General features: G+C 35.8%; 1 protein-coding gene across 1 annotated transcript; it reads left to right on the forward strand.

Moving 5' to 3' along the window:
- The first annotated feature begins 19658 nt into the window (after nucleotides 1-19658).
- Nucleotides 19659-49517, forward strand: CHMP2B (charged multivesicular body protein 2B). Its single transcript, XM_030860966.2, has 6 exons — nucleotides 19659-19951; nucleotides 35303-35394; nucleotides 40246-40440; nucleotides 44173-44275; nucleotides 47509-47615; nucleotides 47820-49517. The coding sequence occupies exons 1-6, from the start codon at nucleotides 19918-19920 to the stop codon at nucleotides 47928-47930; spliced, it is 642 nt and encodes a 213-aa protein (XP_030716826.1). The 5' UTR covers nucleotides 19659-19917; the 3' UTR covers nucleotides 47931-49517.
- Nucleotides 49518-52294: the final 2777 nt, after the last annotated feature.

Raw genomic sequence — 52294 nt, forward strand, 5'->3', positions numbered from 1 at the left:
TTATTCTTGGTCTTGATCTTGTCATCAGTTTGTGTTATATATATATATATATATATAAATAAAAGGGAAAAATAAAGAAGGTACAAATTTATTTACCTCAAAATTACATAAAATCACAAAAACTATATAAAATAGTTTCTTACTATTTACTACAAAACTAATCTATAATGTTAAAAGTTTGAATGTGGTTACTACTGGACAAGGGGAAGGTTTTAGACTGAGGGGTCATGAGGGTAGTTCTGCAGTGTCCCCCTGAGTGAGAGGTGACTGAGAAAGATTCTGGGGTGTCATTTCAAGTTGTACACTTGGATTTGTACAATTTTCCTTTATAATTTATACTGTTACTCAAATGTTTAAAGACTTGTTTTGAACTACATAGAATCTGAGTCACACATTTATTGTTTTTCTGGATTCAAAGATAAGTAAGACGGCCTCAATCCTCAACTGGATCAAAGTCTAAAGAAAGATTCAGACCTATAAACAGATTGCACAATACAATGTGATAAATGATAAATGACATACATGAGCAGAGTTGTTTGAGATCAGGAGGTAATTAACTCTGCCTGGGGAAATCAGGAAAGATTTTGTGATAAGTAGTCTTTGAACTGGTCGGGATGCATGATAAGAGCCCATCTTGCTTACATATAAAGTAAGTTAATTTTGAAGAAAATGTATAAATAGAGGTTAGCTAATGGGATAAGGATTTCAGTGTTCAGATAGTTTCTATACTTTTGGTTGAGACAAAAAATGTGAATCAGATGCAACTAAGTAAGAAATCTCTTGCCTTATTACCCAGAACTTTATCTAAATAGTAAAATATTAAAATAGTAGACATGGATATTTGTTTATGCTCCATCTTTGGAGGATTTTGTCATTGAAATAAGCTTTTTTAAAAAAAGTAACAATTACAAGCAAAGGGTGAGAAAACAATAGAAGAGATAAAATAATAAAATATCACATAAATGCTGATGGAGTACATTATGCAAATTTATACTACGCAAATGCTTAAGCTTGGTCTTAGGAATAAAGAGGTAGGCAACCATGAGCACATTTCTTCAAAAATGATTGCCAATCTTCAGTGACTGATCTTGAATACAAAGATTAACCTTTGAAGAAGAGCAATGGTTATTGTTCTCATAGATCCAAGCTTTAACCTTGAGGAAAATACAGGCTTCTAGAAGTAGATTAACAGCAGTAGCCACATTAACCAGAATTTGGGGTCCAATGGGTATTACTCTCAGTCCTGTGTACTAGTAGAAGGTCTGTTTTAGAGAGTGATGAGAGGAAAAAGGATCACTTTTCAGGAAATCAAAAGTTAGGCATAGGAATCTCTGTGTTTTTGTTAGAGCTGTATTCATGAGAATTACTTTTCTCTGTCAAGACAAATACCGTATGCTAACACATATATATGGAATTTAAGAAAAAAAAATGTCATGAAGAACCTAGGGGTAAGACAGGAATAAAGACACAGACCTACTAGAGAATGGACTTGAGGATATGGGGAGGGGGAAGGGTGAGCTGTGACAAAGCGAGAGAGAGGCATGGACATATATACACTACCAAACGTAAGGTAGATAGCTAGTGGGAAGCAGCCGCATAGCACAGGGAGATCAGCTCGGTGCTTTGTGACCACCTAGAGGGGTGGGATAGGGAGTGTGGGAGGGAGGGAGACACAAGCGAGAAGAGATATGGGAACATATGTATATGTATAGCTGATTCACTTTGTTATAAAGCAGAAACTAACACACCATTGTAAAGCAATTATACTCCAATAAAGATGTAAAAAAAAAAAAAAGCTGCTATTGAAAGATATGCTGGAAGAATTATGCAACCAGGAGTAAAATTCAAATTCTTTAAACTCTATTTACTTTACCAGACATGATTTTAACTTGGGGATTTCTCATTCCTCCTACTTCAGCAAAATTCTTTCAAGATGGAACACTAGGACTAGTCAACTCTCAGGGGTGATCCTGAAAGCTTAAACTCTGAAATTCTGGTGTTCTTCTCACAACCACCTATTATTTCATATTTCTCACTGTTTGTCTACACTGCATTTCTGCTTTGACACCAACTAGCAATTCTATAATTAACCACACCCTGCTTAGCAGCTCTGTGCTGATTTCACCCTAGTGGTACTTTCACCGCTTTCCTGAATTCTCTCCCTTTCTCATCTTCCTGCTGCACCCTCAGTAACCAGTCACTATCTATGGATCAATACAAGAACCACCTTCAATTCTCTTCTATTATCAATGCCTTACACACTGGTAATGATGAATCACACGGAAATGTTTATTGGAGTTCACACAAGTTATAGTTTCTAATTTAAACTGCACCAATAAAGTGCTTACTATTGTAATTCTCTTATTTTCCAGTTCCTTGAGACATTTGTTGTAAATGTTTACTATACTCTTCAAATCCTCAAACATATCCTACGCTGTTAAAAAAAACGATGAGTATCAGTCAATAACTCCATAACTCCACTACCGTACTCAGTTATCTATATATAATGCTACACATTCTTTTTTCCTTTCCTTCTGTGAGTTCAGATTTGTCCTATTCTCAGAGAGTAAACCTTTGACCCATGAACTAGAAATTTTATTCTTTCCGTCTCTGGGCTCTCATTCCTCTAATTATCCTCTTTCTCTTTTGCATTATTGAAACTCTGTTTTTCTTAACTAATTAAAATAACTCAAGTCGTCTTCAATCTAAAAACAACTCTGCCTCTCACCCCAAACCCCTCAAAAAAAAAAACCTTCCTCAATATTACCACCTCCTTCATCTTCTTCCTTCCTTTCTTTGTGGTCAAAAGTCTTGAAACAATACTTTGTACTTACTTTTGTAAACATCCTAAGTTTCTATTTACTCCTTGTCAATGGTATATAAAGTAGTATAAACCTGGCTTTTGCCTTTATAGAAGGCTATAGAAAGCTATATGTCCTTGTGAGTTATGTAACTTTTTTAAGTCTATAAAATTTTAATACCTACTGTGAAAATTTGGTAGGGCAATTACATGTCATAATGTTACATAAGACTTGCACAGTACCCAGCACTTTGTAAGTGCTCCATAAATATTATCTGCCATTACTCTTATTCTTTCATAGTCTTATTATTCCTACTATTGTTCTTCAACTCACTATAATCCACTTTTGCCCATGACCTCATCCCCAGTTATCCTATAGAACTGCCCTTTCTAGACTCACCAATGACCTCCTAATTGTCAAATCCAATGAACTATTTTAAAAGCTTTATCCTGTTTGAGTATTAATATTTGATACCGTTAGATGCTCTTGTCACTTGAAATACTTTCCTTTCTTGATGCTAACATTGTCTGTCTCTCTTTCTTTTTTTTTTTTTTTTTGCGGTACGCGGGCCTCTCACTGTTGTGGCCTCTCCCGTTGCGGAGCACAGGCTCTGGACGTGCAGGCTCAGCGGCCATGGCTCACGGGCCCAGCCGTTCCGCGGCATGTGGGATCTTCCCGGACCGGGGCACGAACCCGTGTCCCCTGCATCGGCAGGCGGACTCTCAACCATTGAGCCACCAGGGAAGCCCCTCAATTCATTCTTTATCTAGTGGCTTTGCAGTCCAGTTTACCTGCCACAAAATTACTGTCTCAAAAATCCAATGTTAGCACTACAACGTGAATGTACTTAATACTATGGAACTGTACACTTAAAATGGTAAATTTTATGTCATGTATACTTTACCAAAATAAAAATAAATTTGAAAATAAAATGCATCGGGAATTCCCTGGTGGTCCAGTGGTAAAGAATCCGCCTTCCTATGCAGGGGATGCGGGTTCGATCCCGGGTCAGGGAACTAAGATCCCACATGCTGTGGGGCAACTAAGCCCGCGCCACAACTACTGAGCTCTCGCGCCTCAACTAGAGCCCACGTGCCACAAACTACAGAGCCCACGCGCTCCGGACCCCGTACCATAACTAGAGAGAGAAAACTCGCACTCCACAACCAGAGAGAAATCCGGGCGCCACAACGAAGAGCCCTCGCCTCAACGAAAAGATCCCGTCTGCTGCAACGAAGACCCGACGCAGCCAAAAAAAAAACCCAAAAACAAAAAAAAACAAATAAATAAATAATAAATAAATCTTAAAAAAAATCAAATGCTGGAAAAAAAGTCTTCAGTGATTCCAATTACTACAATCTTCTCACTGCAAACAAAATACTTCAAAATCTGGTTCCAATTTATCCCTCTAAGTTCCTCTGATACTGGTGTTTCTGTCACTCTGACCTTCGCACTATTTGTTGAATATTCTCAGACACTTCACTACCAATGGTTCTTTGCATATTTTGTTCCCTCTACTCAAAATGTGTTCCTTTTGTTGTCGAATAAAACTTACCCATGATTTAATCCCTAGTCTCTCTTCTGTTTTCTCAGAATCTCCAAGGCAGAGCCAGTGACTTCTTCATAGTTACTCCAATAATAGCATTCTTTGTAATACTTTAATATAGTGCTTATAGCATTATATTACAGTTATTTACTTCTACTTTTCTCCCCAACTAGACCATGAAGACATTAATCACAAGACTTTTTATCCCTAGTTTTTATAGAATTCCTAGAACAAAATTGCTACTTATTATGGGTTGCACAAATGGATGAATGAGTGAGAATACATAGAAAAAGTGACAAATAACATTGTAAAAATCCCTATTATAATCCTTTATTTAATCTAAGATGCCATCAGTTCTCAGAAGTACCATTTTTTATGTGCAACTGAGAAGGAAAAAATTCAGTCAATTAAAATATGACATGCTTTCTTGAAACTTATGTATTTTTTTTTATTTTACACATGTTGAAAGAGCTCTTTTAGACTTATTTAGATGTAAAATTTTTTTAAATATAATTTTATGCATGCATTTAAAGAAAAGTATAATAAACTATATCACTTTGGGGAGGACACATAATTTTCTAAGTCTCAATTTCAATTGGTATGGAATTCCTGAAATGTTCACTTTCAGAGCCTACTCTTTTGAATCTCTTTTTTGACTCCTTCATCAATGAGCATTTTTTCATATTAATTATCATCTTCCATCCTGCTAACTGTGTTTTTGATGCATGGTTATGTCTTACATCTTCACTATTTTCTTCAAGATTTTCATCTAAGTTCTTGACTCTCATTTGGCAGTTTTTGATATCTGACACTTCAGTAATCTTGCTAGCAGGTGTTAATAGATAGTCTTCTTTCAGAAACAAGGGCTCATGCCCTTTTTTAAATAGTCCTTAAATAGTTAATTGATTGAAAAATCATGAGGTTGCAGTTGTCCACTCATACTGGTAGCAATAACAACTGAGTCATTATAGTTTGGGGTAAGTTTATGTTTAAACTATTTCAGTGCATGTCCACTAAATAAATCAAGAAGTAAAATATTGATACTCATTAGGAAAGGTTCCTAGGTGTCTCTTGCAGAAAACATATGCCCAGTCTAATAGCTGTCATTTTCCAACCATCTGTGTGTGTGTGCAGGTGCATGTGCACATGCATTTATGTATGTTCATGAAAATATAGAGTAACATTTTTGAGGAGATAGTTTTCAGAAATATTTTGAGGTTAAAATGCAACACGGAGGGAACATTTGGCCGTTGGCAATTATGCAGAGCTTCATGGTGATACATTGCCTTTCTTCATCCAGCCTCATGATCTTCATCTTCTTAGTGCTTTGGTATTTATTGTCTAATTTGGGGACATGTCAAAGAGCTGCAGGATTCACCAGTTTATCCTGTTTGATTCAACTGAATCACATGTTGTAAAAATAATCCTGTGTTACAGTTGCATTGGTCACACTAACTTCTCATTGATTTGAAAGTTCATTCATCTACGCTGAGGTACGTGGAAATGTCTCTTTCCTTCAGTTACATTGTCTGGTGTGTAATTGCCAATCTTTTTACAAACATCTCAGTAATAAAAATATGCATGTCTTATGTTCTTGGATTTCATTAAAACTTTTGGTTGTTCTTTGAAAGAAATTATAGAATTGTGTTCATTCCTCCTCTGATGAATATTTGCTTCATTAATATCAAATTCATGTCCCACTGCTCTGTTTCCATGCCTTTCTAAGTACAAAATAACTTATTGTTTCAATGCTGAATCACAGAGTAATCATCTTGATGACATTTTCAGCAATGCACATAACTCAATTTAAGTGACAATATGGATAGCCATGATAGAATTCTCATATGTGCTGGAAATAGGAATTACATTAAGACTTAGCCAGCACTGATTTTAAGTGGCCATCAATCGTTAGAAAAGTTATGCCTTATAAACAACAAAATATTGTTGATTCCTAGGGAGTTCAGCAAGGTGACCATTCCAAAACTTCTCTATTTTTTTGTCTACTCACAATTCCACCCATTTACTTCTTTCTCAGTAGAGGACTTTACTTCCTCATCACTTAGAGAATCAAGATGTTATAAGTAAGCTATGTATGTGCTCACTTGTTCACTTTTCCTTAAAGCTCATCCAGCCTCTATTTTTTTTTTTCTTAAATCTCAGAGGCAAAGATACTCCTTTTCCTTTCTAAAGATAAACCTTCCTTTGATCTTTCTAGCAAATCAGTGACGTAGATAAACACCACAGATGATTGTGATGCAGGTAGTCTTCAGCTCAGTTTGACAAACAATGGTGCTACCATCTTTCATCTCTGTCTCCACAAGGAGCTCTCACATTGTTATAAATACACTCATTGGGGAATAGAAGTTTCCTGTTCCTTTTGTGCACTTCCTTCCTTTAAGATTGTCAATATTAGTAAAGAAATGTTTACCTCTTAGATGTTACACTGAAAAGAATCCAGATGCTCTAAACTATTCCAAACTCAGGACAGGATGAAACCCCAAAACCAAATTCATTGCCCTGACTTCAAGGTACATTCTTGACCTTGGTCCTTGGAAGGTGAGGAGATGAGAAGGATGAAAAACATAAGTTATGAATGATGAAAAAAAAAGTAAAAGTACTCATGGGCACCTATTCAAGGTTGATAGGGCTAGGACTACAGACAGCCATGTACAAAACAGGAAGGCATTTCTCACTTTTTCCATAAATATGCTTGGGTCCACCAACTAAAAGAGTTTTCCCGGACCTACACACACACCCCGCCAGATGCTGTGAGGTTATATTTCAAGAATCTTGAAAACAATCTACTTCCTTTTATTTAACTCTCAAAATTTTGAAGTGTATTCTTTATTCAATGACTCCACTTTTTTTCTCACAATCATTTGCTCTTTATCTCTAAGCATTTTGACCTTTTGTTCCTAAACTAGTGAAACTGCACTTCTGAAGGTCACCAATGATGATCACAAAATCAAATGGCCTTTTTCTCTGCCCCATACTTTCCATCTACTGTATGTGATTTTCACAGATTTGACTACCCATCCGTGAAATTCTCTTTCCTTCTGACTTCCCTAACACTAAACCACAGATCCTCAACTTATTTATTTGTGTTGTTTATTTTATTTTTCTTGGATGAAGCTCAAATTTCACAAAAGGAAGTTGAGGGAGAAGGGTAAAAAAAAAAAAGGTTTGTTGAAAGCAAAATCTTCCCAGAAAGTTATACAAAGAAAGGAATTGGAGACACACAACTTCCACCTCCACATTTCTAAGCTCTGATTTTCTTCCATGGAGGGTAAAGGAGTTAAGACAAAAAAGTGTTTATCAGGCAGCAGAGATAGGAAATGTTCTTTCAAGCATGAAGAGAAGAAAGTCAGCATGTTACCTTTCTCTCATATACCAAAGGATGCTAATTTGCTTTTAATAACATTTAGTAATATACATTTAGTAACATGCTTTTAGAAGTCAGCACCGGGAGTGATTCCTTGGTTCACAATGATTTTTCCTATATTTGCAAATAACCCACTAATAAGCAAAAATCGTGCTTAATGGCCATATGTATACTCTAACCTTTTTATTCTGAGTGTCTCTGAATATCTAGGGGTAAATATCTGCTCTAAATTGGAATATAGATTTGGTATCCTTGGAATTCAAAATTTAGAAGAAACACAAAGTCTTGCTGGGCATTTTGCCTGTGTCATGTTAATAAGTGCCAATACCTGGAATAAAAAGGCATTTCTTCAACTCCTAACAGTTTCCCTAGTCCCTGTTCTTCAACTAAAGTAGTTCAATCTGTCAATTAAAGATGTAGTTCGATATTAAATACTGCATAGACTTACAGGGAGAATGTACCATTAGCTGATTCCTCATGTAAGAGATATCAAAACAATGTAGGGTTGGGCTGTGTTTTTCTCTTTTGTTGTTCCTCACAGACTTTGGAATAAAATGCCAAAGTCCAAATCATGCATATTTTGTAGATAAAATTGAGCCATATAAAAATTTTGGTAGGTAAACACTGTTAGAATATATATTTGTTATCGGGTTAAATGTGACTCTCAGAGTTTTATTAGAAAGTTCAACTCACTTGCTTTGTATCTCTTAACCATTTATTTTCCTTATCATCTGGGCTCTGAGAATGGTTATATGTTCAGAGTTACTTTTTATTGTCTATTCTTTACAACACACCTGTGAGTTAGAGAAATATGATTATTCATACCATACAGATGGTGGGACTAAGGTATAATGCCATCTAAAACCTGAATAGCAGAGTCAGAACCAGAATTTATGATTCCCCAAACCTCATGTAGAGCAGGATTTCCTGTGATATCCCTGCCCTCTCTTTATTGTTTGTGAACAGAAGGCTGCATATAATTGTAATCTTTATAAATGCCAGCTACTTTTTCAGAATGGGTTTGGTTCTTTCACTGTGATGGGAATATATTGTTTATTAAAATGTAGATAATGGTTATCAGTAGTACTCAGAGATAAGTTTTAGCTGATTTTGGAAATCATTATCTTCTGTGTTAGGCATAAGTTTAATTCTTTCCTCGTTTGATTTCTGTTTGGAGCATGTTCGTTAAAGCAAGCAGTGATCTCTGGTGGGAGAAATGTGTTGTTGGAAATAACATGGAGCTAAGCATTTAACCCTATGTACCAGGTTTGGAAACCTGTCAGCTTAGTCACCCAAGGCAAATGATGTTTTGTGCCAGAAACATGAAAATTCAGATTAAACTTATTTTACTACTGGTAAAGAAAAGGAGTACATAAGGAGGAAAATAATTTGGACTGATACATTTTTGGCCTTATTTATAAAGCAGCTATACATTAATATTAATAAAAAAGTTTTTTCCCCCTCTAAAAACTAGGTATGGGAAGAAAAGATATTGGCCTAATGTATGTATTTTTCCCATGCCTTTTTTTCTGGGGCCAATTTTGGAGTAACTAAATTAGAACATATAGAATAATATTACAGTTGATTTTCCATAAGGTAGAAATCAAAATACATCTTTGCTGTGCTTATCATCTATATAATACCCAAATTAAGATTTCTTAAAGGGTTTTCAAAGTGTAGTTTACCATCCATGTCATTCAGACTTTTTTTCTGTCAGTTAATGAAGCACAGGGGCTAACCTAATTCATATGATTCCCATCTGTCATCTCTGCAGCAGTGATGAAGCCCAAAATGAAATTCCATTCTTCATTTAATTCCTGTAGCTTGATATTAGTCAGGTAATCAAGCACAACTCCTGGGGTCTTGCTTTTTCAGATGAGGAAACTAAGGTCAAGTGACTTGCCCTGGGTCACACAGCAAGACATCATAAGAACAAGGAAAAGATCCAGCAACCTTGGACTTTCTCAGACGTTAACAAGACCACTGAACCATACTATCTTCTCAGGTAATTGCCTTCTCTGACATCAAGTGGGTCACATTTTATTACCTCTATTTTTTCTTTTGAAACAGAATCGTTTTTTTCTTTCTTCTTTCTCTGCTTATTTGAAACAGGCATTTAGAAATGCTATTCTCTGCTTAGTGTTTCTGGTAATTATCTTCAAGGAAACCAGAATACAAATTTAAAGTACTCATTAGCATGCTGATTAGAAATTTCTCTCAAAGACTCAAAAGGCTGGCAGAGACCCCCAGAGATCATCTGATCCAGCCCCCTGACTTCAGGCGTGCTTCCCCTAAACAGTTTCCAGCAGATGGAAAACTATATTTATGACCCTCAAAGGGAGGGTCCCCAACCTCCCTTAGTAACACAACCCTGTGCTTAGATCTGCTTTATTACGTAATGGGTTATGAGCAAAATGCAGAAAAAGAAACTGCCCTCTCTTGTAATGTCAGATATTACTAAAATGACTAAGATTAAGCATAATTTATATTTGTATTCATATAAGTTATCTGACCAACATTTCTGACTTGATTTTGGAAAAGTCTTCCTTGTCATTTGGCATTCTTTTGACATAAAACTTTTTGTTTTATGTCAAACCATATTCTGGAAGAAGCTTCGTAATTTTAAACCATATTCTGGAAGAACCTTCGTAATTTTAATTGAGGTAAAATTAAAAATTTTTAATTTTTATTAAATTAAATAATTTAATTAAATAAAATTATTTAATTTAATAAATAAATTAAAGCCTTTTTATTTTTGTGCCTTTTGCTGCTTCTATGAAGAATGTGTCCCACAGAAATACTAGTACTTTCTCCCAATCTCTATTTCACCACCCTAACCTGGATAACCTTACATTGGGTTTGAGGGAACTGTGAGACTTAAGAACTGTTTCTGACGGCTTAGAAATTAAAAGATGAGCTGGGTACCTGTGTACATCCTGACTTGTTCATGGGAATTGCCTACATCACTTTCTAATTTCTTTAGCAGATTGTAGATAGGGCTTCAGAAAATCCCATTTCCATAATCACAATCCCATTTTGGCATCATTCCTTTCAGGGACTGATCGATCTCAAATTTGACATTTATGCTTCTGATCTAAAATACTTTTGTCTTCATTAAAATCAGAATATACTTATAAAAATATTTACGAGTGCTCTCCTGAATCTCAGTTTTGAATGGCAGAAATAATTTGCTGAAAGAGAAAATTCCTAGCTCAAATGTACCTAAGAGAATGGGGAGCTTATCCAAAGGGCTGGTCTCTCATATTTACACAACCTGTTTCAATGAGCTACATGAATTATATCGTGGGCACTGAAAGTGGTGGGAACATTCTGTTATTTCTTCATAAGCCAAAATGTGTAAATGTATCAACAATGCCTGCAGATTTCTCAGAGACTGCCTTCCAGATTGTCTCTTTTTTCTTCTTCTTTTTGCGGTACGCGTGCCTCTCACTGTTGTGGCCTCTCCTGTTGCGGAGCACGGGCTCCGGACGCGCAGGCCCAGCGGCCATGGCTCACGGGTCCAGCCGCTCCGCGGCATGTGGGATCTTCCCGGACCGGGGTCCGAACCCGTGTCCCCTGCATCGGCAGGCGGACTCTCGACCACTGCGCCACTAGGGAAGTCCTTACTGCTCCTTTATTAAGACATATCTATAGGACAGGACAAGCATTGACTTGAGATCTGAGTCATTGGGGTTCCTTGTAGAACTCCCACTGACGAACTGTGAGCTTCAGCAATTCCTTGTTATGGGGTCCTGTTATCTATTTGTAAAATGAAGAGCTTGTAATGGATGACTTTTAAGATCCCTCTCACCTCTAAAAGTCTAGCATAAGTGAATGAACAAATGAACAAATAAATGACTGAATAAATTATTGAGCATTCTGGTCTAGTTCTACCTAATTTGTCTTTCTTACAATAAAATTGAGTGTCGTTACCCCAATATGCATTTTTGAAATGTATTTAAATTATATGCTAAATGTTGATTGAATATTGTTGACTTGATGTAATACATGTTTATTGAAACCTTTTTTGCCAGACATATGTGGAAGATAAAAGGAAAAGGCTGTCAGTCATTTAAATATGTTGATTGTCAACACTATAAATGCAGCTTGAGACCAAAATTAAATATCAATTAAATAAAATTTGATTAAATACACATGCACTATATCCATAAGGAAGAATTTGGAACAAAGTATTAAACCAAGTCCGTTCCAATGAAAAATCCCATGTCAGGATTTGTCCAAATGTCTTTTACTCCCTTTCCTAGAAATCTGCTACAGTTGATGTGAGAAAGCACCAAGAATACTCCCACCAATATATACATATGCTGTGTTGTGCTAGGGGGCACAAATCCTGTCTTGATTTACTCATGTGCAACTCCATTAACACTGTGAGAAATTCAGGGCAAAGTTTAGTTTATTTTTCAAAAAGGATCATGTTTTTACATATTCTAAATAACACACGAACTCCTTTTGACTGTAAAACCAATGATGTGCGGCCATTCACATTTAGGCTACTCATTTAGCTTTTCATTGACTGAATGTTTGACTTGTTTGACTCATTCTCTATGGCAGATATTTTTAAAAGCAAGATTTGACAAAGAGAAAAATGAGGTGAATTTCTAGAACCCTAAAAGCATGGAGGCAGAAATTATAGGAAAAATTTGAAATTTTAATGCCAAAACATGGTGAACATGCTAAAATATGGGAAAATGTTGCATACATTATTTGGTTTGAAATGGACAAAAATTATCTATGTGTTTGAGATAATCTCATTTGAATGTTGTCCTTTGTTTAGTCAGATGGAGTAAGTGCTGCCTCTTCTGCACTGAATTTGGAGAAGTTGATAGAGGGGGATCCACGTGTAGATGTTGAGCCCTGACAAGAGATTGGAACCAGGAAGTAAAGGTAAAACAGGAGGTCCTTCTCTAACTTTCCTTGCCCTGAAATCAAACCTTGTATTTCTCTGTGAGCAAATGTGGGAAGTAGCAACCTTAGATAGTCCACACTCTTTGATGTCCTGCCCCCTGAGCACACACAACCTACTCAGTCACAGTCACATGGTAATTGACAAACAGAGTCAGCATCATTGACTATGAACTCACCAAAGGAGTCTGTCCTCACATTTTCTGACTCAACACCTTGTTACCTATATGACTTTGAAAAGCCTTTTTATTTCTCTCAACTTATTAAAAAATAAGAGATTTTTTAACTTTGCCGATGACTCTTTCTGTCCTAAGTTTCTGTCTCTAAAATAATTTTTAATGCTACGTAAGTTGACATGTTATTTTTCCATAGCATTATTAAGTATAAGGCAAGATATAGTGTGTAAGAATATAGTGTGTATATTCTGTACTGTAGCATTATTAAATATAAGGCAGAATGTATTGTGTAAGGTAGTTAGTGAAATAGCAAAACAGCTTATGGTCTGCTCAAATTTGAACCTAAGTGAAACAGGAAACAAAAAAGGGGTTATCCACATTAATCCTTGGGTTATTTATTGACTCAGAACCAGGCTGTCTAGATCTATGTTGTTTATGGGGATGGATAATGTTGGCTGCTTTCAGATATATATAAAGCCTCGAAACTGAGTATGTCAAGTTAATACAAATGTACTAAATACACATTATGTGCCTTTGGCATTAAAAATACAGAAACACAGGTAATAGAAGATGCTACTGCATTATTAAGTTTTGACTAAATATTGGTATATTTATATTCCAACAGGAAATGATTGAAGCATATGACAAGATAGTCTCTCTGAATCCAAGGAGCTTAGGATGGGATGCTGGTGAGAAGAGACGAACACAAACAAACCTGTAATGGATACTCCCAATATAATAAATACCAATGTTAGACACATATTCCTATAACAAGTCAACTTCTATAAATATAATAGAATCAAAGACAAGAAAAACAGATTTTTTTTAATTAAGGAGAAGGAAATTGGCTAATTGGGGGATAAGTAAGGTGTGGTGACTGACAGAGTGAAGGTAACCAGAATCAGAATTATTAAACACAAATCGAAGATTTATATTTTCTCTATTACAGATCAGTGAATTTCAGAGTGAAGTGATTACTCTTGAGGAAACATGGAAAGGTAAGATGTAGGAATATTAACACAGAGACCTAATATCTTATAGTGCTTAATATGTGTTTGGCACTACTCTGAGTATTTACATATATTAGCTCATTTAATTCTTTCAACAGCCATTTGAAGGTAGTACTAATATTATCCCTATTTTACATGTGATGAAATGGACATGGAGAGGTTCAAAGACTTGCCCCATGTCTGATAGCTAGAAAGTGTCTGAGCTGGTTATAGACCTGGGCAGTCTATGTCCAAAGTCAGCACTCTCAACCGTGATGTTGTATAACAGCCAAACGAGTAAAAGATGGTGCTCATTAAAATTATAGGCTATGACAGCAAAAGACTGGAGAATGGCAAATATTCTGGTTCTCAAAGAGGAAACTATGTTATAAAATACTTCAGAAAACACTCTTAAATAGATTATTAAATTATGTTTTATTAATACTCGAAAAACAAATTGTTGAGCATGTGGAGTGAATGTTGTTTCCTCTGGAATAAATTACGCCAAACTCAACTCATCTTTTTTATCTTTATGGTTGTTATAACTGATAAAATGTGATATAACAGGCATATTGTACCTTGATATCAGCAGAAGTTTTTCTGTCTTAATAAAGATTACAAAAATCTTCAAAATGATCTTAAAAATGAAAATTAAATAAAATCTTGATGATTTTGTATAAATAGATTCATAGATAGCTACAATGCCTCAGAAGTACTTATAAATGAATCAATACAAAGATGAATGGATGTCTCTAGTGATGCATGAAAACTTTTGTATTTGGGTTAATATTATCCATAATCCAGAATAGGATGAGTGGACTGAGCAGGAATTTATATTTTTAAAAAATGCTAAAAGTTTTACTTGACTAAAAGTTTGACGCATTTCAAAGAACATGATAGTCAAAAATGGTAATGCAGTCGAAGAGAGTGCTATCAGAAATTCCATGTACAGAAAAAGGGAGGTGATAGATGGCATAATTTTAGGATCGCATGTAAACAATTATGTTCCATGTGAGTGACTCATGATGAAGGGAAATAATTAGGAGGGCAACATGGATGGTAAAATTTTGAACATATAACGAATGAATAACAGAAGTTCAATCTGTAAAACGTGTGTGTGTGTGTGTGTGTGTGTGTGTGTGTGTGTGTGTGTAGGTACACGTTCACATATGTATGTGTGGTCCAGACATAAGTATTGAGATTATGTTGATCTCTTTCTGAGAAACAGATAAGCATCATCAGGATGCTCTGATTCACATTTTAACAGGACCACTCTGTCTCTATATTGTGACAAAAGAAGAGTGAGGTAAGGATGGAAACAGAAAAATAACATAGATCAGCGGTCGCCAACCTTTTTGGCACCAGGGATCGGTTTTGTGGAAGACAAGTTTTCCATGGACGGGGGCGGGTTGTGGGGATGGTTCGGGATCGCAATGGGGGAGCGGCAGATGAAGCTTTGCTTGCTCGCCAGCCACTCACCTCCTGCTGTATGGCCTGGTTCCTAACAGTCTGTGGACTGGTATCCCAGGGGTTGGGGAACCTTGACACAGATGGTAATGATCTAGAAGAAAGATGAAGGTTACTTGGATTGGGATGATTCAGAATGGTAAAATGCTATCTTTTTTTAAACAACTTTATTGGGGTATAATTGCTTTACAGTGGTGTGTTAGTTTCTGCTCTATAACAAAGTTAATCAGCTATACATTTATCCCCATATCTCCTCTCTCTTGCGTCTCCCTCCCACCCTCCCTATCCCACCCCTCTAGGTGGACACAAAGCACCGAGCTGATCTCCCTGTGCTATGCGGCTGCTTCCCACTAGCTATTTTACATTTGGTAGTGTATATATGTCTATGCCACTCTCTCACTTCGTCCCAACTTACACTTCCCCCTCCGCTTGTCCTCAAGTCCATTCTCTACGTCTGTGTCTTTATTCCTGTCCTGCCCCTAGGTTCTTCAGAACCATTTTTTTTTCTTTTTAGATTCCATATATATGTGTTAGCATACGGTATTTATTTTTCTCTTTCTGACTTACTTCACTCTGTATGAGTCTCAGGTCCATCCACCTCACTACAAATAACTCAATTTCGTTTCTTTTAATGGCTGAATAGTATTCCATTGTATATATGTGCCACATCTTCTTTATCCATTCATCTGTCAATGGACATGCAGGTTGCTTCCATGTCCTGGCTATTGTAAACAGAGCTGCAGTGAACATTGTGGTACATGACTCTTTTTGAATTATGGTTTTCTCAGGGTATATGCCCAGTAGTGGGATTGCTGGGTCATATGGTAATTCTATTTTTAGTTCTTTTGAGGAACCTCCATAGTGGCTGTATCAATTTACATTCTCACCAACAGTGCAAGAGGGTTCCCTTTTCTTCACACCCTCTCCAGCATAAAATGCTATATTTTTTTGGCTTCCCATATCTTTAAAGGTGAAGCCAATAAGATTTGATGGTATTACCTGTAGGACATGGGACACCATTCGCCAAGATATTTGTCCTGAGCTATATTTTATTCATAATAAAATTCCAAAATTTAAAGGAACCTTAGAAACCTTCTAATCAAACCTTTGATTCTTCAAAGGAATTCTTTCTACAATAACCTGCTCCTGCTTGAACACTTCTGTGACAAGGAACTCACTGTCTCACACGGCACCCATCCTATTTTAGAGAAGCTCTGCTTTTAAAAGCTCTTTTTCTTATACCGAGCTAACGTCTGTTCCTCTGTGATGGACAAGTGTGCTATTATGATTTATAAAAAAGAAATATATATTTGGTCTCCCTCCTCATTTCTCACACAAAGCTTCTAAAACTCTTGGGAATTCATAAATGATAAGAGCAATAAATGTATGTTGACATTCATAACAAACACCTTTCAAACACACCTGAGTTTATGTTAATAAGGTGATTTTGGAAAGCCTCTAAGGATGGGGGCTGGTCATGAAGGGAAACAACCATGTAAATAAAGGGTTGGAACTTCCAGTCTCCTTCCTCCAACCTCTGGAGGGGAGAAAGGGGCTAGAGATTGAGTTCAGTCACCATGGGTCAATGATTTAATCAACCATGCCTATGTAAGGAAGGCTCCATAAAAACCCAAAAGGTCTGGGTTTAGGGAGCTTCCAGGTTGGTGAACCAGAACGCATCCACATGCCACTGTGCCTGGGTCCCAAACTCCATGGAGACAAAAGAACCTGCATTCAGGACCTGGCCCTATGTATCTCTTCATCTGGCTGTGGATTCCTTTAATATCCTTCGTAATAAACTGGTAGTCTAGTGAATAAACTGGTTTCCTGAGTTCTGTGAGATAATCTAACAAATTAATTAAACCCAAGGAGGGGGGTCATAGGAACCTCTGATTTATGGATGCTTGGTCAGAAGCACAGGTAACAACCTGGACTTGCGACTGGCACCTGAAGTTAGGATGATCTTTTGGGACTGAGCCCTTATGCTGTGGATCTGATGCTATATCTCTGAGTAGATGGTGTCGGAATTGAGTTGAGTCGTAGGACACCCAGCTGGTGTTGGAGAATGGCTTCGTGTGGGGAAAAAAATCCCACATGTCGGAATTCGTGTCAGAGAGTAACAAGTAAATGATAAAAGATGAAAAACCTGGTAGGAAGGCGGGTAAGAGAAAATGATGGAGGAACTGTATTTGTTTCTTCACACAAAACATGGTATGTGTCATTAGGTATATAACAAATATATTTTTCACTGCCTGAGCAGTTTGGAAGACTATTATTGGGTCATAATGACCATAGGATATTAGTTCATTATTTCTTAATGAGGTTTAAAAAGAATAACATTAAAACATCTTCTCTATCCACTATGCTTATATATATGTCTTGTTGATTCAGTGAGTTTGTATGCGATGATGGTGGTTTTGAACAAATGAAAAATACCATTGTATTCTAATTTATGGCACCTTGGTGTCCTAAGTCTCAGTTATATTTAAGTGTACATGCCCTTCCATAAGGAGTGATCTACAAAATATAAACCAGTAGTTTGGCCAGCAACTAATCAGAATGGATGCCAGTTTGCTTATCAGCTGCATATCAGCCTGCTTCAAACCAGGGGAGAATTAAACTATTTGAGTGCTGAGCTTAAATACTGCATATTTCTATTTTGTTTTTATTGTAATGAGGAAGCCCTGCCTTTAGCTCCTGCTGTGCACTTTTGGAGGGTCTTCCATATGGTTGCTAAGTATTTTGGCATTTTCCCAACTGTTACAATTGGGTCAGTGGGGGGGATTGTGTGGGAGTAATAAAACAAGGGTGACTGCATCAGGGAGGAATACGATCACTAAACACATCACAGTTTATTGCCTCTCAGGCACTCAAGCACAGCTCAATGCTGTTCATTACAACAGGCAGCCAGGGCAAACCTCCTTTTTGCTATAGAGCTTACCCCAAGAAAGACCGGGACTTGGGGGCAGAGGCTGTTTACTGCTTATGTTTTTTTTTTTTTTCCTGTTTCCTTACTTCTTCACCTTCCCACAATATCTCAAATAACTTGAGAAGGAGTAAGATAATTATACCTTGCATACAACTATGTTATTCTGAGAAAGTTTTCATGAGCAGACTCTTAGCTAAATTTTAGCAGCAACAGCGGGATGATCAGTGGCTCTGAGGGCTTTGATGTCTCAAGAGGCGGAAAAATGGGGAAGGAAAGTCTGACTACCCCAAATACATAAAAATCCTTGAGACATGATTCTTAAAGCCAGAGGTGACTAATAATACTGATACTATTATTGAGGTGTCTTCCTATCATAAATCACATCTTTGTAAAAAAGGTACTATGATTTTCATCCTGTGAAAGGCAGTGCTGCTTAAAGCACTAATAGATTGGGAGAAAAAAGTTCAAAGCAAAATTAAGATTCCAAATAGCAAAATAATATATTAAACAGAGATGTGTAAACACAGAAAGAGAGACACACACACTCACAAAATGAACGATGAACTCAAGGTCTTGATCCAAAGACAGTATTTCCCATATTTACACTTATACACAGGATTCTTGAAATAATTCATTATGCTTTTCCTTTTACATAATATGGAGCTTTTTTCCACAGTGAATACCAATGTACAGGTATGTAGCATTCTAATAGGTTCACAGTGTAGCCATAAATTTTCCTTGAGCAATTACAAGAAATTGAGATATTAAAGAAATAGAGTTGGAGACATTTAAACCGGTATACAACAAATGTGTATGGATTTTTTTCATGTTTCCAGCCAAGAACATTAAATAAAAAATGTTGCCTTAAGGAAGCTGCTCCCCATTCCCTTCCTCCCCCGCCACTCCCAAGCCTAGAAACCTGATCCCCGGAGACCCACACCTGGTGGTCAGAGCCTCGGGCTCAGGGCCGCAGTGAGCGCCTCGGGTCCGGCAGAGGGCTGCGTGGGTGGCGTCGGAGAGACCGCTGAGCAAGTCAGGGCCCAAAAGAGCGTGAACTCCCGAGACAAACACCACCGGGGCTCGGACCTCAGCATTAACACCAGCCCCTGCACTTATGAATGCCTTGATACAGACAGCAAGGGGATGGTCGTAAATCAACTTGTTCCAGGACGACCCACGCTTGTCCTAGGATTCTGGGGACCCCCTTACTTCCAGCTTCTCCGGGGCAAGAAGAGCGCTAAGTAAGGCTCATCTCTGTCAGCATTCAGCACGGAACCCGCACCTAGAAGCTACCTGACACAGCCCGCAGTCTCCTACGCACTGCTACTACCTCTAGCCTCGCATGATTCGCCACACTGGGACGCCGCAAGCAGGAGAGAGGGCAGCAGCTGAACTGAGGGCACCGGCTGCAGCTTCAGGCGCCGCAGTACGCAGGCGCGCGCGCAGATCGCGCAGGCGCTTCCTGCAAGTGACTTCTCCAAAAAGTGTCTTAGTTCGCGGTCACCTGAGCTGAGGGCAACTCCGCTGCGGCAGGGTTCGTGGATACCCGCCCTCCGCGGGTCCTGTCTGGAGACCCCGCCCACTTCTCTTGCCCATCCGCTCCGCCATCCCGAGCCCTCCAAAGGCCTGTCCTTTCCCTCCGGTTCTTTCCCAGTCGCGGGCCGGACCGGGCCGAGCCGGGCTGCCCGGGCGCGGTCCCTGACCATGGCGTCCCTCTTCAAGAAGAAAACCGTGGATGGTGAGTTCCAGGCCGGGCCGAAGGGGCCCAGCTCTGTCTTTCCCCGGTGTATTTTGCGGGCTTCCGGCCGCGATTCTTTTTGCTGTCCCTGGGGGCGGGGCTGGATCAAGTGGCCCCACAGGTAACCACTTGACCTACCTCGTGCGTCACTTTTCTGTTACCCTATCTCTTCTGACTCGCCCCACCTCAACCTCACCTGGGCAGTCTGGCTTCCTCTCTCTGATAACATAGTCCTTAACAGCCCCGCCCCCAGGTTTCTCCTTTAGCGGGATCCTGAGCATACAAGGAGGCAGGATGCGGCTGACCCTTGAGTGTCATTAGATTTGGTGATTTGATGAATTTCTTATTGGTTTCCCCTGCTTGGTTTACTGCTCCTTCAGTTTGGAGCCGTACTACTTCTGGGCATCCAAACCGGAAACCTGTGTTGAGGTGGGGGAGGGTGTAATAGGCGACTCTTACAAAATGAACTTGGGTACGGGCCGGTCTTGCCCTAGGAACACCCCATCAATAGAGACGTGAAAAAAATGCTTCTTGACTGACACCGGTAGAAAAATTAAAGAAATCCAGGGGAAGTGCCTGGATTTAGTTTTCATAGTAGATTTTTCTCCCTTATGATTATCTTTTGCTATCTAAAGAGATATGGTATGCATTATCTGCATAGAAGTTTATATTTTACGATACTTGCATTGCTTCAGACATTTAGCTCAATGTCATGTTAAGGGGGAAAGAAGTGAATGTACAGGAATATACAAATGGGTATTTATAAAGAATGACTGTAATATGTGTTTATATAACTGTTTAATTAGTCTTGATACTTTCATTGACTCTACTAGGAATCAAATTCATTCAAGTTATTTAAAAATCGTGTTTCTCATTACATGTTGAATCTAGGTTGTTGTTGGTTCAGTCGAAGAATCACTTCTTTGTAAGGGTCTAACTCTGCCACAAAAGGAGCAGTGGTAGCTAGACAGTGATTGGTACAAACAGGGTGCTCAGTCCAGACCTGGGGTAACTCCTTCATTCCTTTGTAGTGACTTTTCCAATGCCAGCACAATTATTTTGTGGAGGATGACAAAAACATCATCTTTACCCTGCCACCCTACCCTTTAATAATGTCATTTTACCCCTAATTTATCACAGAGCATAATAATATTTTTGCTTATTCTGAGTGGGTGAAATTGACCTTTTATTAACTGAGAAATACCACTTACAACACCTGAAATAACTACCAAGTTGGAATAGGAAGTAATACAATTATGTGAAATGAGTTTTATGTGTGTTTTACCTGAGAATCCTATTTAATCTTTAGCATGGCACTTTAGTTTTTCAGTGTTTCAGTACCAGTAATATGATTTTCAGTCATTGTATAGTACTCCAGGGGAAAAAAAGGTTCATTTTTTTTGTTTCAGTTTTATAGAGTGAGAATTTACTAAACAGAGGAAAAGGGTTGCATCTTTCTTACTGTGATGTTACAAATTAAATTTTAAAAATTAACGTTATAAGCCAAACAGCCTAGCTTTAATTGCTTGATATCTGTAAAATATTTACAAAGACATAAATATCAGTTCTATATTTTTAGTGCTGTGCTTCCTGGTGCTTTTGGCAATCTAGGGATTATTGTACTTGAAGTATAGAGCAGAAAAAATAAAGACAATGAGGATGTGCAGTGAGGGTGTTTAACTGTATATTTATTTGAAGTTGGGTTAATTCATCCAAGAAATAATGTTTTTGCTAAATACACTTATTTGCGAGAAAAAGATCCTAAGGACTTTTGGCAGGAACTATACTACTGTCTTAAAGATCTGTGTATGAAATTTCTGAATATAAATTTGGCTACTGTGTACATTTACTATAACTACCAAACTGCATACTTGATGTTTTCTTAAATTATCATGTCAGTTCAGATCACTTAATGACATCTTAACTGTCGACCTGTACTTTCATTATTTTGATCTAGATATTTACTGATGTTTTTATTCTTTGTTTTATCAAAAATCAGGTGTTTTGTTTAAAAGGTGACAGCATTCTTCTTAGCAATAATGAGGCTATATATTATGAAATTAAATGTATTCTTATGCATTTCTCCCAGATCCTTAGACTCGTTGATTATTGATCACAAGATCTTTTACTGTATGCTGTCTTTTTATCTGTTTCAGCAATAATGAATTCTGATATAAAAGAAAATATGTAACTGCTTATAGAGCTGGAGAATAATTGAATCTTTTTGTCTCTTTGGATTGGCTAGAAGAGTTGCATACTATATCATTAAAGAATACTGCACATGTAAATTAAAAAGGGAGACAACATTAGAGCACTTATTACTATCCAGAGTTATGTTTAATTCATTTTTGACATAAAGATGAACAAGTCTCTGCAGTGTATACTTTGTTACAAAAATTAATGAGAATTGTACCTCAGTGCTAAAGAAGAGATTCTTTTGAATTTGAAATTACAGTTGAGTACTTTTACTGATTTATAAGTTATACACACATATATATATAAGGCGTATATATGGCAATGTGTTTATCTACAGTGTTTTTTTGTTTTTTGTTTTTCTTTTGTTTTTTTCCTAAGTGGACTAATGGTGACCTATTTATTGAAGCTAATTATGAACCTGTGAATCAGGATGCCATGAGGACTTGTCATGAATGCACAACTAAATATGCCTCTTAAAAAGTGAAGTTCTTTAGGCACTATACACTTTTTGTCTGTTATCCTGACCAAAGACAAATTTGAGGTATTACTCTAAGCCAGCACTGTTAGCATTTTGTATCAGTATCTTATTTAATTCTTACAAAACCTATAAGTACTATTATTATCCCCACTTTATAGATGAGGAAACTGAGAGGCAAAGGACTAAGTAACTTGCCCAAGATCACACAGCTACTAAATTCACTTGGGTACGGGCCTACAGCAGAGCCAGGACCTCATCTCTTTGGGTATTATCATTGTTATTTCTTCTTATTGGAGGGCCTGTGGCACAGTTTAATTTTGCTGTTCTTGCTAAGTACATGGAATTCTCAGCTTTTGGTAGGTACCATGTACACCTACCTTTTGTCTGTGAGGCAGACTCTTTTCTCTCAGAGTTAGTATTAGAACTTTAATTTCTAATGGTGGTAGAACTGGAAACAACCCTCCTTTTCCTGACTCTCCTTTAACCCAGCATTTTCTTAGGAAGTATTTTCCAGTCTCTTTTTGCTCTTCATCGAAACCTCTCGAAGGAGTGGTGGTGTCTCCTATCTTCACTTCTTTACTTCTCTGATGCCCCCCATTGTACAGCAGTTTGTTTTACATCTCATGTAATGAATGAGATCTTGCTAAGATCATCAATGACTTCTAGATCACCAAATCCAGTGGTCATTTTTTAGTGATCGTCTCTTGGGCTTATGCTTTGCATTTGATTTTGACAATAATTTCTTCCTTGAAATTTTCTTTCAGCTCGCATGACGTAACACTGTCTTAATTTTCCTCAAATTTTTCTGACTACTCTTTTTCCTTTTATGTTTTTCTTTCATTTTTCCTTTCTTTCTTCCTTCCTTCTTTCCTCCCTCCTTTCTTCCTTTTCTCTCCTCCTTTCTTCCTTTCTTATTTGAACCTGCCCTTTAAATGTTAGTATTTTTCTTGGTTCCCTCTTGAACTACCACTATTCTGATTGTACATTCTCTCCCTACATGATCTTATCTAAACTCTTATTATTTTAGATATAACCCAAGTGCTGATGGATCCCAATTGTGTATCTCTAGATATATTTTTCTGAGTTTCAGACCAATATATCCAATAGTTTGCTAAGTATCTCCACCTTGATGTCCCAAATACCTCAAATTAAAACAGATCCCAAACAGAATTCATCACCATCTCCTTCAAGTCAGTTCCTTTACTGGGTTCTCCTCTTCTAGTGTTTGGCACTTCTTGATTTTGCCCTGTACCTTCAATTAATTACCAAGTCCTGTCCCTTATGCCTCTTAAATGTTTGGCACATATGATCTTCCTTGCTCTTATTCAGATCCCATTTATCTTACACTTTACTACATCACTTTTCTGTGTTTCCTTCCTGTAACTTCATAGCCTTTAAATCATTCATCTGTTGGGTTGGCCAAAAGGTTTGTTTGTCTTTTTCTGTAAGATGGCTCTAGTAGCACTTAGTTGTCTTTAACTTCATTAAAAACAATTTTGTTAGATTGTGTGTAATGGCTGTCATATCAGCGTGCATTTAAAAAAAAGACTTACTTTTTACTTTTACTTACTTACTTTTTACTTACTTACTTTTACTTACTTACAACTCAAAGTTGGTGAATTTTTGTGTAGCCATTTTAATATTGAAGATGGAAGAAAAAACATTTTCGGCATATTATGTTTTATTATTTCAAGAAAGGTAAAAACGCAACTGAAATGCAAAAAATGATTTGTGCAGTGTATAGAGAAGGTGCTGTGACTGATCGAACATGTCAAAAGTGGTTTGCGAAGTTTCCTGCTGGAGATTTCTTGCTGGACGGTGCTCCACGGTCCGGTAGACCAGTTGAAGTTGATAGGGATCAAATTGAGACATTAATTGAGAACAATCAATGTTATACCACTTGTGAGATAGCCAACATACTCAAAATATCCAAATCAAGCACTGAAAATCCATTGCCCCAGCTTGGTTATGTGAATCACTTTGATGTTTGGGTTCCACATAAGTTTAATGAAAAAAAACTTCTTGACTGTATTTCTGCATGTGATTGGCTACTGGAACGGAAGAGATCATGGGGCAAGCGAAATGAACCACCACCAACCACACCAAAGGTCGGTCTTCATCGAAGAAGGTGATGTGTATATGGTGGGATTGGAAGGGAGTCCTCTGTTATGAGCTCCTTCCAGAAAACCAAACGATTAATCCCCACAAGTGCTGCTCCCAATTAGACTTAGCTGAAAGCAGCACTCCACAAGAAGCATCCAGAATTAGTCAACAGAAAACGCATAATCTTCTATCAAGATAACGCTAGACTGCATGTTACTTTGATGACCAGGCAAAAACTGTTACAGCTTGGCTGGGAAGTTCTGATTCATCCGCTGTATTCATCAGACATTTCACCTTCAGATTTCCATTTATTTCGGTCTTTACAAAATTCTCTTAATGGAAAAAATTTCAACTCCCTGGAAGACTGTAAAAGGCACCTGGAACAGTTCTTTTCTCAAAAAAATAAAAAGTTTTGGGAAGATGGAATTATGAAGTTGCCTGAAAAATGGCAGAAAGTAGTGGAACAAAATGGTGAATACGTTGTTCAATAAAGTTCTCGGTGAAAATGAAAAATGTGTCTTTTATTTTTACGGAAAAACCAAAGACACTTTTTGGCCAACTCAATACAAAGTTGCCTGTGTGATTGATATATATGAAATCCAAATCTTACTATGCTACTCCTAGGTATATATCCATTTATTGAGTCTCTAGCACTAAAAGGATCAAGTGAATGCCCTTTAATACGGTATGTATGGCCCTGCTTGATCTGGTCCTTGTCTTCCTTTCTAGCCATTTCATTTTACTCTCCAAGAACACTTCTCACATTCATCTGCATATACCATACTCTTTCTCACACTGACATATTTTAAATTATGATGACTTTTTGCATAGAATTCCCATCTGCTTCCCGATTTGCATTCGCCAGAATCAAAGTAGATCCTCACGCACTTCCAAAGTTGGATTATGCTTTTTCTAAGTTTTTCCTTCATTCCACATTTGCAAGGTTGCAGAGAGTCTTCAGCATAAATGAAAATAGCTGCAGCAGTTTAGAACTTAGAGAGTAAATTCCAAAATAGTAGCATTTACTAACCAAAAGTTGTGTTTCCAGTATCCAGAGCTTACTATAATCTACATCCATATTATCGCCACTCACCTCGAACCTTAGTACAAGTTTAGAGATAATTTGAGTAATGTTACTGACAGTAGAGGAACAAAGCTTCTTGGGTTTTGCCTCATTGGGGTGGTATCCATGTATGCTAGTTTTCCAGAGTTCAGAACCTGAGAAGTTTTGACTAAGTTGGATAAATCTGTCAAGAGTCAGTTGTGATGCCACATTTTTTATAGCTCAAGAAGGAATAAAATTTACCATCTATATAAATTAGATCCCCTTCAGAAACATTCTGCTTTCTTCCAAGTAAAATACAAAATTCTTATGGTGCTACCTACAGTAAGTACCCAGATCTTTCCTAGCGTGTTGTGTGTTCCCAGAGTGATTATTATTATGAATATTTAAAAACTCAAATTACTTTCTGTTTGGTCCCTAAATTCTTGGCACACCAAAGAAAAATAATTGAATAAGGAATTCAGGAGCACCATTCTCTCTTCTGAGCATTTTTCTGGGCAAAAATTTTTCATACTTTTATTTATTTATGTGTTTATTTTTAGGAATGTAGACTATTCTCTTTTTATTTTGAACAATTTCAAATCTACAGAAAAGTTGAAGTGACAGTATTCAATGAACACCCATTTTCGCATTGCCTAAATGCACCAGTTATTAACATTATGCCACATTTGCTCTCTCTCTCCCTCCTCTATGTTTGTATGTCTTTATATGTACTTATATACACACATGTGGGTTCTTGTTGAACTATTTAGGGTAAGTTATAGACATAATGAAACTATCTCTGAATAGTCCACCAAATATTTTCCAAAAATAGGATGTTCACCTATATAACCACATGCCATGATGACTCTCAAAAAATTTAATAGTATACAATAACATTATTTAATATGGAATGAAATTCAAAATTTCCTCTATTGCCCCCCCCCCGCCAAATCCATTATTGCTGTTTTTGTTGTTGTTGTTTGTGTGTGTGGGAGAGTGGTTACCTGAGTGATGAAAAAAGATTTCCCTACTTATGTGGCATTTGAGGGAAAAACAGAATGTTGAGAAGAAATAGTCATGTGATGATCTGGTACGTGAACCTCCTAGGCATAGAGAACAGCAAGGCAGGAGGCCCTTTCAGAAGCCTAGGAACAGGTATTTCTGTAGGAAAATATCTTTCCTCTGTATTTCTCCATCCCAAGCATGATACCAAAGACTGGTATTTCTTTTCATGCTACCATTTTTCTACCTTCAAGTCCATCCATATATCTGTGAGACTGTTCTTTCAAAGGGTCATTCCCTCATTCCCTTACTTATCTAAGCTGAAAACTGCCCTTTGACAGTTTTCTGAAGCTGTTATTGATGATGATGCCAAAGGCTGTGTCTTTGAGAGCCACATAAGACCCAAAGATGTGCCAACAGCTGACATCTCAAAACCTTCCTTCAGCTCTTGAAAACACTGATATTTTAATAATAATGAACAAATTCATTTCAATGAATTCCTCAGGGCTTGAGTGACTTTTGAGACTTTACTGGTGGGGGGAAAAACATTCCTTATTGCTTCCTTTTATCCTACCTTAGGGCTGGACTCCTATTCTCTTCTTAGTGTTCTACCTCTTCCTCCCAAGTGAGTCCTGCTGAGTTTTTCAACTTCAACCTTGTTCTTAAGTGGATCTATGTATAGAGTAAAGCTGTTGGCGTGATTCTGTACTGTCCTTTCTGTTTCCTACAGTTTATTTATTTTTGTTTTTATTTTTTCTTTTTCATGTGTTTAAAACTGGTTAATTAAGCTGATACCTTTTCTCCCTGATTTCTCATATATCATGTCCAAAGCCTGAGAAACAAGTTTGCTTTGCATATCAAATTCTGATTTCTCCTCACCCACTCTCTCATTGTCATTGTCCTTCTGCCTCTGAGTAAACTTGGCTTTTAGAGCTGGTATTTTCTGGTTACTGGCCTTTAGTATTTGTTTCTTACCCCTTAACCTTTGAGTTTGGAGCATTTTTGCAGTTTTTTTCTCCTCATCAACCTAAGAAAATGGTATAGCCCCAAATGGCCAGGACCCCCATCCCCCTTTATTGTTCATTGGTGAGCTCCACCATGACTGCTTTAGCTGAACTCACACTCCCAGCTCTTCTGTTCATAGCCACGATCAGGGTTTATCTAATATCCATTGTCCCACTATACCAGTGCCAGAGTACCCACTATTTCCATTGATACTAGCTTGCAGAGCTTGCACATGAAATCTGAAGAGGAAGCTCACTTTCCTCTTGGATCTTGATTTCCAAAACCCAGTTAATGGAGATGGTAAAGCAGGATGTGGGAGCATTTTGTGCTCCTTTCTCAACCCATGTGATCATTAGATTCAGGGTAATTGGTAGGCAATAAAGTTGCATAAATCAAAATGATTTTTCTCTGAAGAAATACATTTAAAAGCAGAAAAAATATATTAGATTAAAAAGTCCATCATGACCTTATAGTAAAGTGGCAAACCCAGTACATGGTACGCGGATGCTGTCTAAGAGAGCAGCTTGAATCCAGCTGAGTGGTACAGTCGGTGAGTTGTGCCTTAGCGCTCGTGGGGCAGTAATCCTGAACTATCCGGAAAGCTTGAGACAGGCCCCCTCCCTTTTCTCAAATGATAAGCACTTTAGAGGATATTACTCACAAATTAATGAATGTCTGTATTTGCAGTCGGTAACCACTTTTTGCTTTAAGCCTCAGATATGCAAATAGCATGTAAATGAGCAGGGTCTAGAAGGACAGCCATAGTTCAAGTTGGGCCTTGGCCTCAAATCCCAGTAGAGAATTCTAGTGAGCTAGACCACATGAGAGGCTCTTTTAGATTTTATTTTTTGGCTTTTTCTTTCTTTTTTCTGTAAGCAGATAGGCCTTATTGGCTCAGAACCAGAGTACAGAATGAGCTTTTCTGTCTGTATCTTCTTAAGTCCAAAATTTGCATCAGTGATCTTATCACTCTATGTATACATGCCTTCTTTTGTTCAGTTAAAAAGAGCCTGAAAGGCTTGAGACAGGCTTTAGTTCCCAGAGTGGAGCGGGCCTGAGTGGCTTTTTCTCAGTGTTGTGCTGGGTGTGGGTGAGGAGAGGGTGGTGGGTGGGGGAGTTCCCAGACCCTCTGGACCTCACCAAATGGTAACAGAGAGAGCACGCCACAGGCACTCCCATGTATTTTCACATTGTGCAAGTTCCCTATAGCCACCTGTTACGAAACACTTCACAGTGCCCCACGAGGTAGAAGAAGTGCTGGCATATGAGAGTTCAGGGAGTGATCTTTACTAGAGGAGGAAACGGGATGGACAGGGAAGCACAGGTTAGGCAAAGCCAAGTGCTCCGTCTCTCCTAGGTCAGCAGTACCTGCACATATTTCTGTCATGGTCATAACTCAGAAGGAGAAAAGGGGACAGCAAAAAATTAGAAACATCTGATTATTTCAATGTTACATTTTTCCATCGTAGAAAGGTATCTATCATAGTTCAGATCTTACTATGATAATTTGTTAAATTATCAGCCATCTTTCTTGATAACCAATAGATTTTATTATACATTTTTAAAGAAATGTGTTAAATTATGACTATAAGGCAAATCCTTTTACATTTTGATATATATGTTCGTGCTGCCTTAGATTACCGTTAACTAATATATTGGTATAGTTGTTGACACGAAGTAAAATGGGAATACAGATAGGTAAATAAAATAAAATGTGTTCCTTGCTCTTAAAGAGCTTGTAATCTTAGGAATCAATCAGACCTACTAAGAAATAAATATGATTGGAGATAAACTTGGCCTTAAAAACATTAAAATTGTCTCAGAATCTTTCTCATGTTATTCCTTCTGAATTATCTAGAAGACCAACTGGGGGTTTAGTGTAGGGATTGTTTTTAAAGAAAATTAAAGAGTAATTTGTTTTATAAGATATACCTGTCATCTCATATGAAAAAATATTTTACTGTCTTTTCCTACTTACCTTAATATGGTTTAAAGTGTTATGACTCTGTTTTAGTATAACATTAGATGCTCTTGGTTTATAGCCTAGAACTGTTTAAATATTAATAGGTCTATTAACAATAGGCTGTGGAATATGCAGTAGTTAATTTTCTTTATTTTCCTTCTCTTATATACAGTGACAGTTATGGTACACATAGTTCCATAAAATTAAGAAAAGTGAAGTCAAACTATTTAAATTATGTTTTGTTAAAATTTCATGTCCTACTTGTTTTTCAAGAAAGATGGCTATATCTGTTCTTTACTCTGATTCTCTGACACCAGCTGGGTGTCTCCAGCAGTTCAGTTCAATATTAACACTAACTGTCTAGAGTTAGCACAGACCCCACACCACAGGTTAAGGGCTCTGTCCACAAGACTGTCCTCACTTAAGAGGCCAGTCACAGTCCTAGATTACCACCAGTACTTCTGACCGACCAGCTATAAATTCTAGTGTCACCACAACTCCCTCTTCAGGTTTGGTAATTCACTAGAACAACTCATAACTCAGGAAAGTGCTTTACTTAGTATTACCATTTTATTATAAGGATGCAACTCAGGAACAGCCAAACGGAAGCAAGTTATTATGCAGGGGGGGTGGGGTGAGGGGTGCAGCTCAGAGCTTCTCTGCCCTCTCTGGACATGTTACCTTCCCAGAACATCAATATGTTCACGAACCCAGAAGCTCTTCCAATCTCTTTGTTTAAGAGTTATTATAACCCAACCTCTGGCCCCACTCCCCTCCCCTGAGGGATGGGGCTGAAATTGCCCACCTTCTAATCAAATATTTGGACTTTCTGGTAACCAGCCCCATCCTGAAGCTATCTAGGTGTACCCCTCTCTGAGTCAAAAGATGTTTCTATCACTCAGGAAATTCTAAGGGTTTTAGGACCTTTGTGCCAGGAACTCAAGCCAAAGACCAAATAATGTATTTTTCATTATGCCACCCAACTAATGAAACAAATGTATGTGGATAACATTCTAGATCTTAGCAGTCAAGGCTTTCAGTAGTGTTTCACAGTGCTTTGCACTGTGCCAATTACCTGGTCACTATTCAACTTATCAATACAGTGACTTCTCTTTCAGCCCAGTACTTTTGTAACTTTAGGAGACCGTCATCATTATTTTAATATTTCATCTTATCCTAGTTGAGTTCAGGGAGTTTTTAGTATACAAAGGGGCTGTACTCTAAAAGTTCATTTGTAATTTCATAGTTTTAAATTTAGGGCATATTTTCTATTGAAATAGTAGGATAAGTGGTGAATGTTTTCATACCAATCCATTGCCTTTGGCAAAATAGGGAACTAAGACCAAAAGATAAAAATTTGGAGGGTTTAAATGTTGAGGATGAAAAGGCTAATGACTGTTTTGAAAGGGGAAATGAGCGCTTTCTTTTGTTATTTTGTTTAGTATGAATCTGTAGATGTCAGAGGAAAAAATATCATGTGTTGTGGACCTAATTATGTCCCCTTAAAATTGGTATGTTGAAGCCCCAACTCCTGATGTGACTGTATTTGGAGATAGGGTCTTTAGGGAGATTATTAAGGTTAAATGAGATCATGAGGGTGGAGCCCTAATCCAATAGGACTGATGTCCCTATAAGAAGAGGAAGAGATACCAGGGATGGGCACACACAGATAAAAGGCCATGTGAGGACACAGCAAGAAGGTGGACATCTGCATGCCAAGGAGAGAGGGCTCAGGAAAAACCAACCCAGCCAGCACCTTAATCTTGGATTTACAGCCTCCAGAACTAGGAGAAAACAAATTTCTGTTGTTTAAGCACTCAGTCTGTGGTGTTTGTTATGATAGCCCTAGCAAACTAATAAGGCATGTTATTTTAGAATAAGATCCCAACCAATGCTCCATGAAACATTTGTATCTGAGAAATTTTAATAGAGATTTCTCAAAAGGGATCCTTGGCTTAATAAATTTGGGAAACAATCTATCACATATTCTCCCCTTAAAGATTGACAGTGTATATTCTTATGTTAAATGTTCTTAGAAGCCTTGAAGCAAAGAAATCGGTTTATTTTTTTTTCCAACTTGAACATTTCCCAGATATATTTGTCTGTAGAATATCTCCTTCCCTCTTTTTTAAATGAAACATGTTTCCCATCCAGAAGAAAGTTGGTGGAGGGAGAGAGCTCCCTCTCTTTTCTCCTCCCATATAGATATTTTATGGTTTCATATTCTTATATTTAAGGAACATATAGAATGTGTTCTTAGTAAATCCTGAGCATGAGATGTCCACCAATATAACTTCATTGAGAGACAGCGTAAGAAAAGGAGGAGAAATAGATGTCTTGTATGTAGGATATAGGAGCTCTGGCATCTTATTTTAACTTTTATTCAGAAAGTCATTGTAGTTGATTAGTTATATTCTATATAATAACATGAAATGTTTTTCATTCTGTTTTAACAGTATTTTTATTGATATGGATCTATATTTATAAGGATTATGTCTCTGATAACTTTACTTTTTGTTTTCCTGAAAGCTTCACAGTGTAATAGCATATTTAAAATCAGAGGCCTTGGAATCAGAATGGCTGTATGTGAATCCTACCACTTTTTCTCCCTGGGGCAGATTACCTCACCAAATATCAATTACCCCCTCTGAAACAAGTGAGATAATAGTACCTACCTTTGGGGGTTGTTGTGAAGCACTTAGTATGGTGCCTATTACTCAGTGTAATTCGTTATTTGTATTCTGAGTAAACTATCATTAAAACAGAAATGTATAGAATATAAGTTGTGATGCTCCATCACTAGAAAGGATAACGGTTGCTGGCTTTGCTGCTGTTTTAATTGAGATGAAAGTCACATGACATTAATCATTTTAGAGTGAACAGGTCTGTAGCATTTAGTACATTCACAATGGTGTATAACCATGATCTCTAGTTCCAAACCATTTTCATCACTTTAGAATAAAACCTTATATCCATTAAGTAGTGACTCATCCATCCCCCCTCTCTCCAACTCCTGGCAACTATCAATCTGCTTTCTGTCTTTGTGGACCTATTCTGGATATTTCATACGAGTGTAATCATAAAAGACCATTTGTAACTGGCTTCTTTCACTTAGCACGCTTTTGAGGTTTATCCATGTTGCACTATGTATCAGTACTTCATTTTTTTAAATAACTGAACAATATTCCATTATATTATATGTATATACCACAGTTTGTTTATCAATTCATCAGTTCACGGACATTTGGGTTGTTTCCACCTTTTGACTATTGTAAATAGTGCTGCATTTGTGTAGAGAGTATTTGTTTAGGTACTTGTTTCAGTTCTTTTGGGTGAATACCTACGAGGGGAATTGTGAGGTGATTTGGTAATTTTATGTTTAACTTTTTGAGGAACCACCCAACTGTTATCCACAGTGGCTGAAATAATTTACATTCCTACTGGCAGATCAACACTTATTTTCCTTTTTTTGATTATAGCGATTTTGGCAGATGTGAAGTGGTATCTGGTTTTCCTAATGACTAATGATATTTTGCATCTTTTCCAAGTGTTTATTGGCCATTTGTGTATCTTTGGAGAAATGTCTATTCAAGGCCTTCACTCATTTATTGAGTTGTTTGTCTTTTGTTTTTGAGCTATCAGAGTTTTTTATATATTCTGGATACTAGACTCATATATAATTTACATATATTTCGTCCCATTTTCTTTCTTTCTTTTTTCTTTTCTTTTTTTTTTTTTTTTTGTGGTACGCGGGCCTCTAACTGCTGTGGCCTCTCCCGTTGCGGAGCACAGGCTCCGGACGCACAGGCTCAGTGGCCGTGGCTCACGCAGCATGTGAGATCTTCCCGGACAAGGGCCCGAACCCGTGTCCCCTGCATTGGCAGGCAGACTCTCAACCACTGCGCCACCAGGGAAGCCCATATTTCCTCCTGTTTTCTACACTGTCTTTTCATTTGGTAATGTCCTTTAATCACAGTTTTTAATTTTCATGAAGTCCAGTTTATCTATTTTTTCTTTTGCTGCTTGTGCTTTTAGTGTCATATCTAAGAATCAGTTGCCAAATCGCAAATCATGTAGATTTTCTCCTGTGTTTTCTTCTGAGTTTTATGATTTTAGCTCTTATATTTGGGTCATTAATCTTTTATGAGTTAATTTTTAAATATGGTGTGAGGTAGGGGTCCAATTTCTTTGTGTGTGTGTGTGTGTGTCATGTGGATATCTAGTTTTCCCAGTGCCATTTGATGAAGAGACTATTCTTTCTATTGTGGTGGTGGTGGTTTTAAATCTACCTCTTTACTAAAAAGGTACTCTAGTGAAATGATTAAGATCACTGATTCAGGAGACAACACTTGGATTCCTTGGGCATATTATTTAAACTTACTAACACTTAGTTTTCTCATATATATAAAATAATAGAAAAAAACAACTCCATGGCATTATTGTGAACATTATACTGTATACTGTATGTAAGCACTTAGCAAGATTCCTGACAATGAGGGAACAGTTTTGGCAAGCATTACTATCCATATCTGTGATCCTTTGAAGAAATCACTATTTAGTAACAGTTAACCCAAATGATTGTCAGTCTCAGACTAATATTTTAATTCTTCAAAAGGTAAGGCTAGGACTTCCCTGGCAGTCCAGTGGTTAAGACTTCGCCTTCCAATGCAGGGGGTGTGGGTTCGACCCCTGCTCAGGGAGCTAAGATCCCATGTGCCTCACAGCCAAAAAACCAAAACATAAAACAGAAACAATATTGTAACAAATTCAATAAAGACTTTAAAAATGGTCCACATCAAAAAACAATCTTTTAAACAAAAAGGTGAGACCGGTGGATCCAGATGAATTGAGATAAATGAGAAAGACATTAACAATAACTGGACACTTCAAATATATCAGGGCATTGTGTATGTTATTTACTCCTTAACAACAATCCTAATTTTGTAAGAAACCTGAGGTTTAGAGTGTTAACTAACTTTGCAAGGTATCATCATATAATTATCAAGTGGCAGAGGTGCGATTCAAATCCAGGTCTGCTTCATTGGAAGGTTGGCTGCTTCACTCTGTTATGATGACTTAGTGTAGAAAAAAAAGATTTAATAAACACATTGCTTGTCTTCCTTCTTGGAATTTCATGTAATACTGGAGTAAGGAGAGATAAGAAGGGTGTGTGTGTGTGTGTGCATGTGTGTGTGTGTGTGTGCACGTGTGTGTGTGTGCATGTGTGTATGCATACGAAATATACATATATATGCCATATAAAACATTGTATAATAATCAGTTCTCTAAGGGAGTATTTTACTGTGATTTATATATACTTTTGGCTAAACTATAGCATATTTGCACTTCTGTACTTTTTTATATAATCGATATTTATAATTTGTTTTAACATTTGATTAATTTTTAGTATATTGAATTGAAACAAAAAAAATTAACATCTTGTAATTTAAGGTTTTTTTGGGTTTTTTTTTAATTGAGGTTTCTGAGTCCAGTATTTTAAATGGTATTGAAGAAGATTTTACAGCTCATACATTTAGGTTTCTTTTGTGGTTCTCTTAGATGTAATAAAGGAACAGAATCGAGAGTTACGAGGAACACAGAGGGCTATAATCAGAGATCGAGCAGCTTTAGAGAAACAAGAAAAACAGCTGGTAAGTAAAACATTAAATTTCAGTTTAACTTTTCAAACAAATTTAGAAATCAGTGTTGGAATAATTAGCTAACTAGGAAAAAGACACGACAGGTGGTAAGTGATTTACTTTACTAAGAAATGACGTTTAACGTCTTCCTGCAATTTCTGCTTACCTTTGTTTACTGTGTCATTCTGCTGACTTTTATCAGGATTCTGTGTATTCTGCTGATTATATTCTTCAGTTTGTGAAAGACATGAATGCCTAGGAAGAAATATTGCTTAAAGCAGCCACCTTCTTGTCAGTTAACAGCAAAGATAAAATAGTCCTAGAAAACAAGAGAGTGTTACAAGAAAATAATTATGTTAACTCATAGGTGTCTTACTTGATATTTTAACTGTTATTGGGTCTGTGATAATAAATGTACTTTTTTAATAGATTGGCTATCTTTCTGTATTTTTATGCTTTTAAATGTATGTTGCTTAAAATATTTTTTAAAACCAGCATGTTTGAGGTATACTTGACATGCAGTTGACTGTACATTTTTAAAGCATACAATTTGATACATTTTAACATATGTATTAACTCATGAAACCATTACTACAGTCAAGATAATGAACATATCCATCATCACCAAAAGTTTCCTTTTTCCCTTTGTAGTCCCTTCTACCCATCCCTCCCTGTTTCCCTCCATAGTTAGGCAACACTGATCTGTCATTGTAGATTAGTTTACATTTCCTAGAATTTTATACAGATGGAATCATAAAGTGAATTCATTTTTATATGGCTTCTTTCATTCATAATTATTTTGAGATTAATCAGTGTTGTTACATGTATGAATACTAACTCCTTTTTATTGATGAATGTTATTTCATTGTGTGGACATTTCACAGTTTGTCTATCCCATTCACCAACCAGTGGACATTTGGGTTATTTCCAGGTTTCAGCTATTTTGATAAAGGTTGTTATAAACATTCAGTTGAAGTCTTTGTTTGAACATATGTTTCCTAGGGGTGGGATTGCTTGGTAGATCACAGGTTAAATGTATGTTTGACTGTATACGAATGCTAAATAATTTTTTAAAGTTGTTGTTCCCACCAGTTATATATGAGAGTATATATATAACTATAATATTTTCTGTTCCCACCAGTTATATATGAGAATAAAATTGTTTCACATCCCAGCCAATAGTTGGAGTTTACAGTCTTCATATTTTAGCCATTCTAGTGGTGTTTAGTAGATTGTCATTTTAAATTGCATTTCCCTAATCACTAATGATGTTCAGCATCTTTTCATGTGCCTGTTCACCATTTAAATATTTTCTTTGCCAAAGTGTCTATTGAAATATTTTACCTATTTTTTTCATCAAGTTTTCTAATTATTTAGTTGTGAGAGTTCTTTATATATTCTGAGTGCAAGTGCTTTATTGAATATATGTCTTGCAGTTATTTTTTCCAGTTCTTGGCTTGGTCCTTCATTTCCCTAAGAGTGTCTTTTGAGGAACAGAAGATTTTTATTTTGATCAAGTGAAATTTATTTATTTTTTTTCTTCTGTGATTTAGTACTTTTAGTGTCCTATCTAAGAAATCTTTGCTTAACCCTAAGTCACTAATATTTTCTCTGAGATTTTCTTCTAGAAGTATTATAATTTCAGTTCTTACATTTAGGACTGTGAATCTTACTGAATTAAATTTTACTGTGTTGTCAGGTCAGGGTAGAGGTTCATGTTTTGCATTTGGATATTCAGTTGCTCCATCATCATTTGTTGGTGACATCTTTCCCTATTCAAATACCTTGTCATCTTTGCGGAAAATCATTTGTTCAAATACACGTGGGCCTCATTCTTGACTCTATGCTCTTCCATTGACCTATATGACTGTTCTTTTTTTTTTAACATCTTTATTAGAGTATAATTGCTTTACTATATAACTATTTTTAAGCCAATACCACACTGTTTTTACTAACACTTAATAATTAAGTCTTAAAGTTGTATAGCATTAACCCTTAAGTTTTGTGCTTCTTTTTAAAATTGTTTTGGCTATTTTAGGTGCTTTGTATTTCCCTATGAACTTTAAAGTAAATTTGTCAATTTCTACAAAAAAGGATCAGATTTTGATTGGGATTACATTGAACCAATTTGGCATCTTAACAATGTTAATCTTTCAACCCATGAGCATGCTATATCTCTCTATTTATTTAGATTAAAATTTTTCTCAGCAGTATTTGTACTTGTAATTATACTAATCCTGTGCTTCTTTCATCAGATTTCTGATTTTGTGTTGCTGGTATTTAGAAATACATTCATTTTTTTGTATATTGATCTTTTATCCTGTAACCTTCCTAAACTCACTTATTCTAGTAACCTGTTTGTGGATTCTGTTCTATTTTATTATCTCTTTCTACATAGACAGTCATGTCATCTGTGTAAATAAAATTTTTCATCTTCCTTTTCAATCTTAATGCTTTTTTTTTTTTATACCTTATTACACTGGCCAGGACTTCCAATGTTAAAAGTGGTTTATAACCTCTTTTTACTGATTTTAGGGGAAGACATTCAGTCTTTCATCATTAAGTATGATATTAACTGTAGGCTTTTTGTAGAGGCCCTTTCTCAGGTTGAGGAAGTTCCTTTTGTATCTAGTTTGTTGAGAGTTTTTATCAGGAATTAATTTTGTCAAGTGCTGCTTTTTTTTTTTTTTTTTTTGCATCTGTTGAGATGATGATTATGTAGTTCTTCTTCTTTAGTCTGTTAGTATAGTGAATTATGTCATTGATGAATTCCAAAGTTGAATTCCAAAGCTGAATCAAGCTTTTGCTACTGGGATAAACTTCGTTGGTAATGATGAATTTTTTAAAAATACTTTTATTTCTATTTGCTGAAATTTTCATAAGAATATTAGCATCTCTGTTCATAAAAGCTGTTAATTTGTAGTTATCTTTTTGTATAGTGTCTTTATGTGGTTTTGACGTCAGAGTACTGCTGACCTTAAAGCATGAATTGGCAAGTGCGCCTTACTGTTTCATTTACTGGAAGGGTTTGTGTATTTCTTTCTTAAATGTTTGATAGGTTTCATCAGTAAAGCCATTGGGAGTGAAGTTTTCTTTGTGGATAGATTTTAAGCTACACAAAAATCTATCTTTGTGGATAGATTTTTAAATTCTAAAATTTTCAATTTTTAGAAAATAGATATAGAATGGATCACGCTATCTACCTTTCTGAATGAGATTTGGTAGTGTGTATCTGTCAAGTAATTTGTCCATTTCTACTAAATTTTAAAAGGTAATGACATCGTGTTTATAATATTTTTTATTATTCTTTAACATCTTTAGGATATAAAGTGATGCCTCCCTTTACATTCCCAATATTTATCGTTTGTGTGTTCTCTCTGTCTGTCTCAGTTTTTTTCCCTCTTCTGACTGGCTAGTGGTTTATCAATTTGATCAATTTCCTGTAAAAAAACAGCCTTTGATCTCATTAATTTTCTGTATTTTTTTCTTTCCTAGTTCATACATTTCTTGTTTATATTATTTCCTTCCTTTTGTTTACTTTATGTTTTATTTGCTCTTCTTTCTACTTTCTCTATTTTGAAGCCGACGAGATATTCATTTTTTTAATGTAAGCTCTAATGCTATACGTTTCTAAGAATTTTTTTTAAACTGCAGCTCACACGTTTTGATATGGGGCATTTTCATTTTATTAATTTAAAATATTATCTCATTTCCCCTCTGATTTTTTTCTTTAACCCATGACTTATTTCAAACCACATTGTTTGATATCTGCTTCTGTTTTTCCTTTCATATTTTTCTTACTGCTTTCTAGTTTAATTTTACTGTAGTTAGAGATCATACCTCATATGATTTCAATCCTTTTATATTTGTTGAGCCTTGTTTTCTGTTACAGAATATGGTATATTTTGGTGATTTTTATTTTTAGTGTACACTTGCAAAGAGTGAGTATTCTGCTGTTGGCGATGGAGCTTTTAGTAAATGTTGCTTAGGTCAAGTTGGTGATAGTGTTTTTGTAAATCTTCTGTATCATTACAGATTTTCTGTCCACTTGTCCTAACAAGTACAGCAATATACTTAAGAAAGGAGCTGTTGATACCCCTCATCCTAGTTATGTATTTGTCTGTTATGCCTTTCAGTTCTATCAGTTTTTGCTTCATAAATTTGGAAGTACTGTTTTAGGTGCGTACACATTTAGGATTGTTTTGACACCTTTATGTATTAATTCCTTTATTATTATTGAAATGCCCCTTTTTATTCTGGTAAGTTAAGTTTTTTTGATCTGGTTAATGTAACCACTCCAAATTTCCAGATTTTAGTAAGTATTTATATAGAATATATTCTTCTATCCTTTTACCTAGCTCTATTTAGCTTTGTTTTGGTAATTAAATTTGGTTTCTTGAGATAGCATATAATTGCCTTTATGTTCTTATCTAATATAACAGTCTGCCTTTTATTTGAGATGGAGACGGATCTTTTCACCTAACATAATTGTCTATATTACTAGCTTTAAATATACCACTGTGGTCTTCTATTTTGCTATCTCCTACCAACTCTTTGTTTGATTTTTTTTTTTTTTCCCTTTTTTCCTACCTGCTTTTGGGTTGAGTTTTTAAATTCTCTTCTGGGCTTTATGTGAGTACTGTTTTGTAGACTTGTTTTGTATTTCTGGATGAAGGTACTAGTTCTCTCTTTTCCATGTAGACATGTAGAATAAATTTCCCTCTCATATTACTATTTCTGTGACTTTATACTAGCCTCTTTCTTTTTTCATAATCAGGGTGAAATGGTATACTGTATATGTTCAGTCTATTCTTCTTAAATCATTGAGGACTTCCCCTTAATGATTTTGTTCCCCTCTCTTAGGAATTAGAAATTAAGAAAATGGCCAAGATTGGTAATAAAGAAGCTTGCAGAGTTTTAGCCAAACAGCTTGTACATCTAAGGAAACAGAAAACAAGAACTTTTGCTGTAAGTTCAAAAGTCACGTCTATGTCCACACAAACAAAAGTGATGAACTCCCAGATGAAGATGGCAGGAGCAATGTCTACTACAGCAAAAGTAAGTGGGAACCTTTATATCCATAGCTTTATGATTTTATCTGAGATATTTAAATGTCAGTATTCAGATTAGATTCAAATTAAATTTAAAGCACCCTCTGATATATATGTGTTACAGAATCTTTCTAATTTTTAATAAAATGAGTTATAATACTACATAATCCAGATAAATATTTCTAGATTTTTTTATTGATTTGTTTTAATATAAAAATTTTTGTTCCAGGGCAGTTCCACTGTTGCAAGATTATATGTAGCTTCTAAATTTTTAAAATTGACTTAAAACATCATTTTAAGATTTTTGGCCTTATTTCATTATGCCGTAAGTTTTGGTATAATAATTTGAATAATAATTTTCTCTTGATTCATTTTCATGAATATGTCAGAAGGACACATGAGTATCGTGAGAAGAAGTTATCAGTTAATTTTTATCAGGAACTTAAGTTTAACTTACAGTCTTTACATTAAAAAAATTAGTGTTTTTACTATAGACCTTAAAGGACTGTGAGCCTTTCAGACATTTAATAAGTAATGAGCTCTTTGATGTATATTAAGAATTGTGAGAAATCATAAATTCCAGACAAAGGCTCTGCCCTCACAGATCTTATATAGTTCAGTCGGAGATGGGAGGAGGTTAAGATGTGTCTGACAAGGAAACTCACTATACATCAGTCTGTGCTAGGTTTCAGTAAACTGCACAGATCCCTGAATAGTACTTACTGTACATAAGATGGACACATTCTATTTCCATGTGTTCTGCAGTTTAAAAGGCAATCATACTTGATCTGAAAGACTTTGCAGAAGACCTACGTCTTAAATATCAATAGGCTTTAAATAAAGGGAAGAAAGAATATGAATGTGAAGAGCAAAAGGAAGAAAAGTTACAGAGGAGAGAAAGTACAGGTTTATATTAGGAAAATAATACATAACAGTTGATTCTCATTATTTGCAGTAGTTATGTTCTATAAAGTCAGGAATACTGAATTAGGGAATATCAAACCATTGCTCCTAGGGGAAATGCAGGCTTAGGTTCCTGTGAGCCTTGGATCACAATTTTTGTCAACCAGTCTATACCTAACCCTGTTTTATATGTTTCTGTTGAAAGACACCTTACTTATCATAGTTGATCATTAACATTGAACTCATGGTCAGTAGCACTGTAACTCATGCCTGAAAAAAGCTTATCTAACAAATGTATTTTTTCCACATTTGTATTTTTTCCAATTTTTCCACATTTGATCCAAGGCACGTCACAGGCTTCTTGCACTTAGAAACGCTAGACCACACTTCAGTACATTTTAACCCTCAACCAACCAAAGGCACAAAATAAACCGCAAAGAAAACACTAATTTACAGTATTAGTGCTGAGTCAAGATGGCAGAGTGTCACCTTGCTTGAACAAAGCTGGAAACGTGTGTTGGGTGACTCAGATGTTTTGCAGCTCTGCGCATGTCCACAAGTGAGCACAAAAGTACTGCAAGTGTTGACTTGTTACAAATATATTTTAATGAGTAGGCAAATTCAAAACTAAGGAATCCAGAAATAATGAGGATCAAGTATAATTGCCTTTTAGACTGCAGAACACATGAAAATAGAATGTGCCTATCTTATGTACAGTGGCACATTTGTTCCTTAAAAAAACAGAATATTTCAATATACCTTCGTTCTGTTAGTTTTTACTCTCTAGGAATCTTAGTCATCTTACAGTGAAAAACACAGTTAAAGGCAAAAACTTTTTTTTCCTTTTTTGGTTTTACCAAATTGACAGAACTAAATGTCTGTCTAATTTGAGGAAAAGGTCATATCTGAAGATCACACACCTGGACTGGATAACATTTCAATAATGTTGAGGAGGAAGACTACTCATTTTGCAATTTTCTGCAGGTGACAGGGGAGGAAAAGGTACCTAATGTGGTCCTGCCATATAGCAATGTATGAATTAGTTTTCACTTAAATTTCTCAGAAATTTATTAATTCAGGAAATATTTGTTTAGGTCCCCTAAGTAGGAATTATAATAAGTGATGGAGATGAAATGGAAAGCAAAACCAGGCAAGGGCTTAACCTGTAATAGGTTAAAGTCTATTTAAAAGGCAGCCTGTTTGAGATGTAGTTTAGTGCAGTGATTAAAAACATAAGCTTTGGAGTCAGATTACTTGGGTTCAGATCTCACTTGGTAGCTATGTGACCTTAGCAAGCTATTTCACCTTCCTATACCTTCATTTTCCATTTGTAATGGAGGGGAAATGGTAATACCTAGCACATAAAGACTTGTTAGGTTTAAATGTCAATTAACTTTAAATATTGTACGTAAAGTGCTTAGAACAGTGCCTGGCACACAGAAAGCTAATATATATAGGCATCAGCTGCTCTATTATCACTGTCAGCATCCTTGTTGTTTTTAGTATATTTTTGTAACAGTAATGTAATTTGCGAGTAAAGTAATGTAATTTACACCAATAAATAAAATTTTAATCTATAGTGAGTAGGATTTAACAGGGGTATCTGTTCTAACCTAGGGTGTCAGGGACTACTTCCCTAAGGAAGTTGTATGTAAACTGAAATCTGAAGTATTGATAGTGAAAGCAAATAAAGAAGAGCATTCCAGGTGAGGGACAGTATATGCAAAGGTCCTGTGGCAGGAGGAAACATAGCACATTTAAGGAAATGTTAGATCAGTGTGTCTAGAGGACAGTGGTGTAGAATGAGACTGGCTTGTTAATCAGAGTTCAGATGGTGCTTGGTATCACAGGTCAATTATGGAATTTGGCTTTTAATACTAAAAGCAATGCAAAGCCACTGGAGAGTTAGGTATGTGTGGGCTGGTGGGGGTTGGGGGAGTACAGTGTCATACTTGCAAAGATTACTTTGGCTGCAGCATGCATAAAAGACTGTGTTTGCTTTGTATCTTTGAAACTGACATATTTCATATAATACACACATATAATATATACACAGACACATATATAATAATAATATATAAAATATTTTGGCCTTACTAGGTGGCATTAATTTCTTTCAACAAAAGTAGTTGTGAATATAAAATGTAAGAGAATTCTTTTCATGTATTTTTGCAAAACTCAATGTTTTGAACATTTCTTGAAATCATGGTTTAAAATGAATTAATAGGTTAAATATGTATGCTAGTATATCCTTTAATTTAGACATTAAAACTTTTGAAATTTTTTGAAAAAATTAAACAATTCTTTTTAATTTAGACATTACCTGCTTGCCACATTATAGGCAAATGTAGTTTTCCCATTTGAATAGCAGTGGATTTTATGTTGTCAGTGTTTTTTTTTTTTTGCGGTACGCGGGCCTCTCCCGTTGCGGAGCACAGCCTCCGGACGCGCAGGCTCAGCGGCCATGGTTCACGGGCCTAGCCACTCCGCGGCATGTGGGATCTTCCCGGACCGGGGCACAAAACCGTGTCCCCTGCATCGGCAAGCGGACTCTCAACCACTGCGCCACCAGGGAAGCCCCAGTGTTTTTTATTATATAATTTTTTGCCTACTGTTCAGATGAGGTTTTTCGTAGTTGTCTTTATTATATAGATGTTAAGCAGATGGTTTCCAAATGAGCATTTCATTTTTTTTCTAGAATACTAACGCTATTATGTTTGATTATGGTAGAATATCTTTAAGAAACCTGCCTTTTATTGATGTGCTCCCTTTGGACTTACTCCATAGTAAAATTTTCATAATTATGTAGCTAACGTGAATCTTTTCATATATTTAGACAATGCAGGCAGTTAACAAGAAGATGGATCCACAAAAGACATTACAAACAATGCAGAATTTCCAGAAGGAAAACATGAAAATGGAAATGACTGAAGAAATGAGTAAGTTTAATAACTTGTAATGAAATTTACAGGTTTTTCTCTTTGAATTAGCAAGTTTATTTACTAGCAACCTCATATTCTCATCCACGAAGGCACAAATGATGAGAAAAGAAATGATACAGCTCCCTTCTAGATAGATGACTATATTGTAATTTCATTGTATTTTTATATAAGGCTCAAAATTCTATTAACATTTAACTGAAGGAAAAATATAAAATATGTGATGCCATACTTCTATGCCATATTGGCCTCAGCAGTCTTACTTTGTTGATTAGAGGACCGAAACCAACTTGTGAATAAAATAACTCTTCCTGGTATAAGTTAGATAGTTTAAGAGTTGTGTTGATTCTTTCATACTATAGAAGATCTGTAAATATATATAGAAGATATATTTTTATTTTTTCATACTATAGAATATCTAATGTATATCTATCTATATATAAATTTAATGTATATATTTCATGCTATAGAAAATCTATTTATATTGGAGGTAGAGATAACGGAGTTCTTTCTTTTTTCTTTTTCCCTTTCCAGAGTCTAAATTTAATATTTAATTTTCTTCTTTTTGAGTATAAACTACAGGCTGTGGTGGAAATATGAGGAATAAAATGAACAAAGCTATAAAAAAAATTTATCATCACACCACCCAGATATAGTTAGGGTTAACATTGTATATGTCTTTCCTATATTTCTCCATATCTTATAAAATGAGATAATATACCATGGACAATTTTGAATCTTACCTTGCCTTTAAAAAACAGTAGTATAACATAAACATGTACTCATTACCTTGAATTTTCTCTGAAGTCTATTTTTTTAATGGCTTTAATATTATGTAACATCAATATACCCTAATTTATTGAACCATTCTTACATTGGTCAATAAGATTGTTTTAAAATGTTCAATGTATTTGATAATCCTTTGATAAATATGTTTCTTTGAATTTCTTCAATGTTCTTAGAGTATTAACTTTTATAAAGCTTTTGATTCATACTGCCAGACTTTTTCCAGAAGGACTATACCCATCTTTATTTCACCGATAATAAATGAGTGACCCTTCACAACACCCTGATCAACATTGAATCATTATTTGTATGATATGTCAAAGCTGGCATCATTATTTCGCAAAGATATTTTCTAATTGTTTTACAACTATGTCGGGATATGCCAGTTTAGTTCTGCTTATCTGCTAGCATTTTAATTTAATGGCATTTATTGCATAAAATAGTATCTAATTAAATTACTAGGATTACTAAATTTACCTTTGTTCTAGTATTCTATTTCAGAGTATCTATTTTCCTTCTAAGGTTTAATGATACTGTACATGTATCTTTGATAGTTCCAAAAATTGTTTACTTTAGTTTTTACTTTGAACCTTTACTTTTAAAAATATAATTTTTCGAAGACATCATTAGTGAATTTTTAATGACTGAGGGAATTGTCTTTTATATAATGATCACGGTATCTAATATGTTTATGTGGACTCCAGTGGTGACACAGGTGTGAGCAGATCTTAACAGAGGGATTAACTATTCCATTAAGCTATAATGAAGAGAATCATAAGCTTGTACTTAAAACTTGTATCTGTCACAATTCTTGTTTGTGTTTTAGTAATTTGAAAGTGAGTCTGAAAGAATAGTAGTTATTGGTGGTTACTTGTTTTTTCAGTAAGGTATTTTAACATTAGTATTTTCACCCAAAGATAAATTCAAGGTTTAAATGGACATGTCTTTGTCCAATTAGAATTTATATTGTACAGTGTTGCTCCAACGCTTGTTCACATTTAGATTTTGGAAACAAGATCTTTGGGAAATTTTTATTACATCCTGATTACACCATTCTGGTGTTTCTCCTCCATCCTTTTCTTTCATTTTTTCTGCAAGTCGTTTTGCATTCAGGCCCTTATAAACTCTGACCTGGACTCCCCACCTCCCTTGTTACTTCACTATAATCTGAGTATCACTGCTAAATTATTTTTCTAGAAGCTTACCTCTGAGTGTGCTGATCATATTCCCACAGTGGCTTCTTTCTGACTACAAAATAAAATCCTACATTATAAATCAATATTGACCTGAAACAATATTCAGGTCAAGCCCCTTTATTTTGTCAGTGCGAATACTGAGGCTCAGAGAGGTAAAATGACTTCCCCCAAAGTTGCACAGGTAATAAGTGGAAGAATTGAGATTGTAATTAAAGTCTTAACATTCATTTGACTTCTTCGGAGATGATATTCCACTTTTCTGGCCTTTAGCTGTTTAGCTTTTTCCAATTGACTTTATACTATTAAACTAACACAAAAAATTAAATTATCAAACCGTGCTCATACAAATCAGAGATCTTAACCAATATCAAGCTTTAGTAGCAATGTCAAGGATATAAGCTATTAAGATGTACATGCAAAACAAGGAGAGTGGTGGACGTCCCAAATGACTCTCCAAATCTTTTCTTTCCATATCAGACATAAGCTCTTTGACCTAGCATAAGAGATGATGTGTCCAATAGGTTTGCTTATCATCTCATGTTGAAAAGAGCATTTTAGGAAATATATTAAATTTATACCTCAGATGGTCACCTACCTTTTATGTTATTTTCTAGGGAGTCATGGATATAAACCCATAGATAGTAGCTATAGCAATACCAAAGCAAAAACAGCCTGCTAGGAGCATTCCATAAACAAGGACTCTCTTGCTAGCAAATATTAGTCTGTTTACCAGGAGCCCAATTCGCAGTGTGCTTACAGAGAGATCAGACTAGGTTACTTGTCTTCCTTTCTCTGGGGGCATTCCCCGGTGATCATGTTAGTAATGATCACAGGCCAGTTGCTTTAATTCTTTCCTTCTCAACCATTTTCCATTTATACATCTTAAATAAACAGAGGAACTTACTCTTTCTTATATATATTCCCTATTGTCTTTGCTCACACTACGCTATCTCTGTTTGGTTAAATCCTATGTGTTCTTCAAGGACCATCTCACATTTTACTTCCCCCCAGGTGGATATACTCTCTTCCCTTTGAAGCTTTATAATCATTTACCTTTCCATTTATCACAAACTTTATTTTTTTTTCTGTTCTACTTAAGTGTAAACTACCTAAGATCTTTACTTTTCTCCATCTATTCATAAATTTTATTTGTACTGTGTAAATTACATAGTTGGGCCTTTTTCTAAAAATATAAACCTAACCTGAAATCTGTTTGAAAGTAACTGCTTTGTTTCCTCCCCTCCTCTCAAGTCAATGACACACTTGATGACATCTTTGATGGCTCTGATGATGAAGAAGAAAGCCAAGATATTGTGAATCAAGTTCTTGATGAAATTGGAATTGAAATCTCTGGAAAGGTATGAATGTCTTATTCTCTCAGTTGGAAATATTTTCTCTATCATTTGTGTCACTTAATTGTTTTAAGTTTTCCTTTATGTTAGGTTGCATATTTTTAATATTTGTTTGAAAAGTAAATTACACCGGTTTGCAGCACATCCTTTATGTCCTATCCCAAAAGTTTGATAATACACATTTTTTCTCTTTTTCTCTCTTTAATATAGATGGCCAAAGCTCCATCAGCAGCCCGAAGCTTACCATCTGCCTCTACTTCAAAGGCTACAATCTCCGATGAAGAGATTGAACGGCAACTCAAAGCTTTAGGAGTAGATTAATCAAAAAAGCCATTATATTTTGCCTATTATAATTATTTAGTATAAACCAGGCACAGTGCAGATTTCTTTTACAAAACACATTTATTTTGCAAAAATGAAGACCATGAGTAAACAGTTGTTTCCTAACCCATGGCTGTTTTGAATCTTTTGCCAAAGAATGACAATGATGCAAAAATGGGAACAGTTTGGATTTTAATTAAAACTGTTTAGGAGTGATGATGTGTAAATGTTGACTTCTGCATGGCATAGAGAAATTATATTCATTACTTAGCGTAGTTTATGTTCTAAATCTTTTTCACTGAATACAAATCTTGTTAAAGCCACTAGGCACCAGCTTAAAGAGACCTGTAAAAATATTAAAAGTATATCATTAATTCTGTATCTGTTAACTTGTCCTTTGTAAGCGATATGTGTTATGACCATAGGTGGTTTACCTGCCAAATTATTTTTAAATTACCTAAACGAAGAGTGCTATTTAAACATCTGTCTTAAACAAAAACTGTTATGAGCTTTTCTTTTCTTTTTTTTTCCTTTGGGAGAACATTCTAGTTGGTAAGTTTCTTACCTTTCAAAATGTGCTTGGCACCTGCCTTAAATAGCACAAACATATTGTGCACATCTTTAAATCATTTTAACTGACAGAAAAGAATTACATTTTAAACTCAAACTGAAGCCTTTTACAAAAATTATCCAGGCTCTTTTTTGTAAAGCTTATAAAAGTGAATTAAATATAATTAGCAAAAAGAGACACTGAATTAATAACATTTTTTAGTAATAAAACAATATATTTTGATCTTTCTTCCAAGAACTTAGATTTTCTCCATATGAGTTATAATTTAATCTCCTTAGTTTTGAACTGTATTAATGTGTACACTGAACCCTCTAAATTGAAGCCATCATTCTCAGTTGAATAACACTACTATGACAGTACTCAACCTAAATTTTAAAAATTAGCATTTTTTCTTGGTAAATAAACTATAACTTTGTCAGAAATTACTGCCTGAATGTGTATTAATGTATTAGCTGCATTTTTTAAGGTAAAGTTGCTATGGTATTTAATGTATGGATAGAAAGTGAGAATAAGTGAAGAAGTGGCAGATTAGTTAGAATTTAGAATTAGGTTAGCTTTGAAAAATGATGTTGTCATATATGGGTTCTAGCACATCCCACCATAAAAACTCTTCTGGAGGAGATCAGATAGGTGTAACCTGGTTAATTTCGGATAATGGATATTTTGGACTAATATGGACAACATCAATACATTTTAGGACTAGTAGACATGTGGCATATGGATTGGTGAGAAAAACAAAAACCTAAACTTTCCAGTTTATAATCCATAAACCATTTTATAATGTTCAAAGATAAGATTCCGTTATTGATAATATTAAATGCAGTTACCCTGAACATTGATGGGTCAAAACATTTTACTGGATTATGGAATGTTAACCCAGAACTTGTTTTGATTCTTGGATGTACATAATAATGCTAACTAACTTTCTTGTTTACTTTCTTGTTTACATGTGGGGGGTTTTGTTTTTAAAATTATTTTGTTAAAAAAAAAATCCCAATAAAGGTTTATTGCTGTTATGCTTTTTTTTTCCTTTAATTCTATTTTTGGTTTCTGCTAAAGTTAAACGTTTTATGCATATCTGGTAATTTTTCAAAAGACTGATTTTTATTACTTTCTTGGAAGGAAAAATTAGATAACTCTGCTACTTACATTTTAGCAATAATTATCTTTTTAAGAATTAGCAGCTGTTACAAGACTGATGTCTGTGAATAGAGTAAGTAAGAATTGGTGGTTTTACATGACATTTATTTGACAGTTTCTTTCTTAGAACTTCCAGGGGATAACCATTTTTAAACAGATAGGTCTTAGAGCTTATTTTTTAAATTTCAGTCAAAAATGGATGCCACAGAAGACTTTGGGATCCAAAGGAAAAAGTAGAGTCATTCTGATTTGGCTACATTTATAAAATGCTCTAGTGGCAGTTTTCACAAACAGTCACTATAAATTTGTAATGTTACACTATCCTTTGCTAAAAATAAAATTTCCTTTTAGACCCTTAAGATTAGGAAACAAGGGTTCTTACACACCGAGTTTAATGAAAATACTGATTTTTTTTTTTTAAACTTGATTTCCCTGATTTCCTACTTTTGGCAAAAGGATTTCTTTAACAGCTGTAGTCAAACAAAAGTTTGCCAGTAGAAAGAGCAGAGGAGTATAGCAATTTCTCTGTTACTGAAAGGGATGCAGCCCAATGTCCTATTCTATTACTGGATGTAAAAGTCATGGATGGAGGAGATTGCTGAGTCTCAGAGAAGTAGAATGTGGTACAAAAATGTCAATACGCAACTTAGAAAACATAAAATGACCATCTGTCGCATGACTGTGTTGCACAGACTGTACTCTGTGCTCTGAGAGGAGCACCTGGTCATGGCAGGGATAGTGGAAATGGGCTCAGGAAATTAACACAATATTGAAAATCAACTATACTTCAATAAAATAAATTTAAAATTTTTTTTTAAAAGATAAGTGACCTTGTAGACCAGAGTGGGGAATCTAGTAGCCTGTGAGCTTTATGTTATTTGACCTGCACAGTGATGTGTATTTTATTCTTTGTAATGGATGCCTTTAGGAGAAGCCTGCCCTTGCCCCTTGGCCACATGTGCATTCCTTACTAGCCCAGTAGCGACACTTCTAGCCTGATCCCAGTGGGCCCAATTTAAACATGTACTCCTATTTCAGACACTCCCATGTTAAAATAGTGTATGTGCAGATCTGAAAAGAGACCTGTGATGACTTTCTCCTTTGATGCCATTACTCTACATGAATAGGGTTTTGCAGCTACAAAAAAATAGATCTTTTCCAATTTCCTTTCTGTAGAAGCTGAGTCCCATAAAGGTATTTAAGACCATTCCTGTAACTTAGTTCCTTCAAGAGTCAATTGGATTGAAGCCTGAGGATCCTGAAGTCTGATTTGAGGTACCCTGCAATTGGAACAGCACACACACTTCCTCCTCCCCCACAAGCCATCCCCTCTAAGAGCCTGAAAACGCACTACACACACACACACACACACACACACACACACACACACACACACACACACACACACACACACACACACACACACACACACACACACACACACACACACACACACACACACACACACACACACACACACACACACACACACACACACACACACACACACACACACACACACACCCCCCTCTGTCCCCAAACACTGAAAATGTTTCCTTTAACAAATAAATACTTCCACCATTAGATATGGAAAGGTAAATTACATGAATGAGTTTCTCGACCACCTCTACAGGGTAAAATTAAGTATACCAATAGCTAAGTGACAGATCTTCCCATTTTAGTGGAACTCTACTGAATTCCTGAAGATTTACCACAGAAGAGCTCGCAAAAACATGAGCTGGAAAGCCTGTGTGGCTAAAGTCAGCTTTTGACGTTTATTCCCAAATGTATGAACATGTAGATACGGCACAGCAAATCACATTTGTCATTTGTTTAATTGCAGTTTAGGATTCTAAATAACATTAACCATTTTCTATTTTTTAAAAAGGCCAGTATCTGTTAAAATTCTATCAATATAGTTAGAAAATATAGTCTCAAAACTCATTTATACAAATGAGTTAATAGCAAATACCAGTGCATTTACAACCAATGAATAGCTAAATAACTAAGGAATTGCTATTTCAATATTAAGTATTGATTCAAAATATTTTTAGGGAGAAAAATTGGTTTCCAATGCTAATTGTATCTAAAGTTGCAAAGAATGACCTTCAAAATGAATGTCTGATAATATGATCTAAACATACATCTGTAATGATGACTAAGCATGTATACATGCTTTTTGCTATATAATGTCAGATAAAACATTCCCAGCAGTTTCATATTTTAAGTGCAAAATGTCTGGATTTTAAGTGCAAAAACTATTCTAGATTTATATTGCATCACATTTGCTTCTATTTGAAAGTTTCAAAGGCATGCATATATGTATTTTTAGGTGTGTACATATGTACGTACATTTTGCCCTGCCTTTTACAAACTAAAGAATCACTCCCCCCAGCTAATGTATGCTTTAAGCAGGTGAATTATCAAGAGAAAGTACTTGTAAATCCACATAGCTGAATAATTTGGAATTTACTCTCAAATAAGAAAAACCTTTATATATATATAGTAAATATATATATATAATATATTAAATATACAGTTATATATATTATTTAACACCTCCTGGGTGCTAGGTGTGTGCTTAAGCATGGATGATCAGGCCACTGAAAACTCTTTCTTTTTAATTATTGGGGTATAGTTGTTTTACAATGTT

This window comes from Globicephala melas, chromosome 4, assembly GCF_963455315.2.
Source record: "Globicephala melas chromosome 4, mGloMel1.2, whole genome shotgun sequence".
Lineage (NCBI taxonomy): Eukaryota > Metazoa > Chordata > Mammalia > Artiodactyla > Delphinidae > Globicephala > Globicephala melas.

Excerpts from the sequence above, each read along its gene's own strand:
- CHMP2B (XM_030860966.2), top strand. The coding sequence starts at position 19,918 with ATGGCGTCCCTCTTCAAGAAGAAAACCGTGGATG. Across the intron at positions 19,952-35,302 it reads CAAGAAGAAAACCGTGGATG|ATGTAATAAAGGAACAGAAT; the intron begins GTGAGTTCCAGG and ends TGGTTCTCTTAG. Across the intron at positions 47,616-47,819 it reads GAATTGAAATCTCTGGAAAG|ATGGCCAAAGCTCCATCAGC; the intron begins GTATGAATGTCT and ends TCTTTAATATAG.